At 47.7% G+C, this 71549-nt stretch overlaps 1 protein-coding gene across 1 annotated transcript; it reads left to right on the top strand.

Moving 5' to 3' along the window:
- The first annotated feature begins 11404 nt into the window (after nucleotides 1-11404).
- On the top strand, nucleotides 11405-56930 carry WNT11 (Wnt family member 11). Its single transcript, XM_063127275.1, has 5 exons — nucleotides 11405-11493; nucleotides 37974-38209; nucleotides 40784-41061; nucleotides 45660-45952; nucleotides 56724-56930. Exons 1-5 carry the CDS (start codon nucleotides 11417-11419, stop codon nucleotides 56896-56898), a joined length of 1059 nt encoding a protein of 352 aa, XP_062983345.1. The 5' UTR covers nucleotides 11405-11416; the 3' UTR covers nucleotides 56899-56930.
- The last annotated feature ends 14619 nt before the right edge of the window (nucleotides 56931-71549 follow it).

The raw sequence follows: 71549 nt of genomic DNA, 5'->3' as shown, positions 1-71549 counted from the left end.
AAAGGGGATTTCAGCAGGTGTCATTTGCATGCATGCAGCACCTGGTGAAATCCCCTCTTCAGCACAACAGTTGGATTTTATGGTTTTAGTTGTAAACTGCCCAGAGAGCTTAGGCTGTTGGGCAGTATAAATATGTAATAAATAAATAAGTTAAAGATGCAGGAGCCCTGCCCTCTTGACCAGATACAAAAGAAGACTCTCTTTTAAATCGGGTCACTCCAGTATAGCTCGTGCACCTTTAACTGTTGTGATGAAGAGGGAATTTCCCCAGGTTCCCCATATATTAGGGTGACCATATGAAAAGGAGGACAGTGCTTCTGTAACTTTAACAGTTGCATAGAAAAGGGAATTTCAGCAGGTGTCAATTGTATATATGGAGAAACTGGTGAAATTCCTTCTTCATGACAGCAGTTAAAAGTGCAGGAGCTATACTAGAGTGTCCAGATTTAAAAGAGGGCAGGGCACCTGCAGCTTTAACTTGCTGTGATGAAGAGGGGATTTCTCCAGGTTCTGCATGCATGCAAATGACACCTGCTGAAATGCCCTTTTCTATACCACTGTTAAAGATATAGGAGCCCGGTCCTCCTTTCCGTATGGTCACCCTAGAAGGCTTCGCACACCACTCTAAGCCCTGCAAGCAGAGAGAGGACAGGGAGAACTCAAGGAACGGCTCACATCGAGGGGGAGAGAAAGACGCCGAGCTGCAGGTGCAGAGTTGCGCTCTTGCATGCTTTCCCACAAAATCAACTCCCCACACCCAGAAATATGAGTGGGTCAGGTTAACTTTCTGCTTGACATGCTGGTGACCTAGGAGTCTCTGTGGGGGAGCACTCAAACCTGCAACATGCCCATGCCTGTAAAGAGTACAGTCTGGGAAAATCTGAACCACTTGGTTTTTCTGGTCTCTGCCTTTTAGATAAAACCAGTTGATTCTTGCGCAGTCCTCAGCGGAGACAGGGAATAGGGATTGACTCGAGCACTGTTGTTGGAAGACAGGAGACTTCTGTTTGGAACGGCTTTCCAGAACTAGAGTTCATCTAGCACAGGCCAGCTGGCCACGCTCCACAGTGGCTGGCCAGAAGTTTCTGGGAAGTCCCAAAGCAGGACATGAAGTCAACTGTCCCTCCTCATTGCTCGCCCCTTTCCCAAACATGTACAGGTATACTGCCTCCGAAATGAGAAGCTTCATTTTGCTAGGATTCAATCCTTTTTGTCTGTCTCTTCTGCCAAGACTCTTGTTCATGCACTGGTTATGTCTCGGTTGGACTACTGCAACCTTCTTCTCTCTGGCCTTCCTTCTTCTCACATCAGTTCGTTGGTTTCTGTTCACCACTCTGCCGCAAAGATCATCTTCTTGGCTCGCCGCTCTGACCCTGTTACTCCGCTTCTGAAATCTCTTCATTGGCTTCCAATTCACTTCAGAATCCAATATAAACTTCTCCTGTTAACCTTCAAAGCTTTTCACGGTCTAGCTCCTTCCTATCTTTCCTCTCTCATCTCAAACTGTTGCCCCGCTCGTGCTCTTCACTCCTCAGATGCCATGTTTCTCACCTGCCCAAGGGTCTCTCCTTCCCTTGCTCGGCTCTGTCCATTTTCTTCCACTGCCCCTTACGTCTGGAACGTTCTTCCAGAACATTTGAGAACTACAAGTTCAGTCGCAGCTTTTAAAGCTCAGCTAAAAACTTTTCTTTTTTCTAAAGCTTTTAAAACTTGATTTTGTTCTGACTTTTATACTGTTAGTTTTACTCTCCCCTGTGCCTGTTTGGTGCATTCTCTTCCCCTTCTTATTGTTTTATTATGATTTTATTAGAATGTAAGCCTATGCGGCAGGGTCTTGCTATTCTATTGTTTTACTCTGTACAGCACCATGTACACTGATGGTGCTACTGTATATAAATAAATAATAATAATAATAATATCACGAAATTGGTAGATGCCTTCTCTTCCATGGATTTGCCTGCTCCTCTTCTAAAGCTGTCTACTCCTGTGGCAGTGAAATAATGAAAAAGAAAGAAGGAAAAAGCAACAGAATCCTGTGGCACCTCAAAGACTATTATTTATTTATTTATTTAGAATATTTATATACCGCTCCCCATTGAAAAATTTCGGAGCGGTGTACAAGGTAAAATGAAAATAAAAACAGAATAAAACAGTTAAAACAAAATTTAAAAAGAAGCTAAAACAGAAATCCAAGGCTGCATGTTAAAGAAAGGCTTCTTGGAATAAAGATGTTTTCAGGAGGCGCCGAAAGGAGTACAAGGTTGGCGCCTGCCTGACCTCCAGAGGCAGGGAGTTCCATAGGAGGGGGGCCACCACGCTGAAGGCTCTTCCCCTGGTGGATTCCAATCGGAGGATGGATCTATGTGGAACCACCAGGAGCTGGCCCTCAGATGACCTCAGTGACCGGGCAGGTTGGTAAGGGAGAAGGCGCTCTCTCAGGTATCCTGGTCCCAAGTTGTTTAGGGCTTTGTCTTTGTAAAGACTACCATCATTATTATGGCCTACGATATCCTTCCCCAACCTGGTGCCCTCCAGATGTGTCGCCATGAATGCCATGTTTTGGTATAAAGATGGGTTACAAATCAAATAAATAAATGTGTTGGACTGCAAGTTCCTTCATGCTCAGCCTGGAAATGATGGGAGTTGCAATCCACTACATCTGGAGGGCACCTGGTTGGGGAACAGTGTCATGAGGTTTTTGGATGAGGGTCCACTTCTGTTAAAGATGTGTAAAGGAAAGGGGGGGAGGGGAAACACCCCGCTGAAGACAAACAGGGCCTTGTTAACTGTAGGAGATAAAAACCCTCTTGTTCCTGGCTTGACCTGTGACCTGACTTTTCACCTTTGTAAACAACACATCCGAGGGCTTGAGTATTTAGCACACACACCTCCACCGCCCCTCCATGAAAGTTCCCCTTGAAGCTGCACATTTCACCTGGGGGGGTATGCAAAGACCTTGTAAAAATATGTGGCACCTTTGAACAGGAGCGAATGCCACGTTTCCCCCACCTGCTGAGATTGGATTCCATGACATTTCCATTCTGGAAGAAATTCTGTGATGCAAAACCGTGGCACACTGGCATAGGTGGACTATTAATTTATTTTTATTTATTTATTACATTTTTATACCGCCCAATAGCCGAAGCTCTCCGGGCGGTTCACAAAAATTAAAACCGTAATAAAACAACCAACAGGTTAAAAGCACAAATACAAAATACAGTATCAAAAGCACAACCAGGATAAAACCATGCAGCAAAAATTGATATAAGATTAAAATACAGAGTTAGGACAGTAAAATTTAAATTTAAGTTAAAATTAAGTGTTAAAATACTGAGAGAATAAAAAGGTCTTCACCTGGCATCTAAAAGCATATAACGTAGGTGCCAAGCGAACCTCCTTAGGGAGCTCATTTCACAGCCGGGGTGCCACAGCAGAGAAGGACCTCCTCCTGGTAGCCACCTGCCTCACTTCCTTTGGCAGGGGCTCACGGAGAAGGGCCCCTGTAGATGATCTTAAGGTCCGGGCAGGTACATATGGGAGGAGGCGTTCCTTCAAATAACCTGGCCCCAAACCGTTTAGGGCTTTGAAAGTCAATACCAGCACTTTGACCTGGACTGGCAGCCAATGAAGTTGTAAAAGGACTGGCGTGATGTGATCTCGTCGGCCAGTCCCTGTTAGTAAGCGTGCTGCCCTGTTTTGTACCAGCTGAAGTTTCCGGACCGTTTTCAAAGGCAGCCCCACGTATAACACATTGCAGTAATCCAAACGAGAGGTCATCAGAACAGGGATAACTGTAGCTAGGCTATCTCTGTCCAGATAAGGGCGTAGTTGGTATACAACACTGATAAGAACTAGAAAATAATAAATATGATAAGAACTAGAAAATAATAAATGTAACTTCCTATTATAAATATACGTCTAAAAAGGTACCATACTGATGCCGTTACCAGCACTGTAATGTGTCCAAAAACTTATTTATTTATTTATTTATTTATTTATTACATTTTTATACCGCCCAATAGCCGAAGCTCTCTGGACGGTTCACAAAAATTAAAACCACAGTAAAACACCCAACAGTTTAAAACACAATTTCGAAATACAGTATAAAAAGCGCAACCAGGATAAAACCACACAGCAAAGTTGATATAGGATTAAAATACAGAGTTAAAACAGTAAAATTTAAATTTAAGTTAAAATTAAGTGTTAAATACTGAGTGAATAAAAAGGTCTTCAGCTGGCGGCGAAAGCAGTACAGTGTAGGCGCCAGGCGGACCTCTCTGGGGAGCTCGTTCCACAACCGGGGTGCCACAGCAGAGAAAGCCCTCCTCCTAGTAGCCACCTGCCTCACTTCCTTTGGCAGGGGCTCATGGAGAAGGCCCCCTGTAGATGATCTTAAGGTCCGGGTAGGTACATATGGGAGGAGGCGTTCCTTCAGATAACCTGGCCCCAAGCCGTTTAGGGCTTTAAATGTTAATACCAGCACTTTGAATCGGGCCCGGACCTGGACTGGCAGCCAATGAAGTTGTAAAAGGACTGGCGTAATGTGATCTCGCCGGCCAGTCCCTGTTAATAACCTTGCTGCCCTGTTTTGCACCAGTTGAAGTTTCCGGACCGTTTTCAAAGGCAGCCCCACGTATAACGCATTGCAGTAATCCAAACGAGAGGTTATCAGAGCATGGATAACTGTAGCTAAGCTATCTCTGTCCAGATAAGGGCGCAGCTGGTATATCAGCCTGAGCTGATAAAAGGTGCTCTTTGCCACTGAGTTCACCTGTGCCTCAAGTGACAGTTCTGGATCCAAGAGCACCCCCAAACTACGGACCCGATCCTTTAGGGGGAGTGCAACCCCGTCCAGGACAGGGCAAACATCACCTCGCCGGACAGAAGAACCACCCGCTAACAGTACCTCCGTCTTGTCTGGATTGAGTTTCAGTTTATTAGCCCTCATCCAGTCCATTACCGTGCCCAGGCACTGGTTCAGAACAGCCACTGCCTCACCTGGGTTTGATGAAAAGGAAAGGTAGAGTTTGATTGTGGTTTATGTATATTATACATTGGAAATTATTATTGAAAAAGAATTATCGTATCAGGAGTACTTTTCACGCACAGTTTTGTTAGGCAATCAGTTTGCCCTTGATGACCATGCAGGTGTGATGCATCCGTTTTTTTATATATTTGTAAATAAATGGGGTTGATCATTACTGGCCATCACTGCATGTATGTTGTGTAGTTGTGTGCTTTGAGCACTCTATATTAGGGTGACCCTATGGAAAGGAGGACCGGGGTCCTGAATCTTTAACAGTTGCCTAGAAAAGGGAATTTCAGCAGGTGTCATTTGTAGGCAGTCAGCACCTGGGGAAATACCCTCTTCATCACAACTATTTGTGTTTGTGGAATGGCACTGTTGGATACTGGACATGAATTAGGGTGACCATATGGAAAGGAGGACAGGGCTCCAGTATCTTTAACAGTTGCATAGAAAAGGGAATTTCAGCAGGTGTCCTTTGTATATATGGAGAAACTGGTGAAATTCCCTCTTCATCACAACAGTTAAAGGTGCAGGAGCTATACTAGAGTGACCAGATTTAAAAGAGGGCAGGGCACCTGCAGCTTTAACTGTTGTGATGAAGAGGAAATTTCACCAGGCTCTCTGTATATACAAATGGCACCTGCTGAAATTCCCCTTTCAATACAACTGTTAAAGATACAGGAGCCCTGTCCTCCTTTTCATAGGGTCACCCTACTCTATATACATTAGATAGGTGGACTGGAGGCACTGTCTGTGTTTTTATCAGTCATGTTCTCTTAAATTTGAGGCTGCAACGTGGCCAGAGTGGAGCATTTCCATCGATTATACATGAGAGAATTGATTTTGTTTGGGTCGCCCTATCTTTTAGGCTGAGCCACGCCAGCTAAAATAACTGGAAAATGTGTATTCTGCCCATTTTAGCCCAGCAACTCTAACTAAGGGGATCAAAACTTCTCTGCTTGTTTCATCTTCAATGGCTTATCCTTAGTTAGTTATGTGCCTTCAATTTGGCTCCGACTTATTTATTTATTTAAAAGAGCCTAGATCTCTTCTCGATCCTCCCAGAGTGCAGGACACGGAATAATGGGCTCAAGTTAAAGGAAGCCAGATTCCAGCTGGACATCAGGAAAAACTTCCTGACTGTTAGAGCAGTACGACAATGGAATCAGTTGCCTGGTGAGGTTGTGGCCTCTCCCACACTAGAGGCTTTCAAGAGGCAGCTGGACAACCATCTGTCAGGTATGCTTTATTGTGGATTCCTGCATTGAGCAGGGCGTTGGACTCGATGGCCTTGCAGGCCCCTTCCAACTCTGCTATTCTATGATTCTATGATTTGTATCCCGCCCTCTATATCACTAGGATCTCAGTGCAGTGTACAGATAAAATCATACAATTTAAAATCATAAATATACACAGCTAAAAACAAATCAAACCATTAATCAACTTAAAAGCAGTATACAATTTAAAAGCAATAAATGGCGACCCTATGAATCCGCGACCTCCAGGGATATCTGCTCTAAACCACCCTATTCAGTTCTTGTAACTTTATGTTCATATGTTCCTTTATGGAGTCAGTCAATCCATCTCTTCTTTGGTCTTTCTCTTTTCCTTCTACCTTCTCCTTTCGCTCGCATTATTATTATTTTTCTAATGAGTCATTTTTTCTCATTACATGTCCAAAGTAGGATAGTCTTAGTTTCAGCATTTTCACTTCTAGTGAAAGTTCTGGCTAATAATAATTAGGTTGGCTGATTATTATTTTTAAAAGGAACGCACAAGTAGATTCTGTGTCGTCGTTTTTAAGAAAGTGGTATGATTTCTATGTATTCTGGCTTTTAGAAATGTTGTCGTCAATAGTTTTTTCGAGGTTCACCTCTAGAATATTAAAAAAAAATCTTTTCCTTCTTCTTCTTCTTTTTTTAAATAAACAACCTCTACAGTAGTCTGTGTTGTTAAGAAGCCCAAATCCAGAAGGAAGATAACAAGAGACTCCGAAATAGCCCATCTCGGGCAGTGCGATGATGGACGCTGCAGAATTGAGGAGTGAAGTTTTGAAGTGGGCTTCTTTAGGGCAGAGATTAAAAGGCATTGAAATACTCCAGCTGCATAAGCAGGGGATGGGATAAAAGTGCCCAGTAGTGGGCTGAACTTATCTCTACTTGCAGCAGTTCGGGTTTTTATTTTTATTTTTAACTGTAACAACCCCCCTTGTGGGGCAGGAAGATTGCCAAAGCAAATCTGATCTTTATAAAGGCCCTTTTTCCAGGAATGGTCTTTCTGAGGCTGGATTCTTAGATCGGTGGGACACGCTGGAGGAAAACGTTAATGTAGGGTGATCATATGAAAAAGAGGACAGGGCTCCTGTATCTTTAACAGTTGCATTGAAAAGGGAATTTCAGCAGGTGTCTTTTGTATATATGGGGAAACTGGGGAATTTCCCTCTTCATCACCACAGTTAAAGCTGCAGGAGCTATACTAGAGTGACCAGATTTAAAAGAGAGCAGGGCACATGCAGCTTTAACTGTTGTGATAAAGAGGAAATTTCACCAGGTTCCCCATATATATAAATGACACCTGCTGAAATTCCCTTTTCGATACAACTGTTAAAGATACAGGAGCCCTGTCCTCCTTTCCATAGGGTCACCCTAGTTCGAACCCTGCCTGAGCCATGACGCTCACTGCGTGACTTGGGCCCAGTCACTGTCTCTTGGCCCTCTTGGGTATGTGTGTGTGCAGAATTTATTTCAGCTGGAATTCCCTTTTCAACACAACCGTTAAAGATACAGGAGTCCTGTCCTCCTTTCCATATGGCCACCTTAGTGTAGATTAGGCCTACAACTCTATGTATACTAAGCACTTGAAGCTGGTGGCTCCGATGTCAGTGGGGTAGTGAATCCACTCAAACTCTAAAGGAGCTGGCGTTGTGCTTCGCACCTTGGATAACTCCTTTAGAGTTCTGACTTGAAACCCAGAGTGGATTCAGCACTCAACTGATATCGGAGCCACCAGCAACCAATGATACTACGCCAAAAGCCTATCTAGTCCACCAGATCTACGAGTGGGAGGCTGTCTGACAGGACATGAGCTCGGCGCTGAAACATTGCCCTTCTGCATTAAATGAAAGTGCAAATTATAGAAATTTAATGCATAAATAAAAAATTAATAAATCATCGCTGGGACCTCGCAAAAACCGCGCTTGAGGAAACGGTGTTCCTTTTTTGCATTTGCATCCTTTAACGTTCCATCTGCAACAGTGCATTGGGAGTAGGGAGTACTACATCCTTTGGCTGTTGCTACACCAGCCCTAAAATGTGGGCTGGTCACGTCTGAGTCCCTGTGCGTCCAAATGACACACAGGGACTCCCGGGAGGAAAGAGGGATGAGAATGGGTTTTCCCAAGGATAAGTACTTCCTGGGGAAATCCGATTCTTCCCGTGGTCTTGGGATCATCCTGAGACCATGGGGCGTGTGGCCACCCGTCCCAGCTTTTCCCCTCCTCCCAGCGAGCAGCAGGGAGCAGTAGAAGGAAGGAACCAGGCTAGGAAGAATTGGGGTGGGGAACAGGGTCGGGGCTTTTTTTTAAAAAAAACCTCTTCGTTGGAACGCACATGCGTTCAGCTCCTTTTTTAAAAAAATGGCGGCCGCAACACTAGGGTGACCATATTTGGGAAATCAAAAAAGAGGACACCTAGTGTGTGTGTGGGGGAAGCAGCTTTCTGAGTCCTGCAGAAAGTACGTTATTCCCCCGCCACCTTAAAGAACCCGATTGGAGTGGAGGAGGGGAAAGGATTTCATTCTGCACCACCACCATCCACTCCAATTGGGGCCTTTTCTATAATGTCCACGAATGACCCACTTTCCCCTTTAAGATCTCAATTGGAGCTCAGGGTGGGGGAATGATGTGCCTCAAGAAAGCATGTCATTCCCTCCTGCCATGCTAATGGCAGCCTTAAAGGGGAAGGTGTGTCATTCCAGGACATTATTGAAAATTATAGAAAATCCCCCCTGACACCATGGAAAGAACAAAAACCAGGACAAATCCGGGGAAATCCTGACAGTTGGTCACCCTACGCAACACCCTCCTTCCTCCTGGGATGTCTTGCCCGCGTGTGGCCTCAGGGGAGGATCTCGCGATCAGGATCTCACAAGATCCTTCCCCCTCCCTCCCTCTACACCGGGCTGGTGTAGAAATGGCCTGGGGCTGAGAATATATGGGTTAGAATAGGGGTGATTCAGGGGAGACAAGATAGAGGTGTAGAAAATTATCTGTGGGGTGGATAAAGTTGATAGAGAGACAAAAGCCGCATGTTTTCCCCGCCCTACTTTTCAATGGCTGCACTATAGTCTCAAAGGCAAGAAACCCAACACCATTGAAAATCGGCTAGTTGAGGGCTGCATTCGAGGGTCACAAGCCTAGATTTGCAGCCAGCCGTTCGCTCGAGAACAAGCTGCAGCTGGTCCTTACTCTTCATAGGACAGAGGTATTTCCGTCTACGTCTTGGGCCATCGCTAGACCTAAGGTTTATCCCTGGATCGTCCAGGGGTCAAACCTGTTCATCTAGGTGACACACAGGGGATCCAGTGCTCAGGCAGGGGCGAACCCTGGATGATCCCAGGATAAACCTTAGGTCTAGTTGTGGCCTTGGTCTTATCCACACATGACTTATTTGAGATGGAGACTAAAATCCTAGGTGTTGAGCTAAAAATGTAATGCGTGCATGGGCCCTAAGGACGCTGAAAAGGCACCCAGTACCAGATTCAGGCAGAACTGCTGAGTATACTTTTGCTGAGACTGGGGGTGTGGGGGATATGGGTCCAAAATCCCACTCAGTCATGAAATGCCCCAGATGACTTTGACCCACTCATCCTTTCTCTCCTCCTAAGCTCCCTGGCAGGGTTGTTGTGGGGGTAAAATTGGTGTGGAAGAACCTTATAAGATGCAATAGAATGTAAGAACATAAGGAGAGCCCTGCTGGATCAGGCCAAGGGTCCATCTAGTCCATCACTCTGTTCACACAGGGGCCAACCAGCCATCGTCCAGGGACCAACAAAGCAGGACATAGTGCAACAGCACTCTCCCACCCATGTTCCCCAGCAACTGGTGCACACAGGCTTACTGCCTCAAATACTGGAGACAGCACACAACCATCAGGGCTAATAGCTATCGATAGCCTTTGCCTCCAGGAATTTATCCCACCCCCTATTAAAGCCATCCAAATTGGTGGCCATCACCGCATCTTGTGGTAGTGAGTTCCATAGTTTAACTCTGCGCTGTGTGAAGAAGTCCTTCCTTTGATCTGTCCCGAACCTCCTACCAATCAGCTTCATGGGATGGACCCATTGGGTTTTGGTATTATGGGAGAGAGAGAGAAATGGTATCCACATTCCTCGCACCATGTAGAATTCTCTACACCTCTTTTGTACACCTGAAGCAAGGGCAGGATGAAAATGTAATAGTGTTGGGGTTTTTGGGGTTTTTTTAGTAACAAAGAAGGATCCTGGCTTCCCCCACCCTGCACTGCCCAAACTCAATGATCCTCTGGAGATGTTTTGTGTGTGTGTGTGGTGTGTGTGACTGTGTGTTTATTCCCAGCTTGACCTGTTCCTTGGGGTCCAGGTGTTTGAGTCTGGGGGAGATGTGAGATCCTGGGCTAATGAGGTGAGAAAGAGAGCAGGAGGCAAAAGCAACCTGAAACTTCCCTTGCAAACAACCCAGGCGGCCTCTAACATCTGCAAAGGGTGGGGTTTAGGCCGCTCCATTAGCTGACATCCGTTCCTGCAATTTGTCCCCTTCTTCAAAAGTGCTCCCTTCCTGCATTCCACTTTTAATAAATTTGTAAATGGCAAGGTGAAAGATCCAAACCTCTAGGGACGGTTGAGATTTGATGTCTGTACTTCTCTCCCCCCCCCACCCCACCGCACACCCCCCTTCTCAAGCAAATATGGACTGCTGCTTCTTTCTTTTTTTAAGGAAGGTGTGTGAGGGAAATAAAACCGGGATAAAGAATGAAATTTCACCATATGCAGAGTTAACCAAAAGCAGGCAGTCGGACCCAGGGCCTTTCTGTAATTCAAGCCATAAGACTTGTCAGTCTCTTTGGCGGTAAAGATTCTATCACGGACAGGGAGATGGGGGAACGCTGACTTTGGTCCATGATGAATAAAACCCTCCTTTGACATTTGGGAGACTAGATTTCTCTCTTCGAAGGACGTGAACTTCTTTGCTGTTAACCTGACCGTGTGTTTTGCATCCTTGATTTTAGGTTGGCACCTGGAGGAAATCCCTTTTTTTTTCAGAAAGCAAAGGATTTTTATTTTCCTCCCAAGAAGCAACTGATCGATTTTTTTTCCTGCTAAAGAGATTTGGCGGAGAAAAGGAGGCCAAAGATGAAGAGACAAATTTTGGTTGCCTTTTTCCTAGCTTTCATCTTGCAGAACGGGACTTGCAATGGAATCAAGTGGCTGTAAGTTTTTTTTCTGTCTTTTTTTTTGTTTTTTAATTAAAAATCTATCCAGGTCTTGTGTTCTAGGGTGACCATATGAAAAGGAGGACCGGGCTCCGGTATCTTTAACAGTTGTATTGAAAAGGGAATTTCAGCAGGTGTCATTTGTATATATGGAGAACCTGGTGAAATTCCCTCTTCATCACAACAGTTAAAGCTGCAGGAGCTATACTAGAGTGACCAGATTTAAAAGAGGGCAGGGCTCCTGCAGCTTTAACTGTGGTGATGAAGAGGGAATTTCACCAGGTTCTCCATATATACAAATGACACCTGCTGAAATTCCCTTTTCAATGCAACGGTTAAAGATGCAGGAGCCCTGTCCTCCTTTCCATAGGGTCACCCTAGTGTTGCCATAACATTGTTGGGGGAGGATAGATATGTGATTTTGCCACACACTTTGGCCAAATAACCAGAGGCATGTGATACAGAGTGGGCAAATCAAATCCAAATTATTTCTAATGGGTGCAGCTCCTTTGTTATTCACATATATACCCCATTCATGTGTAAATCATAGAATCATAGAATCATAGAATAGCAGAGTTGGAAGGGGCCTACAAGGCCATCGAGTCCAACCCCCTGCTCAGTGCAGGAATCCACCCTAAAGCTTCCCTGACAGATGCTTGTCCAGCTGCCTCTTGAAGGCCTCTAGTGTGGGAGAGCCCACAACCTCCCTAGGTAACTGATTCCACCGTCGCACTGCTCTAACAGTCAGGAAGTGTGTGTGAAGGGTTGGGCAGCAGCCTAGTTTTAATATGAAAAGGGCTACACAGGTGAGGGGAATCCACATCTTGAATATTATTATTTTTTTAATGTCCCACCTGGACATATGTTTACATATGTATCAGATTTCTTCCCCATCTGGCTTTTGGGTAAGAGAAGACTGGTCAAATCTTGAAAGGCTGACTTTTCCCATTCGCTACCAATTGTCAAGAAATGTCACTCAACTCAGCGGTTTACGTGCCAAATCTTTGGCTGCTTTTATTGTGCCGCAGGCCGCAAGTTGTAACCGTGATTACCGTGACAACGCATTTCGTTTGGTCCCGTTGTGTCAGCTTGCAAGATGGATTCAGGACAAATAAAGTGAAGGACTTCTTCACACAGCACATAGTTAAACTATGGAATTCACAACCACAAGATGTAGCGATGGCCACCAATTTGGATGGCTTTAAAAGGGGGTTGGATGAATTCCTGGAGGAGAAGGCTGTCCATGGCTACTAGTCCTGATGGCTAAGGGCAGCCTCCAGTACCCAAGGCAGTAAGCCTGTGTGCACCAGTTGCTGGGGAACATGGGTGGGAGGGTGCTGTTGCACCATGTCCTGCTTGTTCATCCCTGGATGACAGCTGGTCGGCCACTGTGTGAACAGAGTGCTGGACTAGATGGACCTTCGGTCTGATCCAGCATGACTCTTCTCATGTCCTTCTGTGAGTTTGATCTGTCATTATGGGTATTGTATCTCTGTACTTCTGTCACAGCCGATGGCTGATCTGAAAACAAAACTGAACAGAATTGAACGGGTGAGGAGAGCTGAATCGTCACCCGTTCCCAGACTTACCCCTCCGCCCTCCCTTGCTTCAGGCACTGATTTCCCCCTCCTGGGATCATCTGCTCCAAGATCAGGGCTGACCAATTCCTTGAAGGTTGGAGCAGGGATTTGCCATCTCACTTGGCCAATTGAGGGCAGGGAGAGGAACACCCCCTCGGAAATTATATTCACTCCTCCTCCTCCAACATGGGCTGCAGACCATGTCGGAGTGCAGACCTTGCAGGCCGAACGACGGGGTGGGTGGGGTGCACACATTGCATCAGTGAAAGACCCTTGGGTGGGGCAGGCTATGAGAAAGAATAATATAACACAGCCCTGTACCAACCCCAAACTAAGCGCATTGCAGGGGTGCATCAAGCTGTAGGTATAGTTGGGCACCTGCCAATGGCCCACACTGCAGGGGGGGGCATTGACAAGAGCCTCCTGGTGTTGCCCCTCTTCTTCACGAGACTGCAGGAGGTGTGTCCGTTTGTCCAGGCTTCTTCCCTCTTCCCCACGAGTATCAGGGAACAGTAGAGGGAAGGAATCATAGAATCACAGAATAGCAGAGTTGGAAGGGGCCTACAAGGCCATCACGGGGACTCAGCTGTGACCAGCCCAGACTATCGGGCTAACGTAGAAACGGCCTCACCTGCAGAAACCTAGGAGGTGTTGCTGTTTGGTAACATGGAGATCTCTGAGCTCTGTCTGCTAAATTTCCGCCTGTCAGGCTGTTGGAAGCACCTGTGCAGAGCCAGGGTTTTCTGTTTTAAACCTGAGCTTAAAGCAAGCTTATTGCGGGGGGGGGGGGGAACACACACGTTGGCCCCGCAGAAGAAGCCCCCTCCCCGCTCTCGATTCAGCCTGCTTGGCTCACTCCTCGGCTTGGGCCTCACTTCAGCTTGTGTTTAGCGTTACGCTTTGTCATCCGGATTATGGGCTTAAAAGTTAAGCGCGGGTTCTTAGAGCGTTTGAGGCTCGGGTGAGAGGCCGAGGCCTGGGCGGAGCCCCCCAGTGAGCGGAGCTCATGTCAGGCCTTTGGAAGAGGGCTAGCGGGGGAGAGGAATTCAGACTGGAGCATCCCTGGGAAAGTCGGCTTGCTAACGGACGCACCGCTGCCTTTACCGCCTCCCTCTCTTCCAATCAGCATGCCAGCTCGCCAGCTAACTTGCTTTTCCTGGCCCGGATCCGTGCGCCCGCCTCGCCAGCATGCTGTTCTTAAGGTAGGGTGACTACATGGAAAGGAGGACAGGGCTCCTGCATCTTTGACAGTTGCATAGAAAAGGGAATTTCAGCAGGTGTCATTTGTATGCATGCAGCACCTGGTGAAATTCCCTCTTCATCACAACAGTTAAAGCTGCAGGAGCCCTGTCCTCCTTTTCATAGGGTCACCCTACTTAAGGCGTTTTTTAATGCCTTAAATTTTGAATGCATTTTTTAAACCCTTAATACTTAAGGCATTAAGGGCTCAAGTTAAAGGAAGCCAGATTCCAGCTGGACATCAGGAAAAACTTCCTGACTGTTAGAGCAGCACGACAATGGAATCAGTTACCTAGGGAGGTGGTGGGCTCTCCCACACTAGAGGCCTTCAAGAGGCAGCTGGACCACCGTCAGGGATGCTTTAGGGTGGATTCCTGCATTGAGCAGGGGGTTGGACTCAATGGCCTTGTAGGCCCCTTCCAACTCTGCTATTCTATGATCCTATGATTCTATGATTCATTTCCACCTTCGGAGCTGCACGGTGCCTGCGTGTCTGGCAAAGTATCGCGAGAGATCCCGGAATTTCCACAACTTCTTGCGATGCTTTGCCCGACCTTGCACGGGTGCCGTCTGGCTTCTGAAGGCAGAAACGCCTTACGGGAAGCGTGCTGGCCATGCAGGTGTGTGTATCCGGGCCAGGAAAAATAAGCTGCCCGGCTAGCAAGCCAGGCAAGTAAGGCCAGCTGGGATGGGTGGTGCACTAGCGGGATGGGCACACAGAGGTGCACAGGCGAGCGAACGGCTGCTTCGTGGTCCTGCCGGCTGCCTGAAGGGCAGGTGACCAACAGGACCAAGAAGTGACATTGGAGTGGGAGAGTGACACTTTCCATACTTCACCACCTGCTGTGCCCACTTCCTAACGCTTCATGGTAGGGCTGGCTCTGTAACCAGCACTTTGAATTCTGCCCGGAAACAAGCTGGTAGCCAGTGAAGCTGCTGTAATAAAAGACCTGCCTGCTCCCTGTAACTGGCCCTGGTTAACAGGCTGACCCAGGACCTGCTGAAGTTTCTGAACAGTGTTCAAAGGCAGCCCCATGGAGAGTGTGTTACAGTAGTCTAAAAGGGATGCAACTAAGGGATGCATGACTGCGGTCGGATGGCATCCCATCAGGGTTTGTTTGTTTTTAAATAAAAATAAATAAATAAATAAATAGTAGATGTGTGGGTGAGATTCTTTTTGGGGAACTCTGCACTCCTGACAAAATTGCACGCACGGTCTGAAGGTGCTCCTAATCCTCAATTTTTGCGGGGCTAATCGCAGTTTCGGGTGAAGGAGGCTTTTCGTCAGGACCAAGGTGGCCCACAACGGATTATTGATGAACGATAGATGTCCCGCATGTTAATTTTAATGTAAAAGCAGCCATGAGGAATTCCAGACTGTGTTGGGAAAGTGGTGTGTGTATGGGTGAGGGATTGGGGGTGTTGAACACCCCCCCCGGGTGCTGTTACCCCAATGTAAATGTCGTATTTAATTGTTTATTTAAAGTATTTTTTTTATGCTGCACCTAAGTCAAAATTGCTCCCCAATTCAACCAGACAGTCCCTTCCTGCAGGCTTACAATCTAAACAGACACGACACACAAGGAAAGAGGAATGCGGAGGGAAGAGGGGAATGATGTAATTCTTTCAGCAGGGTAGGTGTAATGGGCCTGCTTCCCCTGTCATCTGCTAACACACTGTTCTGATTTCGCTTCTTATGTTGCCTTTGGAGGCGATATGTGGAGCACATCTCCGTTAAGAAATGTTTTTTGGGTGCTGGCACGTGCAGCAATTATACCGCTTTCCCTAGGATCACAAGAGGTTAAATTTCTGTTGTGGGCGTGGGGGGGGGGGGATAGCAGTTGCATCTGGTCTGTCATGCGCCCACATGTAAGTAGCGCACACACATGGACACCACATGTGAATAGGAACAGCCACATCTGTTGCAAGATTAACCATTGTATTAAAGCGCAAGTAAGACCTGCAACAAAATGTCGCAGTATGAAGCGCTCCTGTTCTGCACTCCAGCCAGCTAGGCCCTTTTTTAGGATGCTCCATTCTGTTGCTCTTCCCCTCTGGTTTCTGTGCCCTGTACTGAGCATGCTCAGTACTCTATGACCCTGTTTGGATAACACATTAAGCCACGGTTGTTAAGCATTTGCTACACCCCCCCCAAATGCCCCCCATTTCTTCTGTGAAATGGTCGAGAAGATGAAAGACGTATATTCCGTTGTGAGCGGATTTGACTCTCGAACCACAGCCCCAATGCATGCTTTTTTCTGTTGTTGTTGTTGTTGTTGTTGTTGTTTTAGACCAGTGGATCCCAAAGTGGGCGGTACTGCCCCCCTGGGGGCAGTGGGGTTACATAGGGGGCGTTAAGAGGCAAGGGGGCAGCAGGGGGGTGCTTGAGGTGGTCTTTTCCATACCAGCAGTTTTGGTTACAGAAGGAAATTTCTGGTCGCTATCCTGCACTATTTAGAGTGGTTCAGAAGCTCCTGGTTGCATTTCCAACATCATATTTGGTGGAATGTGGTTGTAGTGTGGTCTGCCTGCTTCTCTCCAAGCAAAGAAATCGACTCCACTTAACGGGCTCAAGTTAAAGGAAGCCAGATTCCAGCTGGACATCAGGAAAAACTTCCTGATAGTTAGAGCAGTACGACAATGGAAGGAGTTCCCTAGGGTGGTGGTGGGCTCTCCCACATTAGAGGCCTTCAAGAGGCAGCTGGACAAGCATCTGTCAGGGATGCTTTAGGGTGGATTCCTGCATTGAGCAGGGGGTTGGACTTGATGGCCTTGTAGGCCCCTTCCAACTCTCCTATTCTATGATTCTATGGATTCTATGATTCTACACCAAGCAGGATATTGCACTATGAAAGCAGCATGAAAGTGGTATATAAAAGGCAGGAGCCACACCAAGCAGGATATAGAGGTATGAAAACAGCATATGGTATGCATCAGTGCGCCCCAACAGTTGTCAGTGCATTTCAGTACTGCCATAAAGCAGTAGTGTGGCTCCTGCCTTTTATATATACCGCTTTCATAGTGCAATATCCTGCTTGGTGTAGATGTGGCCTATGACTCCAGATTACTAAATGTGGTGATTTAAGACTCACGTTAAGTGACTTTAAACCAGACCTTGGGAAACTGGTATCACTTCATCAAACCCATCCATCACATTAACAATTTACAGAATAGCGAGGTACTCTACCCTAGTTACTAAATGTGCTATCTAATATTCTTGCTAAATGACTATCAGACTTTGAAAAGATGAGATCACTGGATCAAGTTCATCAATTACGTTTAATTGAATAAACTAAAAAAAATGTAATTGGATTTTGGATAAATATTCAAGTATTATCTTCCTTAGTGGGTCGTTGAAAACCGCTATTCTGAATAATGATTTTTATAGTGTAGGGTAGGGGGCACTGGGCATGTGTTTGTGGAACCAAGGGGGCGGTGACCTGAACAAGTTTGGGAACCACTGTTTAAGACTAATCACCGCTGAAGTTGATTTGACTTACTTCTGTGTGAACGCAGAGAGGATCGGGCCCGACAGGTCTCTGGGACATGTTAGGAGAGGTGGTGGTCAAAAAATGGTTTTCAGGGGAGCCACTAGAGGGAGCTCTTTGCAACACCACATCTTGCACGCCAACAAGTCACTTTCGACATTATTAGTTGGTATCAAGCCAGGGATTTTTTTTAAAAAAAGAAAACAAAGCAATATTGGTTAAACTGCACATATCTCCCACCACTACATTTTTGTCCTCGCCTTGTTTTTATGAATAACTTCAATAGATTTTTCCGGAAATTTCAGCAGAACAATGGCCTCCAGGCAGGCTTCCCCCAACCTGGCGTCTTCCAGATGTGACAGCCTGCAATTCCCAATGTTTCCAGCTCAGCAATTCCTTGCCGGCTGAGAATGATGGGAATTGTAGGCCACACATCTGAAGGGCTCCAGGTTGGGAAAGGCTCGGCAAAGACCTGTCTTGGGGCAAAAAGTATTTTGATAGCATTCCAGGGAATTTGGCCAATCCCTGGCAATGTGGTGAGGTGCTCTTCAATGGGACGACCAGATGTGCATGACAGTTTGTCAGTCACTGCCCATCTTCCCCTCTGGTGAGCATCTTCTGGGAGTTGTTGGACACCTTCCAGAGCACTGGTCTCCAGCCGGTGGGCTCAGTGCCCAAATTATTGAGAGGGATATGGGGGAAAGGTTCTTAATGAAATCTACAAGCCACACCAGCGGACCCCATCCAGTTTTAGCCATGCCGTGCATCCTGGCACTTGTAGCCTTCTTAAAAAGCCATACTGAAGGGGTCTGGATCCCCTCCAGAGCCCGTGTAAATCAAGCACTGGGTGGGTTGAAGGCCTGACCTTAACCTAAGGTGGGTTGAACCACCACCTTTTAAAATACTTCAAAAAAAGTTTGTGAGAGGAAGGCAGAATTGTGGCATGGGTGGGTTAATAGAACCCCTGTTTTGTATGCAGAGGGTCCTAGATCCAACTCCTGACATCTCCGGCTAAGACAAGGAAAGACTCAGGAATGCCACTGCTGATCAGTCTAGATCAGGGTTGGGTGACTTGTGGTTCTCCAGATAGAATCATAGAATCATAGATTAGCAGAGTTGGAAGGGGCCTACAAGGCCATCGAGTCCAACCCCCTGCTCAATGCAGGAATCCACCCTAAAGCATCCCTGACAGACCGCTGTCCAGCTGCCTCTTGAAGGCCTCCAGTGTGGGAGAGCCCACCACCTCCCTAGGTCATTGGTTCCATTGTTGTACTGTTCTAACATGTTTGGGCCTACAACTCCCACCATCCCTAGTCAGGATACTCGGTGGTGAAAGTTTGTGGGAGTTGTAGAACAAAAGTGCTGTGGGGCCACCCCTGGCATAGACCATGCTGGTTGGGGATGTAAGCATTTTGTGTGTGTGTGTGCACAGCCTTTGGTTGATGGGGTTGGCGAAGTGCATCGCATGCTTTGGAAAAGTACGTATTTTGCTGTATTCTGGTTTGTGTTTAGGTTTGGGTAGGGTGACCATTAGGGTGAGCACATGAAAAGGAAGACAGGGCTCTTATATCTTTAACAGTTACATAGAAAAGGGGATTTCAGCAAGTGTCATTTGTATATATGGAGAACCTGGTGAAATTCCCTCTTCATCACAACAGTTAAAGCTGCAGGAGCTATACTAGAGTGACCAGATTTAAAAGAGGGCAGGGCACCTGCATGCATTAACTGTTGTGATGAAGAGGGAAGTTCACCAGGTTCTCCATATATACAAATGACACCTACTGAAATGCCCTTTTTAATAAAACTGTTAAAGACACAGGAGCCCTGTCCTCTTTTTCATATGGTCACCCTAGGCTTGATATTTGCTGATATAGTCAGTTTGCATGAAAAAGTGGACTCAATGCATTTCTCATCCATCCCTAGCTGGGATGGGAAGGCGTATGCTTTGTGAATGAAGCTATAGCACCTGTCTTGCAGGTAGCAATTTGATTCCTGCCACCTCCAATTACAAGGATCTCATCATGGAGCGGGTGATGGGAAATCCCCCTCCTCTCTCTGAGACCGTGGAAAGCTGCCACCAGTCACAGGAGACATTCCTGGGCTAGATGGACAAAAGGTCTATCCTGATATAAAAAGCAAAAGAGTCATACGTGGTCCTATGTTCCAAGTAGTACTTGTCTATCTTCCAAGTGCCTTTTGCACTCCTTGGGAAGAATGCTGGAGAGAAGGAGCAGATTTATGCCTCTTGGGAAGGGTCCATAGCTCACAGACTTCGTGTTACAAAAAGGCCCATGTTCTACCTCCAATATCTCCTAGTCAAAGGGCTTGAGAAGCTGGGCAAGGAAAGCTCTCTGCCTGAGACCTCAGAGAGGCAGATAAACTGGCCTTCGTCAACTTGGATGCTCTGTAGGCACTGTTGCCTTACAACTCCCATCATCCCCAGTCAGCATGGCCAGTGGTCAGGGCTAATGGGAGTTGCCAGCAACCTCGTCTAGAGGGAACCAGTTTAGGGAAGGCTGGAGTAGACAGTCTAGCCTATCTGGACCAATTCTCTGATTCTATAAGGCCAGGGGCGTATGGATTCTTGTCTGAGTTTCACAGGTTGTCAGGTGCCTTTTGCTCCGTGATTCGCCTATTGAAATAAAGATTTTTTTTTTCAATTTCTGAATTTGCACAAATGCAAATTTGCACAAAAATCCACACATGCACAAATCCCCCCCCCCCTGCATTAATTTTGCATGTTTCACACTTTAGCCTATTAGGGAAAATGTGCATCTCTGGCCAGTTTTTTTTTTAAATTGCACTTTTTTTTATGACACAGTTTGCGTAAAATCCCTCACGGTTAGGAAAATAGTTTGCAAGTCCACAGACTCCACCCGACAAGAGTTATTCTGCTATGGAGTTTGCAGATTAAATTCATAAAAATCTGAAGTCATTTGGCTTCATTGCAGAGTTCTCTGACGTTTATATGTGTGGGTTGGCCTTCCAGGTAATAGCCGAGGCAATCAGAAATCTCAGGTAGCAGAGCCCAGAAAGACCTTTCTCTGCCTGAGATACCTGGAGAGATGCTGCTAGCCGGTGTACCACAGTACTGGCAAAATAAACTGAAAGCTTTGTACTTTCATATATGTGGACAGGAGATCCAGACAATCAGGAACCCCAGGCAGCAGTGCTCAGAAAGATGTCTCTCTGTGCCTGTGTTGCTGGAAAGCTGCTACCAGGATGGTTAGCACTGTCCTAGATGAGCCAGCAATCTACCTCAGGATAAGATAGCTTTGGGCATTCAAATAAGTGGGCTGAGGGTCCGGATAATCAGGAACCCCAGGCAGCAGTGCTCAGAAAGATGCCTCTCTGTGCCTGTGTTGCTGGAAAGCTGCTACCAGGCAGGCTAGTTAGCACTGTCCTAGATGGGCCAGCAATCTACCTTAGGATAAGATAGCTTTGGGCATTCAAATAAATGGGCTGGGGGTCCAGACAGTCAGGAATCCCAGGCAGCAGTGCTCAGAAAGATGCCTCTCTGTGCCTGTGTTGCTGGAAAGCTGCTACCAGGCAGGCTAGTTAGCACTGTCCTAGATGGGCCAGCAATCTACCTTAGGATAAGATAGCTTTGGGCATTCAAATAAGTGGGCTGAGGGTCCGGACAATCAGGAACCCCAGGCAGCAGTGCTCAGAAAGATGCCTCTCTGTGCCTGTGTTGCTGGAAAGCTCCTACCAGGCAGGCTAGTTAGCACTGTCCTAGATGGGCCAGCAATCTACCTCAGGATAAGATAGCTTTGGGCATTCAAATAAATGGGCTTGGGGGTCCAGACAATCAGGAATCCCAGGCAGCAGTGCTCAGAAAGATGCCTCTCTGTGCCTGTGTTGCTGGAAAGCTGCTACCAGGCAGGCTAGTTAGCACTGTCCTAGATGGGCCAGCAATCTACCTTAGGATAAGATAGCTTTGGGCATTCAAATAAATGGGCTTGGGGGTCCAGACAGTCAGGAATCCCAGGCAGCAGTGCTCAGAAAGATGCCTCTCTGTGCCTGTGTTGCTGGAAAGCTGCTACCAGGCAGGCTAGTTAGCACTGTCCTAGATGGGCCAGCAATCTACCTTAGGATAAGATAGCTTTGGGCATTCAAATAAATGGGCTTGGGGGTCCAGACAATCAGGAATCCCAGGCAGCAATGCTCAGAAAGATGCCTCTCTGTGCCTGTGTTGCTGGAAAGCTGCTACCAGGCAGGCTAGTTAGCACTGTCCTAGATGGGCCAGCAATCTACCTCAGGATAAGATAGCTTTGGGCATTCAAATAAATGGGCTTGGGGGTCCAGACAGTCAGGAATCCCAGGCAGCAGAGCTCAGGAAGATGCCTCTTCTTGCCTGACACCTTGGAGAGTCAGGATAGATGAGACCCACCTAAACGGACCAGTGACGTGGCCGAGCAGGAGGCTGCGTCGCGTGTTCACAGGGCCCTGCAGGGAACAAAAGCTGACAAATGTCCACGGACATGCTGGCCCCTCTGAGCAGCAGCAGCGCCAAGCTCTCGTAGCTGGCATGAACTTCAAGGGGGACGTTCTCCATTTGAATTCAACAAAGCGATGCCTGCCAGTGCCCAGGGAGAGTTTGGCTCAGCGTCGTTCGGTAGCACTTCATATTTTACATTTGACTTGTTTAGCCGGCTGTCTTCAGGTCGTCGCGCTCCAGAATAACTCGACGGCCTTCGGTGCGCTTACGCGAGAGTTTTGGAAGCCTGCAGCGTTGGCTGGCTGAACAAAGACCATTGTCTTGCTTTATACGTTCCCCGTGCGAGTTGACAAGGCCAGGAGAGCCAGCTTGGTTCCTTTCGTTCTGGTCCAGCGGACAAACATTGTCCCTGTTTGTGAAAAGTCTGGCTGCCCTTCTGATGTTTTCCCTGCTGGAAAATCCGAACGGCGTGCCAGGGAGAGTAAGAGCGGGGCAGTACATTCTGTTTGCTTAGACCTTGTTCGCGCATTTTGGTTTGGGTTGTATATCCCACGCTCTTTGGCTCCACAGAGGGGGAATTTGCCGTTGCTTCCCAACTAATACAAACCTTGAAAAGCTGAGCCTGCAAGTTAAAAAGAAAAAGAAAGGGGAAAACACACACACACGCACACACACACACACAATCTGAACGCAAAGTGAAGAGTGCTTCATGCAGAGAGGTGACGGTGAACCTCTTCTGGAGGGCAACTTATTCTTCAGAGTCCCTGCATTGTGAGCAATTGAAATGAGCCAATCACATCCAAGGAACTTAAGGAAGGAAACAAGGACAGGGCAATAGACCAGAGGTGGGCAAAAGGTACATCTTCAGATTTTTTTGGACTTCATCTCCCAGAATCCTCTACCAGTATAGCCAATGGTCAGGAATGCTGGGAGTTGAAGTCCAAAGCATCTGGAGAGCTACTTTCTGCCCGTGCTTAGAGGAGATCATGCAGACAAAGAGTGGGCAGACTCTTCCTGAGTGGCTACTTTGGACCAATCTTTAATAATTTAATTGGTTAGTTTTTTTGCAGCACACTAAGCAGTTATCGTGTGACACTGGGATGTTCTCTCCACATGATTGATGTACAGCGCAAGCCTGTACACTTCTGCTCTGAAATAAGTCCTAGGGGGCCCATGGTTTTAACCACAGTGAATAAGGTTTTGCTTTATTCACTATAGTTAAAGCCATGGTTTAAGGTGTCTTCTGAACACAGCCTGGCTTTCTGGCTTTACCACCGTGGTTAAAGCCATAGTTTAAGGTGTCTTCTGAATGGGGCCTCTGGCCATAGCTAGACCTAAGGTTTATCCCTGGATCGTCCAGGGCTCAAACCTGTTCATCTAGGTGACACACAGGGGATCCAGTGCTCAGGCAGGGGCGAACCCTGGATGATCCCAGGATAAACCTTAGGTCTAGCTGTGGCCTTTGAGGGCTTTGCTAGACCTACCTGAAAACCGGTGCTTCAGGCACGGCGAGGCCGTGCTACAATTAGCACAGGCTGTCGCACCTATCTACATGTCAGACGCGACAAAGTCCCGTTGCGTCCGCCTTTTTGTTGTTGTTGTTGTTAAAGGGGCGCACCACCGAAAAGGTAAGTTTTTTTTTTAAAAAAAAAAAATAGGGTCCCCCCCGTCCCCATCCCCCGATTCCCCTGGCCTGCGATCCCCCCGTCCCCACTTCCTGTGTCCTGCCGCGGCGGCAGCGCCGATGTCCCCAGCCATTCTGTTCCGCTGTCGGCCTGCAGGATATGGCGACAGCAGGCATTACAGGACGGACATGGCGACAACAGGAAACGCTGGCTGGGGACAGCGGCGGGGCAGCGGCAGGACACAGGAGGTGGGGACAGGGGGGGATCACAGGCCAGGGGAGGTCGTGTGTGTGGGGGAATCGGGGGATGGGGACGGGAGCACTGTGGCCCATCCGCCACTTTTCCCAGCTACTTGTGCGTAAGTGCGGTAGCCGGGAAAAGCAGCAGAACGGTCCACATGCCCGCGGTGCCGGCCTCAGCCTGCGGGAAAAACCGGGCTAAATGGGGTTTCACTTACCCCGCGCCCAGGGAGGTTTCACCCCTGCCTGACCCCGGGATCCCCCTTGCATATGTATTTTTTCTTTTTTGTCTGTAACTGTTACGTCTGGTCGGTTGCAAGGTCTTGTCCATACGAATGGTTCTGTCCCGGTATATTTTATGACCTGCGTTTTCCAAGATTGTTTCGGGTGAGTATGTAGAGTATGGTGTAGGTTGTTTGATGAGGTTGAATTTGAAGGTCAGTTGTTGGTGAACAATTTTTGACACTGCATTGTGTTTGTCCATATATTATTATACTGAGGTGGAAACCGTATCACACGTGTTACTGTTCTGTAGATTTTACCAAGGGGCTAGGAATGATTTTCTGAACCCCATTTTACGATCTTTTCCTGGTCACCCAACTGAATTCTTAACGTCCCTTTTACTTCGGAACTCAGACAAATCAATCACTGAGCAAGTGGCCAAGTTTTTGAATTTGGCCATTTCTATTAGATCCTCTGTGATTACTTGTCTTTTTAATAGCTAATTGTATGCTCAGTCCTTTTATATGTAATTTTTGTTGGAATGGTCTATTGGCTGCAATAAACTGTTGTTGTTGTTGTTGTTGTTAAGGCAAATCTTTGATTTTGATGCTGATGTGTTTACTGAAGTTGGTTTTAACTGGGGGCACGGTGCTGTTTATTTCTTAGAATCATAGAATCATAGAACAGCAGAGTTGGAAGGGGCCTACCAGGCCATCGAGTCCAACACCCTGCTCGATGCAGGAATCCACCTTGCGTGTGTGTGTGTGTGTGTTTAATTGATTTGTTTTTTAATGTTTTAATTACGATTTTACATCAGAAGTGCCCTGATGCTGGATCGGACCAAGGGTCCATCTAGTCCAGCACTCTGTTCACACAGGGGCCAACCAGCCATTGGCCAGCGATGAACAAGCAGGACATGGTGCATTCTATTTGTATTTTATTTTGTTGCTATTGGTTACTTTGAGCCCAACTTGTAATGGAAAGGTGTGTGGGAGGGGGAGTTATAAATCAATAAAATAAAAAATTAAATAGCCACTCTATTCAAAATGTGGAAAGCTACCCTAGCTGCATTAGTTTTTTAGGATTGCCCCACTTTCTCTCTCTCTCTCTCTCCCCACGCCCCCCGGCCCTGCCAGCCGCTTCAACTTTGGGCACCTCTTTGTACAAACTGAACCTGCCGTTTTCTATTACTGGGGAAATCCTTTCCCAAGCAATACCTGCTGTAGTTTATTCCTGTTTCGGAGAGAATTCATTCAACCAGCCGACAAATCCCACGACACGCGCACAGATCGGGCGTCCTCTGCAATCAAGTGTCTGCTTTCCTGACATTTCTCCTAATGTTTTTTGAAAGCTCCGTCCGGTCTGTATAAATTCAATTTGACGTTTGTTTGTATTATCTCGGGAAGGACCAAAGAGTGGGAATAATTTCTCCCCCCCCCTCTGCTCCCAGTGCAAAGATAAGAATAAAAACCAGCCCCACCTCAAGATGGCAGGCAAAGAGAACTGTAACATAGCTAAATCTTGCTGACTTTAAGGTATCTAAACTTAGATATGGCCCAGGAAACTATGCCCAGTAACTTCAATGGATCATGGAATCATAAAAACATAGAGTAGTAGAGTTGGAAGGTGCCAATAAGGCCATTGAGTCCAACCCCCTGCTCAATGCAGGAATCCACTTCCAAGCATCTCTGACAGATGCTTGTCCAGCTGCCTCTTGAATGCCTCCAGTGTGGGAGAACCCACAACCTCCCTAGGTAATTGGTTCCATCGTCGTATCGCTCGTAACAGTCGGGACGTTTTTCCTGATGTTCAGCCAGAATCTGTCTTCCTGTAACTTGAAGCCGTTATTCCATGTCCTGCACTCTGGGATGATCGAGAATTTGTACTGCCAGATTCCATGCAGTCCTGCTCATGGAAGGATTGTCACACAGAGGAGGGCCAGGATCTCTTCTCTAGCATCCCAGAGTGCAGGACACGGAATAATGGGCTCAATTTACAGGAAGTCAAATTCCGGCTGAACGTCAGGAAAAACTTCCTGACTGTTAGAGCAGCATGACAATGGAGCCAATGGTCTAGGGAGGTGGTGGGCTCTCCCATACTAGAGGCATTCAAGGTGCAGCTGGACAGCCATCTGTCAGGTATGTTTAAGGTGGATTCCTGGATTGGGCAGGGGGTTGGACTTGATGGCCTCATAGGACCCTTCAAACTCCACTATTCTATGATAGCCAGCTGCCCCCGGGAAACCCACAAACAGTACCCTCTTGCACATGTTCCCCAGCAATTGATGCACATATGCTTACCACCTCTGATACTGGAGGTAGCACACAGTCATCAGAGCTAGCCATTGATAGCCTTCTCCACCAGAAATTTATCCAACCCCCTTTTAAAGCCATCCAAATTGGTGACCATCACTACGTCTTGTGGTAGCGAATTCCATAGTTTGATTATGCGCGGTGCAAAGAAGGACTTCCTTTTATCTGTCCTGAATATCCTACCATTCAGCTTCATTGGGTTCTAGTCCTATGAGAGAGGGAGGAAAATGTCTCCCTGGTCCACTTTCTCCGCACCATGCGTCCTTTTGTACACATCTACCGGTGTTTTTCACCATGGCATGAAACGCCTGACCTGCTGATATCTCCACATCAAGCCACAGGTTAGGGGTGGTGCACATGGTAGTCTGACACCCGTTGGGGGCACCAATTTGGGAAAAGCTGCCCCTCCCGTAATGTTTCCTATTACAAAAGCTTTAAAAGCAAGAAGTTCAACTGTGAAAGACGATCAGGAACTACATTTATCTGTCCTGGCCGTCTCCTTGGAGGGTGCCTGACTCAATAAGAAACAGCCCTGCCAAGAGTTGGCTAAAATCCTGTCTTTTGTTTCACCTTTTAAGATTTCTCTCTTTCTGTCATCTTGCAAATCCTCCTTTTCTCCCCCCGGAAAAGTCTGTCCTATTAAAGTGCCATGTTTTTTATCCATAAAAGTTCCCAAGTACGTCCAGGTGTTCTTGAACACCTTTCACTAATGTACTGGGGTCAGCGGTTTATAAGCTCCTTTAGCATTCAGGGTGTTAAATAAACCACCATTCTTCATAATTGCACCCCCACCCCCTTCCCGGTTCTTTTCGCAAATGGTTTCCATTTCACCGGCCAATTTTTCTTCTAAGGAATCGCATGGATTTTTTTTTTTAATCACATAGTTTTATTTATTTATTTTATTTATTTATTACATTTTTATACCGCCCAATAGCCGAAGCTCTCTGGGCGGTTCACAACAATTAAAACCATAATAAAACAACCAACAGGTTAAAAACACCAATACAAAATACAGTATAAAAAGCACAAGCATTTAGTATGGGCCTTCCTAGACGAGGGTTTAGCCCGGGGCGAGGCCCGGGCTCCCTGCTGTGTGTGCAGATGACGCACAGGGGATCCCGGGGTTAGGCCAGGCTAAGTCCTCCCTTGACCCGGGATATCCGGATCCACTTTTGAGCCGGTTTTTCCGCAGACCCGGGCTGAGAACGGGGCTGCGGAAAGTCTAGCAGGTTCTGCGGCTTTTCCTGGCTGCTTGCTTACTCGCGAGTAGCTGGGAGAAGCCGTGCACTGGGCACAGCACTCCATAGGAATGCTGTGCCCATCAGGCCGGGGGCAAGGGAATCATGGGGGGGAGTGATGGGGGCCTGGGGGGAAAGAGTGGACCCGGCAGGAGAGATGGCGGGGGGAAGAGTGGACCCAGGGTGGGGAGATCGCGGCCAGGGGGGGCGGGGGGGCTTCAGACATGGCGAGCAGGGGCGAGCGAGCGGACGGGCGAGCAGGCAAGCGAGGGGGTGAGCAGGTGGGTGGGCGAGTGGGGGTGAGCAGGGGGGCATCAGACATTGTGGGGGGGAAATTGGGGGCAGGGGGAGCAGGGAACCCTTTATTTTTTAAAAAAATGACTTACCTTTTCGTTGGTGCGCTCCTGCACACATGGCCCCTTTAACTTTTTTTTAAAAATGGAGGACGCGACGGGGCTTTCCTTTCCCCGTCGCGTCTGACGTGTGGAAAGGAGCGACAGCTCGCGCTACTTCTAGCACGGGCTGGCTGCTCCTCCCATACGGATTCTGAGGTAGGTCTAGCAAGGCCCTATGTTGCACATAGAAATGCTGATTGGCTTTGCTTACAGCTTTGGCTCAACTCATGAATTTGGGATAGAGTGGGTAGCAGGCATGGCCATGGGTCTCCCTCCACATGCATTATGCTAGAAGATGTGTTAACTAGGAATGTGATCTGCTCCTATTAGAAGCGCAGAAGCAGGAGCGAATTGGCCTGCTCCGCCTTGCCCAGAGGCGGAGTAGAAGTGGACCGCGGACCCCTAGAAGCAAGGCGAAGAGAAGCGACCATTTTTCGGAGCTCCTCTTTCAGGCGGACCGCTCCGATCGCCATCTTGAAACATTTCACCCATAGATAACTGGGTTGTTTTTGAAGCTATTGTTCTGAAAATTCTTGTGCTTAGACAGTTGTGGATGGGGGTCATTTTGAGACTACTCTCACCTCTCTGTGTGGTGCGGGTCGCGCGCTAGAATTTTTTAAAAAGTAGGGTAAAGGCGGGAAAAAGATTACCTTTTTGATTGCTGAGGGGCAGAGTCAACTCCCGGTCATGATCACATGATCCCAAAGTTGGAGGAGGGGATAGGCAAAACGGGTAACTTAGGATTCTGGGAAACTTCTCTTTCTTAGTCTGAACGGACTTTTCCCAGTGTTTTTTAAAACAGTATCCCCACCAAATGCACAAACACAACCTGAAATCATATACTAAGCCAATAATAAGAGATAGAAACACAGCACTGCTACCCACCCTAACTTTGGGGAACAACTGAAAAGATGTGGTGCAAGGGGATGAGCTCCCCTAGGGCATCTCATTGTGGATGTGCCCCCACTCCCTCCTGTACTTGGAAGGCCATCAGAGCCTTCCAAAGAGAGTAACCCGGTGGAGCAATGCCTATCATGAGTTGAAGTGAGCGGTCGACTTCTCTTAGTGGTGGAGTGATGCCTATCATGAGTTGAAGTGACAGTTCCACTTCTTAGCGGTGGAGCAATGGCTTTCATGAGTTGAACTGACAGCCTTGCTTCTTAAAAGACTGGTCACTACTAGGACCAGTCAAATTGGCAGCTGCTTCCCCCTCCCCCGGGCACGTCCCCCTATTACTGGTAAAAGACAGATATAACCTTTTTAAAAAAGTTCTTCTTGTTGTTTATTCAGCAACACTGCTGCTTTTAATTCCACCCCTCCTTCGTTTATTTATTTATTTATTTATTCCATTTTATATGCATTACTGGCTTATCCTTGGCTCACTTCCTTATGCCCCCAGAAATGTCTGCTGCCTGCCTGCCTGCCTTCCCTCTCTCCTCCCCTGCCCGCCTTGCAGGGATGTTGTGTGTGTCTGGCTTTGACTCAGGGGGGAGAAGTCCTTCCTCCGCTCACTTGGAGTTTTGGAAGTTCCAAATCCATTTTTCAAGTGTGGAAGAAGATTCATACTCCCCAATTCATAGCATGTTGGGATTTCCTTTGAAATGGCCCCATTGAGAGGTCTGCAGGTTTACGCCCCGCCAAAAAACAGGGGATGATGGGACTGCCTTGAGTCTCAGCGTGCGGCGTATGTATCCCTGGATAAGCTGTCATGGTGGTGAGTTTGAGGTTTTTTTTTAACGTGCAAATTGACGGAGCTATTGGAAAGGGGTGTGAATGGGTGTTGGATTTTCATAAATTCCCCAAAAATCAGGGGATGATGGGACTGCCTTGAGTCTCGACATGCGTATGTATCCCTGGATAAGCTTTCATGGTGGCGAGTTTGAGGTTTCTAACGTGCAAATTGACGGAGCTATCGAAAGGGGTCTGAATGGGTTGCCCGATTTTCAAAAATTCCCCAAAAATCAGGGGATGATGGGATTGCCTTGAAACTTGGCATCCATGTGGACACGTGGATAAGCTATCATGGTTCCGAGTTTGAGGTTTCTAACGTGCAAATTGATGGAGCTATCGAAAGGGGTGTGACTTAGGGTTATGGGTGGTGCGTTAGAGGTTAGAGCCCCGCCAAAAATCAGGGGATGATGGGACTGCCTTGAGTCTGGGCATCCATGTGGACACATGGATAAGCTGTCATTGTGGCGAGTTTGAGGTTTCTAACGTGCAAATTGACGGAGCTATCCCAAGGGGTCTGAATGGGGTGCCCGATTTTCATAAATTCCCCAAAAATCAGGGGATGATGGGATTGCCTTGAAACTTGGCGTGCGTGTGTATACCCCCATGAGGTGTCATGGTGCCAAACGTGAGGTTTCTAACTTGAACCAAAAAAAAGTTGTTTACTTTTTTAGCTTTCAATGCAACCCTATGGGGGGGGGAAACGGAGCTCCGATCCGGATCCGGAGTTCCGAGCGGAGCGGAGCAGAAATCGGCGGAGCGGGGGCAGGGCGAAGCGGCCTGATCTGAAAATCGCAGATCTGCAAGTGAAGCGGAGCGGGGGGTCCATGCACACCCCTAGTGTTAACTGCTATGAACTGCACTACACTGGGAGTTATAGCTCAATGGCTGTGTGTTGGAGTTGATGCAAACTGATGTGTAAGCATAGGTGTGTGCATGGGGTGTGCTGGAGGTGCCCAGGCACACCCTAATTTCCCAGGGCTGCCTCTGTTTTCCTGCCCCCTTCCCCACTGCTTGAATCAGGGCTTTTTAAGGGAACGCCTCCTCCCGTATGTTCCTGCCTGGACCCTAAGGTCATCCTCAGGGGTCCTTCTCTGCGAGCCCCTGCCAAAGAAAGTGAGGCAGGTGGCTACCAGGAGGAGGGCCTTCTCTGCTGTGGCACCCTGGCTGTGGAATGAGCTCCTTAAGGAGGTTCGCTTGGCACCTACATTATATGCTTTTAGACGCCAGGTAAAGACCTTTTTATTCTCCCAGCATTTTAACAGTCTATAAATACATTTTAACTTGGTGTTTTAAATTTGTAATTTTGCATTGCTGCTGTTTTTATCTGGTTGAGCTTTTATATTGTGTTTTATAGTATGGTTTTATACTGTTGTTTTATACTTTGAATGTTTTTAATTTTTGTGAACCGCCCAGAGAGCTCCAGCTATTGGGCGGCATAGAAATGTAATAAATAAATAAATAAATAAATAAATAAATAAGGAGGACAAGAAGTGCATAATTCCTCCCGATATGTTAATGACAGCTGCCGTAAGGCCCTGGTTGGAGCAGAAAGCACACTTTCCCATCCTCCACTCCAGTTAGGGCCTTTAAGGTGCACACCCTGATGAAATGAGCTGCATACACCTATGTGCGCAAGCTCTCTCTTTGTAGAGTTAACCTGGGGTGGCTCTTCTGCACGTGCAAGTCATGCCTTTATTATTATTATTATTTATTTATTTATTTATTTATTTATTTATTTATATAGCACCATCAATGTACATGGTGCTGTACAGAGTAAAACAATAAATAGCAAGACCCTGCCGCATAGGCTTACATTCTAATAAAATCATAATAAAACAATAAGGGGGGGAAGAGAATGCACCAAACAGGCAGTATAAAAGTCAGAACGAAATCAAGTTTTAAAAGCTTTAGGAAAAAGAAAGGTTTTTAGCTGAGCTTTAAAAGCTGCGATTGAACTTGTGGTTCTCAAATGTTCTGGAAGAGCGTTCCAGGCATAAGGGGCAGCGGAAGAAAATGGACAGAGCTGAGCAAGGGAAGTAGAGGCCCTTGGGCAGGCGAGAAACATGGCATCAGAGGATGCCTTGATGCACCACGGGGATAAAAGATGTGTGAATTGAATAAGAAGAGCCCTGCTGGATCAAACCGAGGGTCCATCTACTCCAGCACTCTGTTTACACAGTGGCCAACTAGCTGTCAACCAGGGACCCACAAGCAGGACACAGGTGCAACAGCACCCTCCCACCCATGTCCCCCAGCAACTAGTGCACACAGGCTTACTGCCTCTGATACTGGATGTAGCACGTAGCCATCAGGGCTATTTGCCATGGATAGCCTTCTCCTCCAGGAATTGATCCAACCCCCTTTTAAAGCCATCCAAATTGGTGGCCATCACTGCATCTTGTGGTAGTGAGTTCCATAGTTTAACTCTGCCCTGTGTGAAGAAGTACTTCCTTTTATTTGTCAATTCCTTTTCTTATAATGCCTATACGTTTCCGAGTCCAATTCAAGGTGCTGGTTTTGACCTATAAAGCCTTACACGGCTTGGGACCACAATACCTGACGGAACGCCTCTCCCGACATGAACCTACCCGCTCGCTGCGCTCTACTTCTAAGGCCCTCCTCCGAGTGCCTACTCCGAGGGAAGCTCGGAGGACGGCAACAAGGCAGAGGGCCCTTCTCAGTGGTGGCCCCCCAATTATGGAATGATCTCCCTGACGAGGCTCGCCTGGCGCCAACATTGTTATCTTTTCGGTGCCAGGTCAAGATCTTTCTCTTCTCCCAGGCATTTAACAGCATTTAACAACATATGCTGAGTTTGTTTTTAACAGACCCCAGAATAGCTGTTTTTCTATGGATACTGTTGTTTTTATGCTTTTTATGTTTTTAAACTTTGTATATTTGTTTTTAATATTTACTGTTTTCAACTTTTGTAAACCATCCAGAGAGCTTCGGCTATGGGGCGGTATATAAATGCCATAAATAAATAAATAAACATGGAGTTTGCCTTCTTTACAGTGGCCACCCACTGGGTTGACATTTTCATCGAGCTGTCCACCTAAGTGATGCTTAGACAGTTTGGATGGACTTAGTGGAGGCTGAGGGCATCAATGTCAGTGAGGCAGTGAATCCACTCCGGGTTTCAGTACCAGCCAGAACTCTAAAGGAGCCGTCCAAGGTGTGAACCATGAAGTTTACAGTGAAAAAACCTTGGACAGCTCCTTTCGAGTTCTGACTGGTTCTAACTGAAACCCGGAATGGATTCACTGCCCCACTGGCAATGGAGCCACCAGCATCTACTGGATGGACCTACGTATAATTGGTACCGTACAAAGTGGTTCCAGTCACTTTGGTGACTCTCAGCTGTGAGTCAGGGCAAGGGACCCATTTTGTAGGGTAGCAACATACATCCCTCACAGATAGGGTGGCCAGGTGTCCCACTTAAGAGAAGACAGTCCTCCCTTTTGGAGAACCGGCAGAGGGCAGCCCTCTATTTGAAGGTGTCCTCTGTTTGATGGGCTGCTTTCTCGTCGTTTCCTCTGCTGCCTGTTTCATCGGCTGAATTTGTTGCATCATTCTCTTCTTATATTGTGTATTTCAGCCTCCTCCAACCTGGCACTCTTCAGGTGTGTTGGGCTACAAGGTGCTGTGGGATTATGGGTGTTGGAGTCCAATACCTCTGAAGACAGTGGTGTTGGGGAAAGCCATGGCACTGCTTTGTAAATTAATTTTGGAAAGCGGTATATAATGTCTGAAAGGCCCATGCCCCTTCCCATCAGACCTCATGCCTGCCATGCTCCCGCTACTTATGCTTGGACCAGAATAGAACAACCTGGGATGTTTTCCCCAACCCCCTCCGTCTTTCAGTTATGTCTGGCAGGCTTAGTAGTTCCGTTTGCCAAATCAAACTTTTTAAAACTTAGAGTCGGAGAAGGCTTTGAAGGAACGGGTGATGGAGAGCGGCTTAGTCCGTTGCTGAGGTAAGACCCTCTTGTGGCCTGGGTTCAAATTCCTCACAGCCGGAATTGTAGAAGGGGTCTTCTGATCAAAGCATCTGGTTTAAGCCCATCTCTAATCCCGGTTTTTAACGGAGGCCATGAGATACCATTTGCTTCTGGCAAGGAATAAATCACTCCCATAAAACGTGTCCATTACGGACCAAAGAGCACTCACCTTGGTGCCTGAGATGGCGCACAGCGAAATTGCATGCGTGTGCGTTTGGGCGTGCGTTTTGGGGGGGCGAGGGGGCGTGTGTCAATTTAGCACAGCTAGAATGGGACCCTTGCTTTTAAGCGGAGAGCGTCATGGAACTGCCGTGAGGGTCATTCTCCAGCTGTGAGTCCTAAAAGACTTTTTATGAGCAAAAGCGGGAGGGGGAGATGGTTTATGGCTGTGCTGGTGTGATTATAAAACGTTGCAAAGGAAGCAGCTCTCTGTGTTTCAGGTGGACCGGAGTGGGTGGCTGGGAAGGAATCCCACGTTTTCGGGATGTTGCACTCCAAAACGGAGCTGGCCATGAACTGTTGCGTACCCTTGCTAAAATGTCCGTTTCATTTCCATTACCTCTCCGATTAACCACTGTGAAATGAACATGTCACCACTGGGTGGCCAGGTACTTGACTTTGCTGAGGACGGTCCTCTGTTTTGGAGAACTGGTAGAGAACAGTCCTCTATTTGACAACATATTCTATTTGATGGGGTTTCCAGTCTAAGGCCACAGCTAGACCTCAGGTTTATCCCTGGATCGTCCAGGGGCCAAACCTGTTCATCTAGGTGACACACAGGGGATCCAGTGCTCAGGCAGGGGCGAACCCTGGATGATCCCGGGATAAACCTTAGGTCTAGCTGTGGCCTGAGTTTGTTTTAAAGAGAGCAGGAGGGATTCACAGATAGGACCTGGGCAGCATGTTGAGCAGGCACACGGGTCTGCTTAGCTACGGCGAGAGTCAGTGTGACGTAGTGGTTAGAGTAATAATAATAATAATAATAATAATAATAATAATAATAATAATAATATTTCTTACCCTGCTCTCCATCCTGATCGAGGCAGGGAACAACAATAAGTATAAAATACATAAAGTATTGATTAAAAACATAGTATGCATTCTTAAAACTTCCTAAAAATCATACTAAAAGCATCCTAAAATTCCTCTGGGTAGGCCTGCCGGAAGAGATCAGTCTTCATAGCTTTCTTAAATGCTAAAAGACTGTTAAGTTAGGGTGACCAACTGTCAGGATTTCCCCGGATTTGTCCTGGTTTTTGTTCTTTCCATGGTGTCAGGGGGGATTTTCTATAATTTTCAATAATGTCCTGGAATGACACACCTTCCCCTTTAAGGCTGCCATTAGCATGGCAGGAGGGAATGACATGCTTTCTTGAGGCACATCATTCCCCCACCCTGAGCTTCAATTGAGGTCTTAAAGGGGAAAGTGGGTCGTTCGTGGACATTATAGAAAAGGCCCCAATTGGAGTGGATGGTGGTGGTGCAGAATGAAATCCTTTCCCCTCCTCCACTCCAATCGGGTTCTTTAAGGTGGTGGGGGAATAACGTACTTTCTGCAGGACTCAGAAAGCTGCTTCCCCCCCACACACACACACACACTAGGTGTCCTCTTTTTTGGTTTCCCAAATATGGTCACCCTAGTTAAGTTGACGAATCTCCGGCAGGCCATTCCACAGTCTGGGAGCAGCAGAAGAGAAGGTCCTCTGGGTTAATACCTGCCAGCCTAGTCTTGGCTGGCTGAAGGAAGTTCTTCCCAGAGGACCTGAGTGTGCGGGGCGGATTGTACAGGAGAAGGTGATCCCGCAGGTAGCCTGGACCCAAACCATGTAGGGCTTTAAAGGTGATAACCCACATTTTGTACTTTGCCCAGAAACTGATCAGCAGCCAGTGAAGAGATTTTAAAACTGATGTAATGTGGACACCCCTAGGTGTACCGGTGACCAGCCTGGCTGCCATATTTTGAACTAGTTGAAGTTTCCAGTCTAGGCACACAGGTAGCCCTATGTAGAGCGCATTGCAGAAGTCGAGCCTCGAAGTTACCAGCACGTGGACTACCATCTTTAGGTCTTCCAATTCTAGGAAGGGGCGCAGCTGGCGTATCAGCTGAAGCTGATAGTAGGCACTCCTGGTCGTCGCATCTACCTAGGTTGTCATTTGGAGGGATGGATCCAGAAGCACCCCCAAGCTGCGAACACAGTCTTTCAGGGGGAGTGTAACCCCATCCAGAACTGGCTGACACACCTCCAAACCCAGGTCAGAGCCCTTGACAGCAAGCACCTCCGTCTTGTCTGGATTCAGCTTCAGTTTGTTTTTCCTCATCCAGCCCATTACTGCCTCTAAGCATTCATTCAGAGGAGACACACTATCCTTAGTGTCATAGTGTTGGACTAAGACTCAGAAGATCCAGCTTCTAGCCTCCACTTGGGCCATGAAGCTTCTTCACCCAGGGTGGAGTTAAACTCTGGACTTCACTACCAGCCGTTGGAGGCACTTGCGAAAATGAGCACAAAACAAGGGAGATAGTTTCAGTTCAGTTCCAGAGCTGTGCAAACAGCATAGGATATTTTCGGAAGGGGTAAATCAAAAATGGAAAGTGTCGCACAATCTGGACACGCGTGTTTTACTGCACGCTCGTTCCTGGGCACTCATAAATTGCTCACATGACGTCGTCTGCCTCTTGCGCGTCTTCCGCCCCTTCTGGCCTTTAATTGCACCGCAAAACCCCCCCAGAGAAAGTCCGGTTGCTGCTCTCTCCTACCGGATGGAATGGGACTAATTACTTCCTGTTTTCAGGAAGCGATGTCGGAACGGCGACAGAGAAGCGATGGGAGCCGCGCGTTTCGACCTAGATGGGCTGGGCTTTGTGGTGCACTCAGCTTTCAAATTCTGAATCTTTTAGTACGATTGAGGTCACAATCCTATGTATGTTTAGACTGAAAAAAGGACTTTTATCTGCCTAAGCGTACATAGGATTGCACTGTCAAACAGTCCTGTTCAGTCATCCCCAACCTGGCACCCTCCAGATGTGCTGGGCTGCAAATCCCATCATTCCCAGCTAGCATAACCAGGTTGTTCTAGAGGAGTCACAAGCACCGGGTCAATATATTAAATTATATATTGGTTTTAACTTGATTGATGGTTCAATTTGTTTTTAGCTGTGTATATTTATTGTTTTATATTGTATGATTTTATCTGTATACCACCCTAAGAACATCAGAACATCAGAAGAGCCCTGATGCTGGATCAGACCAAGGGTCTGTCTAGTCCAGTACTCTGTTCACACAGTGGCCAACCAGCCATTGGCCAGGGATGAACAAGCAGGACATGGTGCAACAGCACCCTTCCACCCATGTTCCCCAGCAACTGGTGCACAAGGCTTACTGCCTCGAATACTGGAGATAGCACACAACCATCAGGGCTAGTAGCCATTGATAGCCTTTGCCTCCAGGAATTTTTCCACCCCCCTTTTAAAGCCATCCAGATTGGTGGCCCTCACTACATCTTGTGGTAGTGAGTTCCATAATGTAACTGTGCTCTGTGTGAAGAAGTCCTTCCTTTTATTTGTCCTGGATCTCCCACCAATCAGTTTCATGGGATGACCCTGTTGGGTTCTAGTATTTTGAGAGAGGGAGAAAAATGTCTCCCTGTCCACATTCTCCATACCATGCATGATTTTATACACCTCTATCAGGTCTCCCTTTAGCCTCCTTTTTCCCAAGCTAAACAATCCCAGTTGATGTAACCTTCCCTCGTAGGGGAGATGCTCCAGCCCCTTAATCATTTTAGTTGCCCTTTTCTGCACTTTCCCCAGCTCTATAATATCCTTTTTTTAGGTGTGGCGACAACCCTGAGATCCTAGTGATATAGGGTGGAATACAAATGCAATAAATAAATACTACTTTGGGATGTTCAAGGATTGTAAAGATTTTCTAATTTGGGTCCGTTGGATTCTTCTTTCCTTCTTAGAGCCTTGTTCAAGACTCCCCCGGTCCTTGCCTTGAATCAGACGCAACACTGCAAGCAGCTGGAAGGGCTGGTAGTTTCGCAAGTGCAACTCTGCCGCAGCAACTTGGAGTTGATGCAAACCATCATCCAGGCCGCCCGGGAGGTGATCAAGACGTGCCGCAAAGCCTTCTCGGACATGCGGTGGAATTGCTCCTCCATTGAGCTGGCACCCAACTACCTGCTCGATTTGGAGAGAGGTAAAGAGAAAACGCGTTCTCTTCCGGGAATGGGACGGAATTGTTGGCGCGAAACACGAGCCGGCTGCCTTCGTTCCGCAAATGAGCCATGTGTCTGATGTCTCTGGTCTCTGCGTCTCAAAAACCGCAAGGGAGAGCTGGGAACAAGGGCTGTGCACCGCCTTGTTCTGAATCCGAGCCGAAGTGGGCCGATTCAGCCCGCTTCGGCCTGAATCCAGAGTGGTGCCAGATTGGGCCAAGGCACCCCAAGTCTGATTGGAATGGGTCCAAAGAGACTGGGGAGGTGACGAGCTGCTGCAGTGGTGACCTCCACTGGATTCCCCACTCACCCCTCAATCCAACAACTTTGTGACTTACCTTACCTGCACGTCCTTGATTAGAGCCACCATTTTAAACAAAGATGGCGCCTCTGTAGTTTTCCTGGATTTTCAATCCCAAACTACAATGCCTATAAAGAGCCTGCTTTGGAGGGGGGTGGTGAGAGGTGTCCAAACCACATTTTGGAAATCCAAAGTGGGTCAAGCCCAGTCCCGAAACACCCCAAACTGAATTGGGGCTGATTCTGAGCTCCTGAATTGGCCTCTGAAGTGAGGGGGGGGCGTGCTATGCGCAGTCCTGCTGGGAACGACGCAGAAAAGGGCAACCAAAATTATCAAGGGGTTGGAGCAACTCCCCTATATGCAAAGATCACTATGCTTGGGGCTTTTTACCTTTGAAAAATGGTGAGTAATAGGGAGTAATGATAGAGGTGTATAAAATGATGCCAGGTGTAGAGAAAGTGGATAGATAGAAGTTTTCATTACTTTCCCATAATATTAGAACTCAATGGGGGTCCACCCATGAAGCTGAATAGTGAGAAATTCAAGACAGGTAAAAGGAAGGACTTCTTCACACATCAAAGGCACATCAAAGACATCTTCACACATCAAAGACATCTTCACACATCTCAGGCCTCATCTAGAGTATTGTGTCCAGTTCTGGGCTCCACAATTCAAGAATGATGCAGACAAGCTGGAGCGTGTTCAGAAGAGGGCAACCAGGATGATCAGAGGTCTAGAAACAAAGCCCTATGAAGAGAGACTGAAAGAACTGGGCATGTTTAGCCTGGAGAAGAGAAGATTGAGGGGAGACATGATCACACTCTTCAAATACTTAAAAGGTTGTCACACAGAGGAGGGCCAGGATCTCTTCTCGATCCTCCCAGAGTGCAGGACACGGAATAATGGGCTCAAGTTAAAGGAAGCCAGATTCCGGCTGGACATCAGGAAAAACTTCCTGACTGTTAGAGCAGTGCGATGGTGGAATCAGTTACCTAGGGAGGTTGTGGGCTCTCCCACACTAGAGGCCTTCAAGAGGCAGCTGGACAACCATCTGACAGGGATGCTTTAGGGTGGATTCCTGCATTGAGCAGGGGGTTGGACTCAATGGCCTTGTAGGCCCCTTCCAACTCTGCTATTCTATGATTCTATGATTCAAATAGTTGAACTATGGAATTTGATGCCACAAGTTGGAATGATGGCCACCAGCCTGGACAGTTTTTCAAGGGACTTAGACAGATTCACAGAGGAGAAGGCTATCAATGGCTACAAGTGATGACGGCTACATATTACCACCATTATCAGAGGAAGCATTCTTCTCTATACCAGTTGCTGGGGAACATGGGCTGGAGGACGCTATTGCATTCATGTCTGCCTTGTGAGCTTCCCATTGGGACATCTGTTTGGCCATGGTGGGAACAGAATGCTGGACTAGATAGTCCATTAATATGATCTAACAGGACTTGTCTTATGTTCTTATGTGCCCCAAATGTGGAAATGCAGACTCTGAATATTGGACGAGTTTCCACCATTGAATTCTGCCAAATATCCAATATTAAATCAAATGCCAAGTACTAAAATCAAATATTGTTGGATATCAAATGCGGATAAGAGCAAGGACCTGTTCTTACTCATCCTTCAATATTGTTTGGAGGATCTAATGCATTTGGACTCCAGTGCCCATCAGCTCCAGCTAACCTGGCCAAGCATCAGGGATGATGGGAGTCATTTAAATTTATTTATTTAATTATTTATTACATTTATATAACGCCCCATAGCCGGAGCTCTCTGGGCGTTTTACAAAAGTTAAAAACAGTGAACATTAAAAAGTATACAAAATTTTAAACCATCAAAAATATAAAAACGACAGTATAAAACAGTATCCATTTTAAACAACAACAGTTCTGGGGTCCATTAAAAAACAAACAAACTTAGCATATGTTGTTAAATGCCTGGGAGAAGAGAAAGGTCTTGACCTGGCGCCAAAAAGATAACAATGTTGGCGCCAGGCGAGCCTCGTCGGGGAGATCATTCCACAATTGGGGGGCCACCACTGAAAAGGCCCTCTGCCTTGTTGCCATCCTCCAAGCTTCCCTCGGAGTAGGCACTCGGAGGAGGACCTTAGATGTTGAGCGTCCAGAAGGCATAAGATTGGAGAAGGCTGGTCCGATGTGTGTCACGATTCATTTGTAGAAACAGAAGCGGATCCTATAGGGGCCTACTGATGGCTGGCACGGCTTGTCTTCCTGTCTTCCAGGTACCAGGGAGTCCGCCTTTGTGTACGCCCTCTCCGCCGCAGCCATCAGCCACACCATTGCAAGAGCCTGCACCACCGGGGACCTCCCTGGCTGCTCCTGTGGTCCCATCCCAGGTGAGACACCTGGACCAGGGTATCGCTGGGGAGGATGTGCTGACAACCTCAACTATGGTCTTGTCATGGGGTCCAAATTTTCAGATGCTCCCATGAAGATGAAAAAATCAGGATCACAAGCCAATAAGCTGATGCATCTGCACAACAGTGAAGTAGGGAGACAGGTAACCAATCCGAGAGAGTTCTTGTCATTATGCGATCATCATCTGGGGTTAACGAGACTCAGTAGGAGTCAGCGGTGGGATTATCCTGTGTACAAACTAGGTAGTGCTGGTCGGAGGCAAATGGCCTGTCATGGGGGAAAGGGGCAGATCCTGGGTAACAGAGGTGAGATAGACCTAACCCACAAGGTAGGTAGTTTAGATGTAAAGCAGTTCCATTCCCTGCCATTTCCAGGTAGGGCTGAAAAAGACATCTGCTTGAGACCTTAGGGAACCATTACAAGTCACAGTATGCTGTATTGGGTTTGAACCTCTCTGATTCAGTGGGCCTGTTCAAGACAACACACTAAGCCATGGTTTAGGCGGCTAACCCTTTTTCAGGAAATAGCTGGTGAGTGTGTTTAAACCGTGGTTATGTTGCCACCATGGTTAGGAATGGTTCACATGACATGCTAAGCCATAATATTAGCTCAAAATGCTTAACCACCATGGCTTAGCGTGTCTTCTGAACAGGGTCAGTATCAGATAGATTTACATGGTCTCTGTTGCTCTTCAGCGCCACCTTATGTATGGCTAGAGGGTGGTATTGCAGCTATCCGTGCCTCGATCCAGAGGGAGAGGCGGGTAACAAATAAATTATTATTATTATTATTATTATTATTATTATTATTATTATTATTATTATTAGTTCAGCAAGCATCAGGCAACACAGGGATCCAGGAGAGTCCCATCTGGTTCCATAAAGTTGCGGACTCTGGTTGGGCTCCTCCTTCTCAAACCCAGAAGAGGCATCCCTGCATAACTTGAGTGCCTGCCTCTTCCTGGCTTACTTTAAGACCTGGCGTACCCTTTGGATTCTCTGCCCTGGCACTAAACGGTCTTTGGCTAGTCCCAGCTCTGGGACATGCACACAGCTCTGCGTAGACGGGATTTGTGCTATTTTTCTCCTATACGATTTCAGGAATGCTTGGTTTATATGATTTCAGGAAAGCATTTCAAGAGTGCTTGTGGGGACTTCCCTTTAAGACAGCACCTACGCACCGAGCTCTATTAGTGAATCAGAATCGTGGGCCCAGCACCTGCCATTCCAAGGACTGTGTGAACCCAGACATACACCTCTTACCATATTCCTGTTTCTCGGTAGACAGAATCTTTCCCCTAGGGTGACCATATGAAAAGGAGGACAGGGCTCCTGTATCTTTAATAGCTGTCTAGAAAAGGGAATTTCAGCAGGTGCCATTTGTATTCATGCAGCACCTGGTGAAATTCCCTCTTCATTACAACAGTTAAAGCTGCAGGATCTTTGTCCTCTTTTGTATCTGGTAAAGAGGGCAGGTCTCCTGCAGCTTTAACTGTTGTGATGAAGAGGGAATTTCACCAGGTGCTGCATGAGTACAAATAGCACCTGCTGAAATTCCTTATTCTATACAACTGTTAAAGATACAGGAGCCCGGTCCTCCTTTCCAAAAGGTCACCCTACTTTCCCCTCTTTCAAAATATTACAGGTCACCGATTTTCGCACTGTAATTCTGCCATTTCCCACTGCTTTCCAGCCAAATGTAATCTCTTTTCCTTTGTCATGTCTACAATCACTGGTTCCTACTATGGTTTCTGATTTAGCGGCTTTCGAACTCCCCACCTCCAGCAAATCACTTTAAATCAATATCTGGCTGAGGTTTAACTCACAAATTGCCCATCTGCAGCTAGCCAGACTGAATTGACAAAGCAGGCAGAAAACTGAGTTTAAAAGTGGAACGTTTATTCCCCGTAATAACAACGGTTCAAAGGGTACAGCCAAACGGGCGATCACATCTGTCAGGAATTTTGCCCATCTGTGGCACTGAGCAGGTTGAACGGCTACTTGCCAAGATCCATCTCGCCATGTAAAATAACCCATGGGGGTGGCACTTTCTTGATAACCCTGATTTCCAGATTTGTCTTTCATTCTTTTAAAGAAAAGAAAGAAAGAACATCTACTTAAAGGGAGTTTGTATGTGCAATTCCAAGACTGAACACTAGGGGCAATATCCGTTGCTGGAAACCTGCCAGTTCTAAAGACGTTGTGCTAGCGGAAAAACCACTGGTGCAACTGGAAACTGGAACTTCCTAGCGCAATCCAGGAAACTAACCGAAACTACTGCTTCCGGAATGGAACAAATCGCCAGAGCTCCCTGCTGCAACCATGGCTGATTTGTACCATTGGTAATTTTGGCTACTTTCTGCTTGCGCTAGCCAGCCCTAGCTTGGCGGTGTGCTAGCAGTAATCTCTGCTAGCATAGCAGCAGCATTGGATACTGCCTTAGATGTGGTGCAGATAAAATGGAAGTCTTGTGGCTAGCGGAGGCTAGTGGCTCTCATTTCAGTAGGGTAGTGCATCTATTCTAGGTTTCATTCAGAACCATCCACAATCTGAAAGGAGCTATCCATGGTGGCTGAACCTAGTTGGGCTATGGTTCAGCACCTTGGATAGCTCCTTTAGCGTTTAGGCTGGTTCTGTTTAACCTCAAGATGGATTCATAGCCCCAACAAAATCAGAGCCACCAGACTAGATCTGCAGGCTCTCGCTTCAGTGTGGTTTGGTGAGTGAATTTGAAGAGGGATCATATTCTGCATTGAGCAAGGGCTTAATTTTTGAAGTCACCCTTCCCAAAAGGCCAGCTACATTGGCTCTGTCCATGACAAGGGAACTGAGCATCCTGGGAATTGTGTGGGCCTACATGGAATAAGTGGATGTTTTTCATACGCCTGTGTTGTCGATGCTTTTAAAAGTAACTAAATACCAGTGGGTGGGCGCTTAGGATTAGGTTCAGACTGCACGCGGAGGGAGGTTAGCCATCTTCTTCCATGCTAGGGTGAACCTACGGAAAGGAGGACAGGGCTCCTGTATCTTTAACAGGTGTATAGAAAAGAGAATTTCAGCATCTGTCATTTATATGCATGCAGCACCTGGTGAAAGTCCCTCTTCATCACAACAGTTAAAGCTACGGGGCCCTGCCCTCTTGACCAGATACAAAAGAGGACAAGGATCCTGCAGCTTTAACTGTTGTCACGAAGAGGGACTTTCACCAGGTGCTGCATGCATATAAATGACACCTGCTGAAATTCTCTTTTTATGCAACTGTTAAAGATACAAGAGCCCTGCCCTCCTTTTCATGCGGTCACCCTATTCCATGCCATGCTCCCAATGGAACCCCCCCCCTCTTGCATAAGCTATTGGTGTCCATGAAAACTTCCCTCCTGAGATCAATAGCAGCTTCAAGTGGGGCTGAACGTCATCAGGACCATGACACAGGAGGAAAGGGTTAACCCTAGTCCCTGGATAGCATGGTCCCAAGCCCCTTCAATTTTGTTTTAAAACAGATATGTGAAATGCATCCACCCATTCCACTCCTTGACTACATTTGATTGTGGCTTTCATTTGGCCACCCATGTTTTGCTGTTTCCGCATCCCATCGAAAAGTGCCAGGCAGAATCTCAAGGGCTCGTGGGTGACTGGACAAGAACGTTGATGCCTTTCTGCCTTTGACTTGAAAAGCAGAATAAATTATGCGGCATCGTCGTCAGCATCAATATTCCACTGCTGAACATGCAGCATGATTCAGAAGTAACAGAGTAAGCAAAAATGGTGGGTCCCTGCCCACAGGAACTTACAATCAAAAGAATTGACAGTGGGGCAAGATGACTAGGGTGACCATATTTTGGAAACCAAAAAGGAGGACAACATGTTCGCCATGTTAAAATTATTTAAAAATAATAATTTTAAAACCTCAAACTTTTTTAAAAATCCTAAAACTCAATGGATGGACAGATCTGTTTCAAACTTGGCATAGCTAAAGTCCTTGTTAAGAGCAATCATGGTGCCAAGTTTCATCTCTTTATCTTTAAAAATAACATTTTTTTAAAAAAAATTAAATCCTCAAATTTTAAAAAAATCCTAAAAATCAATGGATGAACAGATCTGTTTCAAATTTGGTATGGCTAAAGCTCTACCTAAAAGCTATCATGGTGCCAACTTTCATCTCTTTATCTTTAAAATGACGATTTTAAAAATAATAATTTTAAAACTTCAATTTTTAAAAAAATTCTAAAAAATCAATGGATGAACGGATCTGTTTCAAATTTGGTATGACTAAAGCCCTTCCTAAGAGCTACCATCATGCCAAGTTTCATGTCTTTATCTTAAAAAATGACAGAGTTATAAGCATTTTTGTTAATTCCCATTAGAGCTGCTCTTTGGAAAAATCCAGATTTCCTCTCCCCCTCCCGGATTTGTCATCAAAAACCTGGGAAATCCAGGCAAATCCAATCGTATGGTCACCCTAAAGATGACCGAAAGCAGGAACAGGAACAGAAGGGAAGGGAGGTCAAGGGGGGAAAGGGATGAACGCCAGCAAAATCTACACAAATATGCAAAAGATACACAAGTAATGTTGATTTGCATTTTGGTCCCTGAGACACGCAGCTCTTGATTGTAACCCACTGAGGACACGTGCTCCTTTCAGCATTCCTTGAGAGGGGAGGGGCAGTGGTGATGCTGGTGGTGGACGTTTGGGCGATGAGGAAGGATCGCTTCAAAATCTGCACATTGCTCTTTTTCGCAGGCCCTGAAAGCTTCTTTGGAAATGAAATGCAAATGCCACGGAGTGTCTGGCTCCTGCTCCATCAAGACTTGCTGGAGGGGGCTTCAGGAGCTGAGAGACATTGCCCTGGACTTAAAAAACAAATACCTATCGGCTACCAAGGTGGTGCATCGCCCCATGGGTACCCGCAAGCACCTGGTCCCCAAGGATCTTGATATCCGTCCCATCAAGGAGACGGAATTGGTCTACCTGCAAAGCTCGCCTGATTTCTGCATGAAGAACGAGAAAGTGGGCTCACACGGGACCCAAGACAGGTAAATGTCCACCATGTGGCGGATCTGGTGCACCCTTGACTTAGCTCCCCCCCCCCTCTGATTTGTGCATCTTTGACTTAGTACACCTGTCCCTTAGCAGCCTCTTCCAAATACGTATCAACGTACATGAGTTGCTATAATCACCTTCATTCTGTGCTGGATACTCAGTGAACAAGAGCTGGTGCCAGGATCCACAAAGCTGGGCAGTGAATTTGAGAATCCATGTTTTGCAAATCCTTTTTGCTCCAGGGTCAGGACTCACAGAACCTTAGGATCATAGAATAGTAGAGTCGGAAAGGGCCTAAAAGGCCATTGAGTCCAACTCTCTGCTCATTGCAGGAATCCGTTATTCCGTGTCCTGCACTCTGGGAGGATTGAGAAGAGATCCTGGCCCTCCTCTGTGTGACAACCTTTTAAGTATTTGGAGAGTGCTATCATGTCTCCCCTCAATCTTCTCTTCTCCAGGCTAAACAGGCCCAGTTCTTTCAGTCTCTCTTCATAGGGCTTTGTTTCCAGACCCCTGATCATCCTGGTTGCCCTCCTCTGAACACGCTCCAGCTTGTCTGCGTCTTTCTTGAATTGTGGAGCCCAGAACTGGACGCAATACTCTAGATGAGGCCTAACCAGGGCCGAATAGAGAGGAACCAGTACCTCACGTGATTTGGAAGCTAGACTTCTATTAATGCAGCCCAAATAGCATATGCCTTTCTTGCAGCCACATTGCACTGTTGGCTCATATTCAGCTTGTAATCCACAACAATTCCAAGATCCTTCTCATTTGTAGTATTGCTGAGCCAAGTATCCCCCAAGTATTTCTGGGGTGGGCTTTTTCATATCAGGAATGGTTGTGTGCATGCCACGGCCTCATCATGCTTTATACCTGCGGGATATTTTGGATTCCTCTACATTGGTGGCTTTCTGTTTGGTAGTCATTTTGGGGTAGTCATCAGGTTCAGCACCTTGGATAGCTCCGTTGGCTTTCTGGTTGGTTGTAATTAAAAGCCAGAATGGAATCCCTTGCAACCAGCCTCTCCTAGACGTGAGCCACCTTCTGCAGCCGCCTGGGCACCAGCTTACTCGCCACCTGAGGTGGGATGGAATACACACCACCACCACCCCATCACACACCACTTCCTTCCCCTTCCCCCATCCTGTGCCCCCTTACCTTTGCCGCTGCCACCCACTGTCTGATGACTTGTCACATAGAGAGCCACCCAGTGGAAGAAATAGCTGCAGGGCTATCACAAGAGCTTGGCCAGATCTCACTAGAGTTCTCACATGACCTTGGCAAGCTCTCACAAGACCTCCACAGCCCCTCCTTCCAGAAACGTGGCTCTCCGTGCAGCCAGGCAAACACAGGGCAGGCAGCTGCTCTAGAGAGTCCCATCGGCCGCTCTCTGCAACAAATGCCATGATGGGAAAGTTGCTAGCGCAGCTCTCCAGAGCACCCGCTGGAGGAGGTGGGATGGAGGCAGGCTTTCCTGGGAGCTGAGGGTAGCAGTGCAATTTGCCACCACTCCTGCTCTGCCGTCTGATGTGGGCACCTCCCTCTGCTTCATGGGAGGGTTGGCCCTGTTTGGCAGCAAGGAAGAAGAACAGGGACTGCGTAGGTCTGTATTCTGCATTAGGGGTGTGCACGGACCCCCCCGATCCTCTTCGCGCCCGATCCGCAAATTGCGGATCGGGCCCGCTCCGCCCCACCTCGATCCACCTGGGGGCCACTCCGCTCCGGAGCTCCGGCTCCGAATTGGAGCTCCGCAGTGGCGGGGAGTGGCGTCAGGTGAGGCCCCCTCCCTCCTCCCCCTTACCTGTGTCCGTCGCGGCCCATCCCAGCTTCACTAGAGCCCACGGCTCAACCAGGAACTGTAGGCCCCGATTGCGGCCTACACTTCCTGGTTGAGCCGCGGGCTCTAGTGAAGCTGGGACGGAGCGGGCCTGATCTGCAATTTGGGAATCGGCCACGAAAAGGATCGGGGGGTCCGTGCACACCCCTAATATAGATAACATTTACAAGATGTTCATCAAACATTCATAATGAAGCCTACAATAAGTTGGCATCCATTAAACATTCATGAGAAGAATCAATGATCTCATAAATATGCGTCTAATAAATAATTTCATAAAGCGTCTAATAAAAGTACCGGACTACTGTTTATTAGACGCTTTATGAGATTATTTATTAGACGCATATTTATGAGATCATTGATTCTTGTCATGAATGTTTAATGGATGCCAGCTTATTGTAGGCTTCATTATGAATGTTTGATGAACATCTTGTAAATGTTATCTATATGCCTGTCTTTTGTACATTTGTGATATCTTTTGAATGATTCGTCTATAAAACTTTCTTAGTACCTTTGTGGTTGAGTGTTTGTACTATTGTTATTTTCAACCACAGCCTTCTATTTTACTTTAACTTACCATAAGTCAGACCATTGATCCATCTAGTCCAGTATGGTCAACACTGGCTGGCAGCAGCTGTCCAGAGTTTCAGGTAGAATTTCTTCCTAGTCCTACCTGGAGAAGCCGGGGATTGAACCAGAGACCTTCTGCATGCAAAGCGGTCCTCTTCCCACTGACCTACAACCACGCCACTGTTCTTCCCTGCCCTATACACGTAGCTGAGATGAAATACATGGCTAAATGGAACGGAGAGTCCCAAGCTTGGTGGCGAAGTGTCTCCTTCTGTGAACGCAGAAGGCCACAGGTTGACGTCCCAAGATCTCCAGTTAAGAACAGGCTCTGGGTTGCGGAAAAGGGCCTTCAAGAGCTGTTCCCAGTTACAATAGACGTACTTGGCCAAATGGACCAGTATTTCCAGTCTCTTTAAGGCAGCTCCCCATTGGGGGCAGGAGAAGGCCTTTTTTTGCAGGAGCAGAAGGAGATCTAGAATGTGCGCGTGTGAGGATATGTATAAAATATAGTTCACACTTCCCACACATAAATGCGTAATGTTCATATGGATGTTTTCCAAATGGCTTTATGGGTCCCTGAGCGCCTTTAATATTTTACGCTATTTAAACTTCCACTTTGGGAAGCTTTCGCCATTGCCTTTAAAATGGATCTGTTTGACTGAAAGCACTTTAAGTGATTCCACACGACGTTCTGACGTGTGCTTCCTTCCTTTCTCTTTCTCCCACCCACCCCCACCCACCCCATATCCGCCCTGCCCCCCTCAAACGATGCCCTAATGCTTCACACACTCATGTTCACGTTGGGCTGGCAGAGTAAGAAGGAAGAGGTTTTTCCCTTTCAAGTCGGCTGCAAACGGCCCTCAAGGGACCAGCTAAAAGGAGATGTTGGAAGTACGATGCAGCCAGGGCATGTTCCTCCTTTCCTCACTCCCTGGGTCTTCCCAATTCCACCCCCCTCTGTGAACATTAATGGATTAACTGGTGCTATTAATGGATTTATGGTTTGAGCACAGACGGAAGGCGCATCCAGTTTTTTGCACAATTTGCTCTTGATATTTGAAGGAGGAAGATGTGGTGTCTACCTTATACCTCCCCATGTTGTCATGGTTGTTTCTTCTTCTTCTTCTTCTTCTTCTTCTTCTTCTTCTTCTTCTTCTTCTTCTTCTTCTTCTTCTCCTCCTCCTCCTCCTCCTCCTCCTCCTCCTTCTTGAGATATGAGAACTAAATGCAGGGAAATTGGGAAGTTCAATCATACTCCAGTCCCTGGCATCTCAAAGGATAGCCGTCGCTTGAAAGAGCTGCCACCAATCAGGGCCGGTGCTACCATAGAGGCCACTCAGGCGGCCGCCTAGAGCGCCAAGCTAAGAGGGGCACCAGGCACAGCGCAGCACTCATGCGTGTTGGCTGTGAGACGGCCCGGCCCGAGGATTCAGCTGGGCCTGGGTGGGCGAGATGGCGCCCCGCGCCCGCCCAGCCAAAGCAAAGCCAGGGACGCTGGGGTGGGGCGGCTCCCTGTTCGGACTTCCAGAATGCGCCTAGAAGAGAGAGAGAGAGAATGTCTGGGTGAATGGGGTGCAGGGGGTCTTTGAGTGAATGCATGTGTTCATGCGTGTGTTTGTTTGGAGTGAGTGATGCTAAGTGTGTGTGTGCATGTGCATGTGAGTTGCGGGGGGGGGATGATTTGGAGGTGATACTCCTATATAATAATGCATTTTAGACCCATAGACGTTCCTTTCCAGTTTGTTTGCTATAATTGGCATGACGTATTTCTTGCACTTGAAAATAAATTTAGCAGTTTCAAGTTTTGTGGTTCTTATTTTTTCCAGGAAACATAGGTTCTTAAAAATCAAAGTTGGCAGTGTGTGTGTGTGTGTGTGTGAAAGTAGCTCACCTTGCCTAGGGCGCAAAATAGTCTGGCACCAGCCCTGCCACCAATACCAAGCTAGGTGGACCCAACGGCCTGACTTGAAATACAACAACTTATTGGTGTGACTTTGGAAGCCCACATCTCTGCTGAATCCATTGCGTTTGGAGCCCAGTGGGGCTGTGAAGTCACTTTCCCAGGCTTGTCTTGTAAAAGGTGAACTAGAAAGGAAGATGTATATGGATGGTGGGGAGGAAGGCGAGGGAAACCTAGGAAGCCACTCGTGTCCTGTTAATTGAAGCAAACTTTGGGTCACTTAAAAAGATGATGGGGATGATTTGGGGAGTATTGAATTGCCTCCATTATGTCTAGAGTTGCATCATGCACCAAAGGGAATCCTTTCACGCTAGCAGGTGGTTGGATGGGTCAACTGGTTAGGACTCTTCCACTTTGGCCTGCTATAGTCCTATAATTAGCTTCTTTCGAGTTCTTTCCCCAAGTGTGAATTCCTGAGGGAGGTGGCTGGGGAAAGTAGGGACTGAAGTGGAGCATTTAAAAAAAAATTCCCCCTAAACGTGAGCATGGAGTTGTTAGAAACATTTAGAGAGAAACTTGGAATCTGTTCTTCATGATCCTGGGGCCATGTTGGAAACTGAACCTGGTTTTCTTTCTTTCTTTCTTTCTTTCTTTTCAACAAAAAAACATTGAAACTGGAAGCGAGGCTGAACTAAACTCCTGAAACCTAAACACGCCCAAGCTTTGGGGAGCATTCAGATCCTGTATCTGGAGTTGGCGTTCTTGCAAAAGGGCCCTACCCTCTTCGGACGCTGCAAAAATCCTTTCAGATGCTGTAAACATTCAGGTCTACATGGGAAGCTGCGGTTTAGCTTTCCACAGAGCTGGTGTGTGTCCCTTGAGGGTTACGTTTGCGACAGGCCGGCCCTAGTGAAGAGATTGATGTCCCCACTACCTTAACGTTTATCTCTGCCACGGTCTTGTTAAGCAAAGGGGAAACGGTCTGGAGAGGAAGATAAATCTAGACAGGAATTGATTCGTTAAGCAGCTCTGCAGATTTATGACGGCCGATAACAAGTGCGCATTTACCCGGGAGAAAGATGGTTTCTGCTCGTCTTTTGGATGGATCTTCCTTGTAGGGAAAACCCACCTGAAACTTTATAATTTAAACAAGATTGTTCAGTTTCTTTACTCCACCACCATAAATGTTCACCGTTGGTTTAATGTGAGGGGCAAATGATAGCAGATAATGCAAAACGTATTCTTCATTGGACAACAACAACAACAACAACAACAACGCGGCCTACTTCCTGTCTTATGCGTTGGCGGCATTGGAAGCCGCCGAACGCAAAGGTGGCCGTGGCGGAGCAGGTAAGCCCCCGCCCCCCCATTGCCCACTTATCTGCTCCACCACCACCACCACTGCCATCTTTGTGTTCAGCGGCTTCCATTGCTGCTGATCCATAAGACCAGAAGTAGGCCGCGCACCAAAGCCAAGGCCAAATTCGGGCCCTCCGAGGTGACTCGGAGTTTTCTGAGTGCCGGCCGCGCAGCCGTCAGCCAGAAAACTGTCCCCACTTCCCTTGTGCCTCCGCTGTCCGCTGCCGCGGAAGGCGGAGGCACCAGGTAAGCCCTCTCCTCCATTCCCAAGTTACCTGCTTCGCCGTCCGCCACCGCCGCCATCTTTGCATCCAGCGGTTTCCACTGCCACCAATGCGTAATCTCATGGTGGTTTTAGAAGCTGTTTCATTAACTCCATGTTCAGAGCTAACACGGAGAGCTCAGAGCAACATCTTCTCAGGGGGCGGAGTGTGTACAGTATATTTCTTTTCGTAGGTTTTAAAATGTTTATGTTTTAAAGTTTGTAAGGCTGCCTTGAGGCCCAGTATTCATGACTTATCAAATAAGCACAAAAAGAGGACACATGTTTGCATAAAATTTGCATACACTTATTTATACCTATAAATAGCCTCGTGTGGCGCAGAGCGGTAAAGCAGCAGTTTCTGCAGCTGAAACTCTCCCCACGGCCTGAGTTCAATCCCAGCGGAAGCTGGTTTCAGGCAGCCGGCTCGGGTCGACTCAGCCTTCCATCCTCCCGAGGTCGGTAAAATGAGTCCCCAGTTAGCTGGGGGAAAGCTAATAACGGCTGGGGAAGGCAACGGCAAACCACCCCGCTATAAGGCCGGCCAAGAGAACATCAGCGAAAGCTGACATCCCTCCAAGAGTCAGTAATGACTCAGTGCTTGCACGAGAGGTTCCTTTCCTTTTCCTATTTATACCTATAGATGCAAATTTAGAAATAATGATTAGAATTTGAATAGAAATCCAGTAAATCTCACTTTGGTGGGGGAAGCCTTTGACTAGGTGAGATGTGGGCCTGGCTGTTCAGCCTGCTGCCATGATAGCTTCTGGTTTTTTTCTTTAAACCTGTTTGTAATCAGCCCAAAGAACAATGGTTATTGGGTGGATTAGAAATGTAATAAATAATTTTTAAAAATTAAACTGGAATTGGACAGGGGGCCCTCTTCAAAGAGAGGACAGTCCGATGACACATGGCCACCGTACTCCTGCCCCCTGGCCCTTTTCCCCAGCCTGGGTTCCCAGACATGGTGCTTCATCTTGGAGTGAGAGATGGGAGAGGGTTACACGCACATACATCCCAGTGGAGGCTGGTGGCTTCGATGTCTGTGGGGTGGTGAATCTGCTCTGGGTTTCCATCAGAACCAGTTGGACCTCTAAAGGAGCTATGTTGAAGCACTGGGCCCAGTGCTCTTCAACATTTTTATTAATGATTTGGACGAGGATGTGCAGGGAACGCTTATCAAATTTGCAGATGACACAAAATTGGGTGGGATAGCTAATACCCTGGAAGACAGAAACAAACTTCAAAGTGATCTTGATAGGCTGGAGTGCTGGGCTGAAAACAACAGAATGAAATTTAATAGGGATAAAGGCCAAGTTCTACATTTAGGAAATAGAAACCAAAGGCACAGTTACAAGATGGGGGATACTTGGCTCAGCAATACTACAAATGAGAAGGATCTTGGAATTGTTGTAGATCACAAGCGGAATATGAGCCAACAGTGCGATATGGCTGCAAGAAAGGCCAATGCTATTTTGGGCTGCATTAATAGAAGTATAGCTTCCAAATCACGTGAGGTACTGGTTCCTCTCTATTCGGCCCTGGTTAGGCCTCATCTAGAGTATTGCGTCCAGTTCTGGGCTCCACAATTCAAGAAGGACGCAGACAAGCTGGAGCGTGTTCAGAGGAGGGCAACCAGGATGATCAGGGGTCTGGAAACAAAGCCCTATGAAAAGAGACTGAAAGAACTGGGCAGGTTTAACCTGGAGAAGAGAAGATTGAGGGGAGACATGATAGCACTCTTCAAATACTAGAAAGGTTGTCACACAGAGGAGGGCCAGGATCTCTTCTCGATCCTCCCAGAGTGCAGGACACGGAATAACGGGCGCAAGTTAAAGGAAGCCAGATTCCAGCTGGACATCAGGAAAAACTTCCTGACTGTTAGAGCAGTGTGACAATGGAACCAGTTACCTAGGGAGGTTGTGGGCTCTCCCACACTAGAGGCCTTCAAGAGGCAGCTGGACAAGCATCTGTCAGGGATGCTTTAGGGTGGATTCCTGCATTGAGCAGGGGGTTGGATTTGATGGCCTTGTAGGCCCCTTCCAACTCTGTTATTCTATGATTCTATCTAAGATGCTTCCGACTGGTTCTGATTGAAACCCAGGGTGGATTCACTGCCCCACTGACATCAGAGTCACCACCCTCCACCGATTCACCTCTACCTACTATATCTGCCCTCCAAATCCTGCCCCTGATTTTTGGCGACCCAGGAGATCCTTCTCCCCTTTCCTAAACCGTTCCATTCTCCTGTGCATCTCTTTAAGCTTGTGAACCTTTGCTCCAAATATTTTTTTTCTTGGCTAATTTGTGTAGGAGTGGATATTTGTGGGGTGGGTGGGGAGGTTCCCCCCCCCCGTTTTCTTTTTTCTTTACTGGAGGGTGTCCTGGCTCACAGGGGTGTGTCTATAACAACGCCTCCGCTCCAAAGCTAGACAAACACACAGCATGTGGGCGCAAGTCGTAGGTTTTGGCTCTGGGACGGAGTGTGCTTCTGCAAAGAATATCTTGGTGCGCCTTCCAGAGATCTGTAAATATTTACATGCATCTGCCCCCACCAGCACGAAAAAAGTGGGTGATGAGAAGAGTAGGCTTAAGAGATGTTTGTGGGGAATTGAACCTGGATAAGAACCGCAAATCTGAAATAACAACCAGGAGGCCAAGCTGACTCAGAAAATAAATAAATAAAAGGGCAGTCCGAGAACAAAATCTCAGCACTTCATCAATCCCATAACTTCTCATAAAGCATTAGCTCATGAGGAATTTCGTATAAATCTTGTTGGATTCATTTCCATCCAAAGATGGAAATGAGAGCGTGGCTGACGGTGGAGTCCAGCAATCCTTTTCCACCCTTCGCCCTCTGTTTCCCCCATCCCGCCACTGACTCTTCGTCAACCTGATTGGATGTCGAATTATTGCTGCGTCCAAAACAACCAAGCACCAGATGATTTTGGAAGAGATGTCCACGCTGTTGGTCAAGGGACTGTAGCTTTTCCACTGATAGCGAAGGCTATCCAAGGCTACTAGCCCTGATGGTTGTGTGCTATCTCCAGTATTCGAGACAGTTAAGGCTGTGCGCACCAGTTGCTGGGGAACATGGGAGGGAGGGTGCTGTTGCACCATGTCCTGCTTTGTTGGTCCCTGGCTGATGGCTGGTTGGCCACTGTGTGAACAGAGTGCTGGACTAGATGGACCCTTGGTCTGATCCAGCATCAGGGCCCTTCTCATGTTATTATGTTCTTATATGCGTTGGTTGTTGACACCACAGTGCTCTAACCAGGAACTACATCAAAAGGCATTCTGTAGTCTGGACTATGGTTCAGACTGTAAAGTGCCTTTGGTTGGATGCAGGCATTGGGGGTGGAATTCGTTCGGTTTACATTTTAATGCGAACTCACCAAATTTTGCACTTTCGAACCAATGCATGAACCAAAACTCAGATATGCTTCGAAATTCACTTTTCCAAACTTTGCAGTAGAATCATAGAATCAAAGAATCATAGAATAGCAGAGTTGGAAGGGGCCTACAAGACCATCGAGTCCAACCCCCTGCTCAATGCAGGAATCCACCCTAAAGCATCCCTGACAGATGGTTGTCCAGCTGCCTCTTGAAGGCCTCTAGGGTGGGAGAGCCCACAACCTCACTAGGCAACTGATCACATTGTCGTACTGCTCTAACAGTCAGGAAGTTTTTCCTGATGTCCATCTGGAATCTGGCTTCCTTTAACTTGCGCCCGTTATTCCGTGTCCTGCACTCTGGGAGGATCGAGAAGAGATCCTGGCCCTCCTCTGTGTGACAACCTTTTAAGTATTTGAAGAGTGTTATCATGCCTCCCCTCAATCTTCTCTTCTCCAGGCTAAACATGCCCAGTTCTTTCAGTCTCTCCTCATAGGGCTTTGTTTCTAAACCCTGATCATCCTCGTTGCCCTCCTTTGAACCTCCTCCAGTTTCTCTGCATCTTTCTTGAAGTGTGCTGCCCAGAACTGGACACAGTACTCAAGTTGAGGCCTAACCAGTGCCCAATAGAAGCAATAGAAGCAATACCTCACGTGATTTGGAAGCTCTCCTTCCATTAATGCATCCCAAAATAACATTTGCTTTTTTTGCAGCCACATCACACTGTTGGGTCATATTTAGCTTGTGATCCAGACATCATTGGATGATAAATTATTGCTGCATCAAAAGCAACCAAGCACCAGACATTTTTGGAAGAGATGTCCAAGCTGTTGGTTAAAGAAATGTCACTGTCCCTTTTGTAAACCTCCCATGTTTGCCCGTCTTCCATCTTATTGCTTACCATAAAAACATCCATTAAAGAGGGGAAGACGGCTGTACAAATGTTTGATAGACAGCTGAAATGGGCTCATGTGGAGTAAAGTTGCAGTGTTTTGCATGAGTAGAGTGACCATATGGAAAGGCTGAATAGAAAATGGCATTTCAGCAGGTGTTGCATGCAACACCTGGTGAAATTCCTTCTTCCTCACAACAGTTAAAGCTCCAGAAGCTGTGCCCTCTTTTGAATCTGTTTATTCTAGGGCAGGGCTCCTGCAACTTTAACTGTTGTGATCAAGAGGGAATTTCTCCAGGTGCTGCAGGCATACAAATGACACCTGCTGAAATGCCCTTTTCATTACAACTGTTAAAGATACAGGAGCCCCTCGTTTCCATATGGTCACCCTATGCATGAGCTCTCGTTTAGACTTCATCTTTTTGGTTCCTTCCAGCTCCAGATCCCACAAGGAAGTGGGCCTCATGGGTTTTCCCACTAAGTACCCCAATCCATCCTCTACAGATCCTTAATCCCCCCCCCTCACTCACCTCATTTTCTTTCTTTCCCAGGCAGTGCAACAAGACGTCGAACGGCAGTGACAGCTGTGACCTCATGTGCTGCGGCCGTGGCTACAACCCCTACATGGACAAAGTGGTGGAAAGGTGCCACTGCAAGTACCACTGGTGCTGCTACGTCACCTGCAAAAAGTGCGAGAGGACTGTGGAACGATACGTGTGCAAGTGAGGCCTCCCCGGGCACCGCTTTCCTCCTCGCTGGGGGCCACAAACTGAGACGTCCACGCCATCTTTTCCCAAGTGCTTTTCAGACCACTTGGGGAAACCTCTCCCACTCTAGTTCATATTCGCCTCGCCCCCAAATATCCTCGGCGGAAAACAGTCAAACGGTGACATTTTAAAAACGGTCACCTTTTGGTCGTGAGTGGAAGGTTCTCCCCCAAAACCTTGGAGAAAACAAGACTCAAACACACCGTAGTTATTGCCGGATAAGATCTTCATTGCAAAAACAACCCAAAAGACCAAACTCTGTTCTAACCATGGCCAACTGGCTTCTGCTCTTTTCGTAGTTGTTTGCTTCCTCTTTTATTTTTTATTTTTTTTCGATACCCATCTACTGAGTGCCTTCCGAGTGGGGTGGGGTGGGGTTGGGTGATGGGAACTTTCATTGCAGGGCTGGGCTTGGGAGGGTGGAAATAAGGATGTATGGAAGTAATACAGGAAAGGATTCCTTTCTGTGTTGTAACGCAGTGGACACACAACGTCCCGGAGAGAATGACATTCAATCCCTGACAAAGGAAATACTATAGTTTTTCAGCAGTGGTTTTAATTCATTGTTTCGCTCCCCCCTCACACACACACCTTTAACAAAACCTCTCTCTTTTTCGATGGGGACATCAACTGCTGGAGACAAAGGAAGGCTTTTCCGTCCGGTTGATTCTAATAGGCTGGTGAGCCACTAGTTTTGTCAGCTGGTCGCTGTAAGGAACCGATAAAGTAAATTGGCAGGGGGTCACCAGGGTTTGAGTCCCCAGTTCCTAAAGGGAGGTCTTACGATGGCCGTAGCTAGACCTAAGTTTTCTCCCAGGATCATCCCAGGTTCGTCCCTGCCTGAGCACTGGACGCCCTGTGTGTCACCTAGATGAACAGGTTTGACCCCAGGACAATCCTGGGATAAACCTTAGGTCTAGCTACGGCCTAAGTTCAGCTCCATTACCTTTAGGGATAGGCAGACTCAACCATGCCTGAGCTTAGTGGGTGTTTGTGGAGTCGCCTTTGCCGTCCGCTCCTGCTCGTCGTGCTGCATGAGCCCCTGCAGGGCTCAGCGAGGGGTCCAGCAGCACCCCACAACTGCCTGCTCCTCAATGTGGGCCGCCATTTTTACCCAAGAGGGTGCCTCCATCATTTTCATATTTTCAACGTTGGTCAAAACGGTGGTCGCTCAAGGCCATTTCCTCAACGTTAGAGGCATACATGGCCCCTGACGGCTCTAATGTTGCAGAACTGGTCCTTTACAGACACCATTTTGTGCAACATTAAAAAAAGAAAAAGAAAATTACAGAGCTGCCATCTTGTGTGAAAATGGCAGCTCACGTCAAGGAGCGGGCAGTTGCGGGGCCCTTCTTGACTGTGTGGCGCACAGCAAGCACATTTGCAGGCATCCCACGGCTCCTAGGGGCCAAAGTCCCTTAGGCCCCACCCCCATATCAGGTGCTCACGACATCCTTAATTACCTCCTCCTCCTCCCACTTTCACTTTGGGCTAGGCAGATAAAAACGTGCTCTTCACCACTCAAGGGGCCAAACCAACAGACCCAATCTTGATCATTGGATGAAATCTTGGTTTCAAAAACGCAACAGAGTATCCAAATCAGTTCTTGTGGTAGCCAGCCTTGCAATACTTGGCCACTGTGTGCCCTCCCTGTGCTATGGGAGGCATCACGTTGGCCACTTGGACGCTGGAGGATTGGGTTACAGACACACAGAGCCCCATCATTGGAAGGCCTTGAAGGAAGGATAGCACTCTTCAAATACTTAAAAGGTTGTCACATAGAGGAGGCCCAGGATCTCTTCTCGATCCTCCCAGAGTGCAGGACACGGAATAATGGGCTCAAGTTAAAGGAAGCCAGATTCCAGCTGGACATCAGGAAAAACTTCCTGACTGTTCGAGCAGTACGACAATGGGATCAGTTGCCTGGTGAGGTTGTGGGCTCTCCCACCCTAGAGGCCTTCAAGAGGCAACTGGACAACCATCTGTCAGGGATGCTTTAGGGTGGATTCCTGCATTGAGCAGGGGGTTGGACTCGATGGCCTTGTAGGCCCCTTCCAGCTCTGCTATTCTATGATTCTATGAAGGCCTTGGAGGTCAACCGTAGAGTCGGAAGGCCTTGGAGGATCTGCAAGGCAGGATGCAGGGACAGTATCCATGACCGTATCCATCCAGCTTCTGTTTAAACACCTCCAGGGACGAATAGCTCCCCCACCCACCTCCTGAGCCATTCTGTTCCGCTGTTGAATAGCTCTTACCACCACCAGGAAGACCAGCAGTGCAGCTAGGTAATTTTTAAACCCTGGACTTCATGGGCATTTGGGGGACCCCTTTAGATGGCCCTGTGTATTACTTCAGCTTTGAAGAGCACAGCTAACATTTCTCTTCCCCCTTCCAACCACCATTCCAACTGGATCTAACTTCCCAATATGTTAGAATTAAAATAACGAAACAGCCAATCCTGATTTTTTTTAAAAAAACAAACAAACCTCTGAGCATGTGCAAACTTACACTTTAAATTCAGTTAAATCAATCAATCCTTTATTTACAGTCAATAGACCAGAAAAAGAAAGGTACAGTCATTCCAAGCAAAAGGTCAATAAGATAACCTAAGCATATAAAACATATCATTAATAATACGTTTTAATACATAAAAATCATGGGTAAAAGGGAATAAGATCAGAGCAAGAATGGGACGTGTGTTAACATTAGATCTTGAAATCATAGCAGCATCTTCGCAGAAGGAATAAAATGGGGTTTGTTTCTGCGTTTGCCTTTCTCTAGCTAGTCATTCGGGGCTGTGGGACCCAGGACCTGGGCCCAAATTCAAGCCCTAGCTGCCCCATTGTGAAAATCCCTGATTCAGTGGGGCTTCCGCACCTTGGACAGCTCCCTTAGAGATCTGACTGGTTCCGACGGAAACCTGGACTGAATAAACCGCCCCACTGACATTGGAGCCACCAGCTTCCACTGCAGAAGGCATCCCAGCCTCATTGATCGTATGTTTAACAGCGAGCAAGGCACAGCTTCAGTCCTGCCCCCAGGCTTTGGAGGCCCCTCGGGCAAGGCACCCTCAGTGAGTCTGCCTTCTCACTGCCATCGTTACCAGCTGCTCTTGCTCTTCGTCCTCTTCTTCATCATGGCCCCCGCTTGCTTGCTAGGAAGGCAGAGAGCCAGGAAACTAGCAGGCCGTGGCATCTCTGGTTCCTCACCACCACCGTTGTCTGGACCAGAGTGAGAGGCGGGTGCAGGGCCGGCGCTTCCATAGAGGCCAGTTAGGCAGCCGCCTAGAGCGCCAAGGTAAGCACCCCCGGAAGTCGCCCTCCCAGCCTTCCGCCCTGCTCCCCAGCGTCCCTGGCTTGGCTTCAGCTGGGCGCTCGCCCAGCAGCCGAAGCCAACCCGAGACACTGGGGGGCGGGGACGGGCGGCTCCATGTTCTGACATCCGGCGTGTGCCAAAAGTCAGAACGTGGAGCCATCTGACTGCCCTCCCCCAGCATCCCAGCTTGGTTTTGGCTGGGGGCTCCCAGCCAAAGACAAGCTGGGACGCTGGGGGGGGGGGGCAGTGAATGGACGGAAGGATTTCAGGAGGACTTCAGCCAGGAGGACTTCAAGCGAGGGACAGGTAACCTGTCTCCGCCTACCTGGGGGGGGGGATACGGGGGGGGGGGTGAAAGCAGCTGACCTTGCCTAGGGCGCAAAAAAGCCTGGCACCGGCCCTTGGGCGGGTGAACAAGCAGGTTGCAAGGGTGAAGAGGACAAGCATGTCCAGGTGTCTCTTGCCAGTGGGCCCCTGCTGGGGGGGGGTGTTCTCCGCCCGCCCTGCAAGTGCCCAGCTATGCCTACCCTTCGTGCCGCCCCTTGCAGCTGCAATCCACATGGTTTGAGGTTAGTACTCAGGGCTGTGTTATTATGGCCCTGATTCTTTCTCATCGCCTGCCCCCACCCAAGGGTCTTCCACCCACCCCAGTCATTTGGCCTGCAAGGTCTGCAACATGGCATTAGTTTGTAGACGCCCGTGTTTTGGTTTGCAGCCGCCCACGTCAGGAGTGCCGGTGGGGGTGAGCAGCGAATTGAATTCCCGAGGGGTCGCCCTGCCCCCTGCCCCCTGCTCCTAACTGGCCAAGTGAGATGGTAAATCCCTGCTCCAACCTTCAGGGCATTGGTCAGCCCTGATCTTGGAGCAAGACAGCCTCAAATTCAGGCCAAAGTATTTTGAGCGTTAGAAGATGGCAGCAATTCAAAAGCGACCGTCTACTTTGTCCACATCCTGAGGGGCAAGTGAATCAAAGGAAAGCTGGTGGGGGGGGGGGACAAAGACCACATGGATCCCAGACACGGTACCTCATGGAAGGACCACAGAGGAGGAGGAGCTTAAATCAGACACTTGTTCCTGTGTTGCATTGAGCCATAAGGGGGAAGGAAAGGACTGCTTCACTGTGTCCCTTGGCCCAGTCAAGGAAAACGCTGCGTAGCTGTCAGGAAGGCCGTTGAGACCCTAACATTCTCCCCAGGAAGACTTGGCTCACACTTGGACAATTACAGGGGCTATGGAATGTCTGAAAGATTTGAAGAACCAGATGTTTAGGAATGCAGAAGTGCTACGTGGCGAGCGGAGAACCACATGACAGATTAGGACATGGAGGAGGGTTGGGATTAAAGATATTCGGGCTCAGGGCCTACATGGTACCTAGCTTAGGGTGACCCTATGAAAAGGAGGACTGGGCTCCTGTATCTTTAACAGTTGTCTTACTATGATTTTAATTTTTGTGAACCGCCCAGAGAGCTTCAGCTATTGGGCGGTATAGAAATGAAATAAATAAATAAATAAATAAAGGGGGATTTCAGCAGGTATCATCTGTTATTCATACAACACCTGGTGAAATCCCCTCTTCATCACAACAGTGAAAGCTGCAGGAGCCCTGCCTTCTTTTGCATCTGGTCAAGAGGGTAGGACTCCTGCAGCTTTAACTGTTGAGATGAAGAGGAAATTTCACCAGGTTCTCCATATATACAAATGACGCCTGCTGAAATTCCCCTTTCAGTACAACTGTTAAAGATACAGGAGCCCAGTCCTCCTTTTCATAAGGTCACCCTAGCCCAGCCCATGACCCGAAGGTGGCCCTCCTGAAGTCTTCTCTGAAATTGAATTTGTCCCTTGGGCTGAAAGAGGCTTGAGGCCCCTGTGATAGGCCTTCAGGCCTGGTGTGCAGTCGGAGGAGGACACCCAGCACATAAAAAAACCAACATTCCAGTGCAGGAACGGCTGCCATCTTTCTCATTTGGGGATTAATTCTGATTGGCTGATACTCTGAGCCTCACTGTAGCCAGCCTCGTGCTTGTGCACGCACATGTGCACGCGTGAGTTGCATGACAGACAAAGAGCCAAGAACCCACAGACGGCTACGTAGGAATTCGAGACGACACAGAAAATTTGCCACGGACCTTGCGGAAATGTTGAAATGAGATGCACAGTCCTGCCGGGATGTAACACAGAACCACTATCCGTTGTGGATGTACATATTTTATTTTGTATGCGGAACATACAGAAATATTTATAAAAATATATCTGACGCTTCCCCTCCACACTCCCTCTCTTCTACTTTATACATACATATATATTATATTATATATTATATTATCAGCAAGCTTAACGATGGTATGAAATAAAGGCTGGAATTATACACAAGTCCGAAGCAGGAGTCTTAAGAAGTGTTATTATTCTGTAGGTCGGCTTTCTTTGGGCAGGAATTGGAAGCCGTGCTCCTGAGAGCCAATGTGGTGTAGTGGCTAAGGTGTTGGACTGGGAGTCGGGAGATTTGGGTTCTAGTCCCTACTCGGCCATGGAAACCCATCGGGTGAATTTGGGCCAGTCACAAACTTTCAGCCCAACCTATCTCACAGGGTTGTTGTTGTGAGGATAAAGTGGAGAGGAGGATTATGTATGCTGCCTTGGGTTCCTTGGAGGAAAAAAGGTGGGATAAATGCTCTGTATAGCGCCATGTACATTGATGGTGCTATATAAATAAATAATAATAAATAAATAAATAAATAAATGTAATTGCACATAAACAGGCCAGGGAATGGTGGCAAAGAGCTACCCCAGGCCACTGTTGAAGCCCCGGCATTCTGGCAGGGCTCCTCACTGATGCCTGCCTGAGGCCCTCCTTCAATTCCTACCCCCACCCCCTGGGTTAGTGCTAGGGTTGTGCTCCGCTTCACTTCGGCTTGAAGAAGCGATAGCAGAGCGGCCTGATTCACCTCCGCCAAAGGCAGAGACGGATCAGGTCGGGGGAGCTGCGGATCGATACAAAGCAGATCCTTCGCCTCAATCCGGAGCTCCGAAAAAAAGGTAAGTGTGGGGGGAGAGAGACTTACTTGGCGCTGCTGCAGTCCGTGCGGTGACGGTGGCAGAGCCAGGTAAGGGAGCAGGGGGGAGGGGGGCTTAGCTGCCTCCGTCATGGTTTGGCGGCGGCTTCAACTGAGGCCCAGGCCTCAAACCGGAAGAGCAGGCCATGGCCTACTCTTCCGGTTTGAAGCCTGGCCCTCAGTTGAAGCTGCCGCCGGACCACGACAGAGGCAGGTAAGTGGTGGAGGGGGGGGGCTTACCTGGCTCCGCCACCCGCCGCCACGGTCCATGCGGCGGCAGATGGTGGAGCCAGGTAAGGGGGGAGGGGGACTTATTTGCCCCCCATTTTGTCCCCTCTTCCCCACTTACCTGCCATCCGCTGTGGAGACAAGTAAGTGGGGAAAGGGGGGGGCAAAAATGGCAGGCGAATCACGATCCGGCCCTTCAGACCTCACTCCAGGATCCGATCCGGAGCGGGTCGGGGGAGGGTCGGATCGGCTCAAAAGTTCCGGATCGGGCTGCAAAGCGGTTTGGGGTGCTGGTGCACAGCCCTAGTCAGTGCTGAACAGCTGGGCCTGGGTAGCCACCATTTCGATTTCCTATGATGCCCCCAATGTCATGTCAGTCCAGGGCATTGTGGGGAAATTACATGGCAGCTCCCATTTGCCCACCACTGGTCCAAGTGCTGCTGCTGCCCGCTGCTGATTCAGCCTGCCAAAGGTCAACCACAAAGGGCCCTCTTTCACCAAGGGCCCTACCATTGGGCACTGTTATCAAGGCTCCCCTGAGACCCAGTGGTGTGGTGCAGCCAGGGCTTACAGGGACGCAGTACTGGCACTGTTCTTATGAGAAAGGATGCTGATGTCACCTGCCAACCCACCCCTTGAATTCCCTGTTTCCTTTGAGCTTAACTTCAATCCTCAAAGTAACTGGGAGAGGGGGGGAATAGATTTCCTCAGCATCAATACATGCTTGTTATGTAAAGTATTTGGGGCAAGGCTTGACCTTGAATGGGCATACAGTGTATTCAAACCATCACTACAAACTGAATTTACTTTTTTAATTATTATTTTTTACCTTTTTGATAACAAATGGAGCTACAAGCTCCTGAACTGTTAGGAACACCTGAACAGTAAGGAACCTCTTTGGTTTTTCCAGTTTATGAGCAGGCAAAAGATAATTTTAAAAACCAACAGCAGAGGAAACCGTCAACATTAGTAACCCAGAAAATTATGCCAAACCAACTTGGACACAATTACATTTCATGTTCCTAAAGTAACGACGTGACTTTCAAACTGTAAAAAGAAAAGTATGTGTGTCTCCGCTGGTCCTCCACTGTGTCAAGCGGACATAAAGCCCCCCATTCCCATAAAAAGAACTGAGAAAAAGGGGAGGACCAAGATTCAATGAATATATGCATGAAATTTAATCAGACTCATTTTCTTGTTTATTTTAATTAATTTCACAGGGGTTAGGTACCACTTCCAAACAAGCTTGTAATAATTTTTTTTGTATCCTCACGGACATGTTTCTCAACACTCGTTGTTTCCATATCCCTTTCCAACTCTGTTGCCCTATTTGTTCCTTGAAGTCAGTTTCCCATACCATCTTACCTACAGTTTCTGTCTCTCCCTTTTCCACTAATATTCTATATATTTCACTCATTAAACCTTTTTTTGATTTCTTTTCTCTTTTCTCATTTTCTTTTTTTAAAATCAGCTCCTCAAACTTCGTAATTCCTCTACACTCTCCATTATCATTTAACCATTTCTTCGTCCACTGTTCTAATTGAATATAATTTAACCACAATATATTTCCCTCCTTTAATCTCTCCTTTATTTCTTCCCTAGTTTTCATCCCTTCTAACCAATCTTTTAACTTCATTACCTTTCCTTCTTTTAAACTTTTTCCCAACTTAAAAAGTTGGCAAAGTATAGTAAATAATTTTTGTAATGGAGATAGAAGGAAGGAAAGGAAGGAAAGGAACCTCTCGTGCAAGCACTGAGTCATTACTGGCTCTTGGAGGGACGCCAGCTTTTGTTGATGTTTTCTTGGCAGGCCTTATAGCGGGGTGGTTTGCCGTTGCCTTCCCTGGCCGTTATTGCCTTTCCCCCAGCTAACTGGGTACTCATTTTACTGACCTTGGGAGGATGGAAGGCTGAGTCGACCCGAGCCGGCTGCCTGAAACCAGCTTCCGCTGGGATTGAACTCAGGCCATGGGGAGAGTTTCAGCTGCAGAAATTGCTGCTTTACCGCTCTGCGCCACACGAGGCTCAATGGAGATAAAAAGGTGAGACTTAATAAAAAAAAGTTGGTATATAATGCAAAAAAAGGAGGGCAAGGGCTCCCAAACCTAAAGTTATATCACGTAGCTAATAGGTTGAGACATGTAGTAGAAAGTATGATAGGAACAGAAGATTTAAGTTGGTTGGAGGATAGAAAGGGAGAGGATATAGAATGGAAATTAGAAAATATACTTTTTAGAGATTATGCAAAGAAATGGGGGGAAGAAATAGAGAACCCCCTTTTAAAAAATCACTGGGAAATATGGCGATTATAAAAAAAGGACTTACTTCCGAGTATTTCCCCAATATCACCAGTGATAATGATGAGGGACTTTCTGGAAAATTTAAAAAATCAGACTCATTTTCTGACCAATAGCTATCACTATCTGTTTCAGTCTCTGCTTCAGTGGCAGTGCTGCCCCCTAGAGGCAGAAATGCATCTTGGTCTTGCATTTGAGAGTTGTAGTCCCAATTTGCAACCTAGGACTTGCTTTTCCTCGGTGAACAGAAATTGTAATAATCTGATACTGTACATAGTTTTTAGAAATCATTTGGAGAAGTAAATATCTGAATACCTTGTCTTAAAACATATTATTCATCATTCTAAAATAAAACATCCCATAATCCATTTTTCTTCATTTTTCCAATTTTTCAGGAAAAAAACAAAAAAGGCTTTGGGAAAAAATAGGGGGGGGGAAAACGGGGGGAAACTGTTCCCCCCCCAAAAAAAAATCTGTGTTTTTTTCCAGGCTTTCACGTCTCTAGTCATGACATCATCTGATTTGTGGAGCAGTGATCCCTGATTGAGTGGGATGGTGTGTGCGACTTCTCTACGAAGCAGGGCTTTCACCTGATGAAGGAAATTATTATTATTATTATTATTTATATAGCACCATCAATGTACATGGTGCTGTACAGAGTAAAACAGTAAATAGCAAGACCCTGCCGCATAGGCTTACATTCTAATAAAATCATAATAGAACAATAAGGAGGGGAAGAGAATGCAAACAGGCACAGGGTAGGGTAAACAGGCACTGGGTAGGGTAAAACTAACAGTATAAAGTCAGAACAAAATCAAGTTTTAAAAGCTTTAGGAAAAAGAAAAGTTATTAGCTGAGCTTTAAAAGCTGCGGTTGAACTTGTAGTTCTCAAATGTTCTGGAAGAGCGTTCCAGGCATAAGGGGCAGCAGAAGAAAATGGACGAAGCCGAGCAAGGGAAGTAGAGACCCTTGGGCAGGCGAGAAACATGGCATCAGAGGAGCGAAGAGCACGAGCGGGGCAATAGTGTGAGATGAGAGAGGAGAGATAGGAAGGAGCTAGACAGTGAAAAGCTTTGTCGACGAATCAAATGAGAGCAGTTGTAGGGGAGGTTTACGTAATTTCTGGAGCCTCGTTGAGCATCTGACGAGCACCCGGCAGCCATCCGTCCTCACCCGGAGCCTCCCACGTGTGCCACAATCGAGGCTCCAGAAATTATTCCAGTAATTCCCCCCTTGAATAAATGGTGGGTATAAATGCCCCATTTACGCAAGAATAAAGGCACAAACGGAGTATTCTGGTCTTTTCTCTTATGCAAATTGGGCCTTTACAGCTGCCAGTTACGCAAGGGGAGAATTACATAATTTGGAGGGTCCGGATGAGGGCGGACGACTGCTGAATACTCATGAAGCCTCACATGAGCTTGGAGCACCAATCCGTGAATGCACCATGGCACCCGACTGGGTCCAGGGGAGGGGAGACATGGGAGCGTCCGTCAGAGTAGTCGGGCACTTGCAACCTCCCTAATTTCGAGCCCCTACCTGGAGATGCTGGCGACTGAACCTGGGGCCTTTGGCGCACAAAGGATGTGCTCGGACACTTGTGATAGCCACTGACATTAGAGCAGCCATATTTGATCCATCTAATCAATCCAGATAGAAAAGTCAGACATTAGGCACTGATAATAGCTGAACAACAGTTTAAACGGTCTGTGTTACACCCACACATACAGAAACTGGTAGCTCACTTTTGTGAAAAGAGTCTGTGGGGAAGCAGAATTTCCTCTTTCGCCCAGTTGCCTTGGTAACAAGTCAACGGCAGGAAAGTTGCGGTTAGCTAGAGAGTCCCGCTGTTGCAAACAGCTTTCTGCGCATGTTCTATTTTCTTGTCGAATTGACTAATAAAGAGCTGACACACTCAGAAATCCTCAGAGAGGATAATGTCTTCTCCCATTGCAATGTAAGATGCTTCCTTTCTATCAATAAAACATGTGTTGGACCGTAGGAAGCGTCTTCGTAACGTTTCGGGCCACAACACACTGAACTGCCTGAAACTCTGGTGTGCCGCTGCCAATCAGAGCGGACAACCCTGGCCTAGATGGACAGATGGCCTGACGCCATTTAAGGAAGATTTCTATGCTTCTGTTTCTATGCCTCTCCTGCTATGGCATTTCCCCCAAGTCTTCTTCTCATTATCGTTTGGGCGTCTCTGCTTGAATGACATCCATCAGAGAAAATTCCCAGCTGCCCCGTTTGCTTGTTTGTGTTGTTTGCACGGGCAAAAAGGAAAGAAAGGGAAAGAAAAGAAAAGCGCCTTAATCGCCCCGCAGCAGATGAGGGAAGGGACGGCGTTCTGCGTGGAGCTACATGCCGGGGGAAGGAGGATTCAGGAGGGGAAAGCCGCGGTCTGAATGCAATTAACGACGGCTCTGTCAGGAAAGTGATAAACGGATCCCGGAGGGATCGGCCTTGTTTCCTGTTAGAAAACAGACCCCCAAAGGCAGAACCGCTCAAAGCGTCTTGCTGTTCAAGCAACGCGGCTCGTCTGCAAAGCGGGAGAATCCGTCCGCCCCTCCCTCTTGCATGCCTGAAGTCACTGCTGCCTGGGAGATGCTCTCCCAGGTCTTCCGTGCAGAAACTGCAATAAAAGCTGGAGATGAAGAGGTCCAGGTGGCACCCAAAAGGCATTCCCTCCGACCCACCTCGGTGGGTGCTGGCGCTGTGCTTAAATAAATAAATAAATAAATAAATAAATTTGCAGTAGTCTTGCCAGAAAGACCTCAAGGTGAGCTAGAGCGTTCGTCAGATATAACAGCAGATAGAATCGAACAGACACGGAGTAGGCGAGAAATGAGGCTACCAGCAAAGTTTCAGGACTATGTTATGGGATAGTGGTGAAGAGCTGAGATTGACGAGTTAAGATTTAATTGAACAAAAGTTATTGTTTTTATGGAGAAGGGGGGATGTGATATGTGGATGTATATACCTTTAAGAGTCCTGTAGCTGCTAGTCTCCAGGTCCTCATCGAAGGCCTGGGGGGGGGGGGGGCTCTGTTTCAGCCACTTGGTGGTGTGGGCCTTGCTACAGGGTTTTGGAGTGTCACTGTTCTAGGAGGTTTTAGTAATAAAGGAATCCAGCAAGGAAAAGACTTGGTAGTCTAGGGGCAAGTGGCAGGCTGAGCAGGTAAGCTCACCCGTATGGTCCCTATGCCTGAAGGATACTACATTTAGGAAGGCAAGGCAAAGGAATTAACCCCCTTCCCTCTGTGCTGTCTGACGTAGCCCTGCCTCCCTTTATTGCAAGCAATGCAGTGCCAGGGTAGACATTGAGCTGCAGGTCTCCAGGTGTTTTTTGTTTTATTCACCATAGTTAAAGCCGTGGTTTAAGGTGTCTTCAGAACACAGCTCGGCTTTCTGGCTTAACCACCATGGTTAAAGCCATGGTTTAAGGTGTCTTCTGAATGGGGCCAAAAAGGTTTGAATCTCTTGCTCATCCTTTTATGTCTTGACGCACACCTTTTGTCAACCCTCCTAAAGATTCACATGCTTCATATCCTTCAAAATTTAAAGTATAAACTAGGGGTGTGCACGGACCCCCCCACTCCGCTTCACTTTAAGATCCGCCATTTTCGGATCGGCCCGCTCCGCCCCGCCCCCACTCCGCCTGTGCCCACTCCGCTCCGCTCGGAGCTCCGGATCCGGATCGGAGCTCCGGTCCCCCCCTATAGGGGGGGTTACCAGGCCCTGCCGCCATCGCCGCCCATGCGGCGACGGTGGCAGAGCCCGGTAAGGAGGAGGGGGGCCTTACCTGCCTCCGTCCGTGGTCCATCACCATCTTCAATTGAGCCCGTGGTTCCACCAGGAAGTCTGGGCTGCAAGTGCGGCCCAGACTTCCTGCTGGAACCACGGGCTCAATTGGAGACGCTGACGGACCGCGGACGGAGGCAGGTAAGGGAGAGGAGGGCAGGGGGGGTTACCGGGCCCTGCCACCATCGCCGCCCATGCGGCGACGGCGGCAGAGCCCAGTAAGGGACCAAGGGGGAGGGGGGCCTTACCTGCCTCCGTCCGCGGTCCGCCACCATCTTCAATTGAGCCCGTGGTTCCACCAGGAAGTCTGGGCCCGTGGTTCCACCAGGAAGACTGACGGACCGCAGACGGAGGCAGGTAAGGGAGAGGAGGGCGGGGGGCGTTACCGGGCCCTGCTGCCGTCGCCGCATGGGCGACAGCAACAGCGGCAGGGCCCGGTAAACCCCACTTACCTTTCCGGCGGAGCTCCGGATCGAGGCGAAGGATCCGCCTTCACCTCGATCCTCTTCGCCACGCTCCGCCGGCCCCCCAATCCTCTTCGCCTCCGCCTTAAGGGCAGGCGAAGCCCCCCGCTCCGCTACTGCTTCTCCGGTCCGATTAGAAGCGGAGCACATCCCTAGTATAAACCCTGCTTTATCCAATTGCATATCTTTGTTAAAGCAGGGAATGTCGGAAACCGCCAGAGAAGAACTGGAGAAGGAGGCAGGAAACCTACGCATGCCGCAAAACACTTTTGTGAACCGCCCAGAGAGCTCCGGCTGTTGGGCGGTATAGAAATGTAATAAATAAATAAATACATAAATAAAACCCTTCTGATCGCACATCACAAGCAAAATCCTTCCCTTGCAGAGTTGACACCCAGACATTATGCATGACACCACAGCATTCCCAGGGGTGGGATATGCTGTAGGTGTGGGAATGAACAGAACTGTGCACAAATGGCCTCTTGAAATTCTCCAGCCGATTTGCGGGCAGAGAAATTGGGGAGACGGTTTCACCAGATTTCTCCAGGGGGAGGAGAAATTCTCAACCGTTTCTAACAGGTAGGTCTCACCATCAGCAGAGATAGTAGCACAATAGTAGAGCCAGTGTGCTGTAGTGGCCACAGTGTTGGACTGGGAATCGGGAGATCCGGGTTCTAGTCTCCAGTCATCTATGGAAGTCCACTGGGTGACTTTGGGCCAGTCACAGACTCTCAGCCCAACCCACCTCACAGGGTTGTTGTTGTGAGGATAACATGGAGAGAGGAGGATTATCTACGCCGCTTTGGGTTCCTTGGAGGAAAAAAAGTAGGATATAAATGCAATAAATAAATAAATAAATAAACTTCTTCGGTGGGGGGGGGGTTGTGTACGGATTTCTGGGTGGTTTTGCACTATTGCTGCAAGTGGTAACAGCATCACCTGTCCTCCAATTTCCTGAAAGTTTTCTTCCCCTATGAAAGAGGATTGGATTCCATTGTTCTGCCTCATTCTCAGGGTGTTTTATAATTTATTTTTGTGGTGCCTTTGAGTTTACCTAAGCGCTGTGAGTCAGCTGAGGGTGCTGTGTGGGTGGCGGCGGCTGCTGCTGCTGCTGCTTCTTCTTCTTCTTCTTCTTCTTCTTCTTCTTCTTCTTCTTCTTCTTCTTCTTCTTCATCCCTCCATTGCTTTGTAGCCTCCCAGGCTGCCTGCACTTCCTGATCTGAAAGCCCTATGAGAGGAATTTCCTCCTGATGTCTTTCCATGAAGTGTGGGAACCTGAGGAGGCTACAGGCAGTTGGGAATATTGCAACCTCGTCTGCAAGTGACAGCAAGGGGGCGGTGTTGCTGTTAGTTAGTTCATGGGAATTTAGGCCCCAGCTAGCCACAGGATCTCTATAGTCTGCAGTGCGGTTTCCTGTGGCTTCTTTCTTTTGCTCCTCCCACTTCTCCATTG

The sequence above is a fragment of the Elgaria multicarinata genome, chromosome 5 (genome assembly GCF_023053635.1).
Source record: "Elgaria multicarinata webbii isolate HBS135686 ecotype San Diego chromosome 5, rElgMul1.1.pri, whole genome shotgun sequence".
NCBI lineage: Eukaryota > Metazoa > Chordata > Lepidosauria > Squamata > Anguidae > Elgaria > Elgaria multicarinata.
Note: the sequence above shows the minus strand (reverse complement) of the source record. Positions and strands in the feature narration are given on the sequence as shown.

Excerpts from the sequence above, each read along its gene's own strand:
- WNT11 (XM_063127275.1), top strand. The coding sequence starts at position 11,417 with ATGAAGAGACAAATTTTGGTTGCCTTTTTCCTAGCTTTCATCTTGCAG. Across the intron at positions 38,210-40,783 it reads CCTGCTCGATTTGGAGAGAG|GTACCAGGGAGTCCGCCTTT; the intron begins GTAAAGAGAAAA and ends CCTGTCTTCCAG. Across the intron at positions 45,953-56,723 it reads TCACACGGGACCCAAGACAG|GCAGTGCAACAAGACGTCGA; the intron begins GTAAATGTCCAC and ends TTTCTTTCCCAG.